Source organism: Rhamphochromis longiceps, linkage group LG5, assembly GCF_057381845.1.
Source record: "Rhamphochromis longiceps isolate RC_006_pf linkage group LG5, R_longiceps_female_GT1.1, whole genome shotgun sequence".
Taxonomy (NCBI): Eukaryota; Metazoa; Chordata; class Actinopteri; order Cichliformes; family Cichlidae; genus Rhamphochromis; species Rhamphochromis longiceps.
Genome location: NC_140561.1, coordinates 7,435,821 through 7,496,768, shown reverse-complemented (window position 1 = coordinate 7,496,768; position 60,948 = coordinate 7,435,821). Strand labels below are relative to the sequence as shown.

Sequence of the window (60,948 nt, the reverse complement as noted above, 5' to 3'; positions counted from 1 at the left end):
AGGCTCTGATATCTATTCTGTATGACTTAAAGCAGTTATGACATGGTCTGATTTTCTCACCCAATAAAGGAATATTTCATATATCGGTCTACTCTTCATTTTATCAGAAACAGTTATCACAGCTTGTACATTTTCTTTTTATAAATATATGTAAGCAATGAGCCAAATTTAGTAATGCCAACATGAAGGAACAACATTTGTCTCTTATATATGATACACCTATATATGCACTGTCAAAGATACTTGTCTTTGAGTGAAGATTTAAGGTGATAAGACATATAAATAACTGCAACTTGAATCTGTACTGAAGCTCAGTATTTGACACAGAGTTCATGTTCACTGCTGTAATAGCTAATAATGATTAATATAATAACTATAATATTGGCCATATTATATTTACATTACCAAAGTGATATGACTTTAGTCTCATGAACAACATCAGCTAATTCTTATTTACTAATTAATCTTGAAATAACTGTTCAGTACAGAAATGAAGCCCAAAAATCATGTTTTACTGTCCTGTGGTCTCAGCCTCAGATACTTATCAAATCACACAAAGCTCTTGTAGAAACAAACAAACAAATGAACAAAATATGTTCTCCCTCATTTCTGTCAAACCAAGTTGTATGACACGTTTTCAGCGGTTAGTATCATGGTTGCTAGGCAACCTGGGAAGCGCGACGGAGACTAGACCGTCCCATACAGACAAACTTGCCGTTTATTTTGCAAATCGAGCTCAACACTGCCCCTAGCGTCCTGGAGCACTTCCGTTGTGTTTTGGAATTTGCATGTGTTTTTGAGTTTGCAAGTGTTTTGGAATTTGTACGTGTTTTGGAATTTGCATGTGTTTTTTAGTTTGCAAGTGTTTTGGATTTTGCAAGTGTTTTGGAATTTGTACGTGTTTTGGAATTTGTACGTGTTTTGGAATTTGCATGTGTTTTTTAGTTTGCAAGCGTTTTAGATTTTGCAAGTGTTTTGGAATTTGTACGTGTTTTGGAATTTGTACGTGTTTTGGAATTTGTACCTGTTTTGGAATTTGCATGTGTTTTGGAGTTTGCAAGTGTTTTGGAATTTGTACCTGTTTTGGAATTTGCATGTGTTTTTTAGTTTGCAAGTGTTTTGGGTTTTGCAAGTGTTTTGGAGTTTGCAAGTGTTTTGGAATTTGCAAGTGTTTTTTAGTTTGCAAGTGTTTTGGAATTTGTACGAGTTTTGGAATTTGCATGTGTTTTGGAGTTTGCATGTGTTTTGGAATTTGCATGTGTTTTGGAGTTTGTACGTGCTTTGTCTCTAGGGGCCACCGTAGTAACAGTATACATGTTCTCACTTTCATTAGAATTTTGTTTATCAAAAGGTCTGACATGGTAAATGCAAATAACAGCATTCTCATCACTTATTTCTTCAATACAATATGCATGTCCTTCATTCATCCCTTTGTGGAACTTCAACGCACTTCTTCTCTCCCCCACATTCAAACCTCACAAGCATATCCTGTGTGGAGATTGAAAAAAAATTAGTTGACACTAATTAATGGCACAAATAATCCAGTAAACAATTGCAGCACAGAAAAAAAAAATCCTCTTTGAGCCATTACTTGTGTAAAGTATTTTCCCAAAAGACAAGGACACAGACAACAGGTAATACTGAAATGTAAATGTAAAACCTCAACCTTTTTCATTTTTACCTAAACCGTGTGCACAAAACTCTGGAGGGATCTATGCTAACGTAGAATCCAGTCAGGACGTCTGCTACTTTTTTTTTTTTTTTTTTTTTGCCTGTCCCGTTTGGCTCTTTTGCCATCAGAATTGTTGTCTAAAGGCAAAGAAAGATGCCCAACGGATTTACTTTACCAAATTGACCATCCCAGCCTTGCCGTAATGGTCCATTTGATTCACCTTTTATTGTTTATTTTATTTTCACTTACTGAATACGGGACAGACTTGACTGGGGGAAAGAAGGGGAGAAAGAAAGAGGGAAAGAGAAACAGCTGAGAAGAGGGACGGGGGAGAAGGGCAAAAGACAAAAACCAACAGAATGGGCAGAAAAAAAATGCATATATCGATCACCTGGATCACCTGCTGAGAAAGAAAAAAGAAAACAAGCAGAAGAGAACAAGAGTAATAGAATAAACAACATCACAATGATATATGGGAATATGACAGTAAATACTAAATATTAAACATTATTGTGCGGCACATAAGATCAACAGAACACAGTGTGCTTTGAGGTACGAGCCAAAAAGGGTGTAGTTTGTGGGTGTGATCACCCGTGTGTACACCTGTGAGCATGGACGCGCTTGTTTTTAAAAGGTTCCTTCATGTAATGATCTGCTAGAGGGTGTGGGGGGGCCACAGCCCCGTCCTCCAGGGCATGAAGCAGGTATGGAGGAGATCAAAACTCCAGACATCCAGAGGCCCCCAGAACACAAGAGACCAAGGAAGACCAACAGAGGGGCAGCTGTGCCACTGTCCCAGAAAGAGCTGAGGAGAGTCCCAGATGAGGGCTCACTCAGCAGCCGCGGAGCAGAAGCCAGGGGGAGTTGCAGTGACGCGCCCGTGAGCTCCGCCAGCAGCCAGCCGTGCCTGAGTGACCGAGCCCCAGGCCGAGAGGCCAAGGGCACCCCACCTCCGAAGTGGCCCGAGCGAGCCCCAGGCTCCAGGCCCCGATAAGCGGCTGCCAAGGAGTGAGCCGGTGTGTACCTCGACGCCCATCCCCGGACACAAAGAACCACCAACGCACCGATGTCTGAGGGAGTCCGCCACTGGCAGGGGAAGTGGTGGTAGGGGGAGATAGGACTCCAAACCTTGGAGGGCCTGAGATGTCCCCAGAGAGGTGGTGCCTGACACCCAACCTGACATATAAACACAGAAATACAGGCACACACATATACAAACATCCATTCCCACCCTCATGCTCTCATATGCACTTACTCCACACTCAACCAACGTGGAGACAGACATAAAGAGACGCTGTACACATGATCACACTCCCCAAGCGTACTCTACGAACCGGGTCTAGGTACCCTTGCCCCTGGAGGGGGGAACTGCACCCAGACCCAGGTGGTGTTACCCTTTTCCCTGCGGTGGGGGGAGGCAGACCGCCCCGACTCCGCAGCAGCAGGAAGGCCCCACACTCCAGACCGCAGTCGGACGGCCAACTCCTCCTCCTAGTCCTAGCCCCCCCGCTCCAGCAGGTCGCAGAGAATGGGGGTGAGAGAAGACTCCAAACCTCCCTCCACCCGCTCATTGTAGTGTTGATGCATGTGTGTTCTAAGGTGCATTTAAAACCCAGGAGGGCATGGAGCTACCTGCCAGAGAGCAGCAGGTAAGCGCATGGTCCCTCCTGCTGGTCCTCAATGTCTACGTGTATTTAAAATTGAGAGGTGGGCAACGACGCCAGGGGTGAGGTGTACACCCTGATGGTACTTTGGATTCCGTGTATCGTGCCCACCCCCAAGATCCTATATGTATGTGTAATGAGAGTGTGAGTAATGTGAATGTCTAAGTTGTGGGATAAAATTGAGGCAGAGGCAGCCAGAAGGGGACAGGGGGGGGGGGGGTAGCCTCCTCTGCACCCTGGTGACATACCCCTACTCCAAGGTCCTGCATGTGTGGGTGGTTGTGGTGGAGCGGGAAGAGGGAGGCAGCTGGAGATGGGGAGGGAAGGAAGGGAGGGGCAAGTGACCCCTCCCTGGGGCCAGCTCCCCCGCTGACCCCAGTAGGCACCCCCATACTCCGCGACCCGCCAGGGAAAGGGGGCCCAGGCCCATCCAGACCGGGGCCCAGTGCAGCAGCGCCTCCCGGCCCCACAGAGCCCGGGACAGTCCACCCAACCCCACCACAGAGAAAACTGCACCCACCCCACCATCCACTCATCTTCCAGACTACATAAGACAATAAACACCCATGCTGAGATCTTCCTCCACCTCTCCTGTATCTCCCCCTCCTGCAGAGGGAGCTCCTGAGGAGAGGAAAGCTCCTGCAAGATGTGACAATCTTCCCCACCAGTTGAAGAGCCCCCCAGGTGGCTCGATGCACCGGCGGCACCCTGTTCCAGGGCTGGGCCACAACCCCGGCAACACACCAACCAGGACCCAAGCCCCCGAGGCCCGGTCCGGGTCCCAGCCCAGAGACGGAGCACCCCAGAACCTCACGCCCATCCCGGACCCACCCAGGGGCAGCCAGGCTACCAGGTCAGTAACCCACGTAGGACGTCTGCTACTGCTGTTTGCTCGGTTTTTTTGTTTTTGTTTTTATGGGAGATCCTTTTCAGGCTTCAAGTAGCACCATTATACCAACATTTCACATTCTAGACATTGTTTTAGGTGTATTTGACCAAAAATGTGACTGAAAATTCACATGCAAGCTTTTTTCAAGATTGTGATATTTGCCTGCAAACAATACCTTTCAGCTAGCTAAAACAGAATATTATGCTATCACCGAGCAACATGGCTAATGCCTTTCACACAGCTTTGTCTCAACTCCAAAGAGCCACAGAAGTAAAAGCTCATAATAATAATTGAAACAATCTTTGAAAAAATGACTTACCAACCATGGCAAACAACTCAAATATGTAGAGCAAAATGTTCTGAAACGGCTTCACTTCAGCTTTGATTGGAGCCTATGGTGCTGGGGGCGGAGTCTGTGAATTTACTCTATTAGTGTCATAGCCCCTGTAGGAGTTCAGAGTTAAGAGGTCAAGAGTTAATGTTTCCATTGTAACACCTCCAGATTTGACATAGAAACACTCATTTTTAACACTCGATTTTAACTACTATCATTTTACACCTCAGAGTTACATTAAAAGAATGTGACTCTGCTTAGAGTAAAATTAACTCTAAGACTACTAACACCAAAACATTTAACACTTTTGAATTTGCTGTGTACAAAGATGTGGCACAAAATACAAACATCACATAAACACAATAAAAATAAGCACTGCAGTTGAACATGCATGTTTGTTTTTTTCTGTGTAGATAATGTGAAAAATTACTTTCTATGGCTTTTCCAACATTGTCAGTTAACCAGCTCTGTAGCATTTTAGGGTTGTGCATATGCTCTGTAACATCAGCGCTACAGAGCATATGCACTCAATATCTAATAAAACATTATCTACAAGTGTTCCTTGTCCTATCTTGTCACTAGTTTTACTAGCAGAGTTACCAGTGCAAACAAGCATGTAATCTTCAGATGTTTTCTGCGGCCAAGCAAGCTGTCTGGCTGGCTGAGAGGAATTGATTTTGTGAGGAAATGTCACTGCAGAGCGTCACTTGAAAGAACTTGGGTCGCATACAAAGTGGAACCGGATGTTCCGCTGACATAGCATATTATTATCACTTACATAGTGTTTGTTAAAGTGCAGCCCCACACCCAGGAGACACAGGGATGGATGTTAACAACAGAGCCACCTCCCCCAAACTGCACAGTATTGACTGTTCTCCCTCGAGTCAACAAAGAACTCATATCCCAGCAATTTAAGTTGCTCTCACAGGCTGTCTTTGATGTTTTTTTTCGTCTTGTTTTTGTTTGTAATGTTTTTCTTTCCCTCCCGTTCTCTCTGTGCTGCTGGGTGGGTGGAGGTGGAGAAGTAATGTGATGCAGAGAAGCGACCGGAGCGAGACGGCGCTCCGAGAGAAAGCCCAGGTTCACACCAGGGTGGCTTACACTGCTGCTTTGCTCACACACATGAACACACAAACACCTGCACATGTGCACACACACACAGACACACATGGATATTCACTAATGCACATGCAATACGAGGAGCATACACACACACACATTCAGAGCAGTTTACGAGTTGTGCACCTCAATACCAGCTGCAGTACAGCCCATCTGTGAAAAGGTAAATTGAATTTTACAGGCACAAAGCTGACTCCCCTGCGGTCTTTAGAAAAAAAACCCACTTTGTGAGTCTAAAGCTTTTCTAAAGCTTTCGTCTCTTCATCGCTTTCTCCTCCCCCCTCCCCTTGTATCCTTTTCTCCTCCTTCCTTTCTCTGTGGGGAAAATGAAGGTGTGAGAAACACTGATCAATATGCTCATTAAAGAGTTGTGTCTTTGGGAGGCCTGCGAAGGGTCTGCACACAAAGAGCAAGGAGGCAAATGTGGTGCTGAAAAGTCTTGTATACCACCACAGCGGCATCCAGAAACTGAACAGCATTGCTTTTTCTTGATCACAAAGAACGAACAGAGAGTGGAAAACAAACCCTTTTTCTCCCTCGTCTTCGTTTTTCTCAACTTTTCCCTCCTCCTCCTCCTGCTCTCCTCCCGCTGCCTCTTTGCTTACTCTGAGATGTAGTTAAAGCACTTTTCTTCTTCCTGGGCAGAGGATTTTCCAATCTGTCCATGTCTCTATTATTAGATACTCCCATACATAGCCTGTGTTTCTGTGTTGAATTAACACAAACAGCTATGCAGCTAGTCACTCTGCCCACACAATTAACCCCCCCACACACACAGAGGTACTGAGAAAATGCAGTTTGATACGTTACATTCTAATTAACTACAGCACTACCACCTCCGCTGTTCTCCCATATGTGTGTGCGTGACTGTGCGCCTGTACATGTCAGGCATAAGGGATAGACACTGACAGGTGGAATGAAATTGCCAGCATGAGGTATCCGTCTGTGCAGGTTCCACCATATGCATTTGAAAAAAAACTCTGCAAGGTTTTCATGCCAAATGATAGTGAGAGATTGACACAGTTCCACCTGGCAGCACGGTCTACAATTGAGGTGGGAAAGGTACGAACAGGGGTGGAGAGCTTGTTACAATGTCTCACTCAATGTGAAGAGCTGTTTGGCTGAAATGTCTTCTGAGAACAGAGTAAAAATAGCACATGAGTCAAATGTTTGTTAGAGAGAAGTAGCTCATCTCAAATAGAGACATTTTTTAAAAAAAAAAGCCACTTTAAAAAAAAAAATCGTGCACTGCTGAGGACTTTGAATGAATAGTTGGCTCATTCATATTTGTGCAAGGAGTAAAACCAGACTGCCTTTCTATTTTCTGTCAGTGTGTTCATGTTCGGTGCTACTGCCAGAAAGAAACCAGTTTAGCTTAGCCTAGCATAAACAATGCTAGCCGAGCCTAGTCGCCAAAAAACACCGCAAAACTACCACAAAACTGCTTAATAAAAATACATTATTACTGTGCTTTAAGGAGATTTTTCAGGTGTCAATACTTCATTTGAGTATTTATTTTTCTGACAACTTTTTACTATATTTTAACATGAATATATATGTATGTTCTAATCCTTATATTTTTAAAGCACACCTGTCCTATACACAGGGGCTGGAGTGAAGCGGAATGGCATTTTTGTCCCTAAGTTGTGGTTGTGATACTTTAGCATTTAGCTAGTGTCTGAGAAGAGGAGCTAACCTAAAGGGAGTAACGTTTTTTTTTATGTGTCAAGTAATTTAAATGCAACATTTCTAACAGTAAGAAAGACAGATACAATAAGCAAATCCTGATAAAGCAGCAACAGAGTGTGGCAGGAACTGGACCTGAAATTACAAACGAGTTAGCATTTTGCTCTTTGGTTTCTCTCTACTAAAATTCTCAAAATTTGTGGGTTGAATTGGGTTTTGGTTTTTGGGTTGTTGTTTTTTTAAGATACCAGGATATCTTTTGGGTTGACTTGCAAAAAATCATCATCCCAAACCATTAAGCCTGGACACCATCCATTAAGTTGTTCTGAATGATTGTTTTTAATGTGTTTCAATGTGATTTTATTGTTTTAGCTTCTAACAAGGGTTTTAGCCTTTAAAACAGGAAAGCGTTATTTCTAGCCTGATGTCACTGGTATCTTTCAGAAGAACCGTTTCTTACAAGCCACCATGTGCTCTCATCCAAGTTAAACACATGGAAGGTTTTTGGAATGATGTGTTTGACGGTGCTCTATACAACTGCCATCATCAAAACAAGAAAATATATATCTTCAAGAAGAAGGTTTATCCTGTAGTGTTGCAGAGACTTGGAGAATTAATGTCAGGAGTGACTGAAGATGCCCTGGCTGCATGTGATGGTTAAAATCTTTATTACTTACCTTGTGAGCATGCGGTGTCCCTCACTTTCTCAGTCAGATCTGCCACCCTCTGGGACACCACAGTCTAACAGGTGATGTCACAGCGCTCTGTCTTTTACATACAGTTCATGCCAGCATGTACCTTGGTAGACACTGTAGGTGTCGGGGTGCTGAAGAAGTATCATTCACTCCATGCTACAATTAAAAATTGTGTTTTATTAACCATAATCGCAGTCTTCATGTGCTCTTAGTCACTTGGGGCTCAGCAAGCTTAAGAGAAAACAGGAACTCAAAAAAAGATTGGCACGGGTCGTGAGAAAGGAGGCTGATGGAAATTCAGGGTTTTGCAGAATTGTGCAATATGGTGATAAGGTTTCATTAGCATAAGACATTTTTGTGGCTTTTAAGGACAAAGGGTTATGTGCAAACTTTGGATGGCTGGCAGTTGATGTCGGAGTTGATTTTGGCTGGCATTAAAAGCGCTACTGAGTTTCATTACTGAAAAAAAAGTGAAGAGCATCTACACAGCGCTGTGTTTTTTCACCTTTTCCTCTTTAATCACATGCAAATTTATAACTTTCTGTTTCCTTGAGAAGAGGCTGCAGACACTTAACGTTATTCAAAATTCACCAAAGTCACCCATGTGATTCAGGAAACAAAAAATGACTACGAGTACACGTTAATGTATTTCTCACTTATGGTAAAAACTGCAAACCATTGCTACACCCTTGGGGCGCAAATTCGTTTGCTCAGAGCCGTGAGTACTGAAGCATTACTGTGAGGACTGGGAGGAGAGCTCTGTTCGTGCCTCTGGTTCCCATAGTTGGACCGGCCAGCTCTGGTTGCCTGGGTTACTGTATCCCTTGCGGATGGTCATCTTGCTGTTGCTATGCTAATGAGAGAATATCAAAGCCACAAGCAGCAGCGGCTGCCTGTCGAGTTTACGTGAGAGAGTTTGTGCGTGTGTGTGGTTTATTTACAGTCTGACACCTCAGAGGTCGCTGAGAGGCCAGAGCCTTTAACTTAAAATGTCATACCAATTAAGAATTTGTGAAATTAAGCAGGCAATATCAAACTTTGCATTTTATTCATTAGACATGGAGCTGCTCCTAATGGGGTTGCTCTCTCTGGCTCGTCTCTGCTCTCACCTCCCCTACTGACTCTTCCTTTTACTCGCTGCTGTTTCATTATTTACATCCCCATCTCTGGCTCTTTTTTGGCACAGTTTATCAGTTTAATCAGCTTGCGTGGGGATAGCAGGAGGAGGAGGAGGTGGGGGAGGATGTGAAGATGGGAGGTGGGTAATGCATCTTTATTAGGCTCCCAACATCAGCCCAGGAGACGAGTCTCTGCTATCACTGTCAATTAGCAGGGGGAGACGCTCAGAGGGGTGGGGGTGGGGTGGACTGCAAATGGCAGGCTTCTCTTTATTAATATCTGGAAACAAGCACACAGCATTCAGACGTACAGAAAGAAGCTTCGTCTTTATTAAAACACACTTAGTGCAGCAGTGCAAACCATACAGCAGAATGTCATCAGGCAGTGTAAGGTGCAGTTGCAGAGCGTCAGGTTTCATTTACTGAGAGAATTAAGAAAAAAAGAGGGGGTGCAGGGATGGCTTGACTTTATTCGGCACAGGGACAGATATTACATTATCATTTCATCATGGCTTCCTGGCAATATGGCTTTTTCAATCAGCGAATACAGACATTATTTATTCATCGATGCATTTTTAAAAAGGCACACAAGATACAGCGTAGCCATTCTCCACAGAGTTGACACAATCAAATATACATGAATATAATATTAGTGTGAGATTGTTGGGTGGGGGGTGGGGGGTGTTAAATGAAACTTTATTCAAATGGAGAACAAGGAGAGGAAATGGGGAAAGGGATTAGAGCGCCGCATTTACCCGTCTACATTTATCTCTGCACTCGGGTTCGATTTTGTCCGGAGCTGCTCCTGCGTGTGTGTCCCTTTCTGTTAGCCTGAGTGAGTCTGCCTGCGTGTGTGTGTGTGTGTGTGTGGTCTGGCAGTATATCCTTGCTTTAAGGCAAGTGTCTCTTTAATGAGGCTTTGCTGCAAAAGGAGCTCCCTAGGACTCTTGACGTGTTCTGCATTTCAAACCAGTAGCACACTCTCTCCTCCATCACACACACACACACACCCTTCATCACAGGTTAATGTGTGTGTTGTGCCAAAGCATTGATTGGTGGATTTCCGTCAATGACGGACAACCTTTCTGAAGCTGTGCGCTGCCTCTCAGCTGCTTTTCCCTTGTACTCGTTCGTTCTCTCGGCTTTTTTCCTCCCTCCTCCGTCTCTCGCCGCAGCACTCTCTGACCTCATGTTTATGTATCTCACTATGTCGCGCTCTTCATCAGAGCTGCTCTGTCAAAGGTCCCTTCCCCATCTTTTCTCTCCTCTCTCTGCCTTGCTTGTTTTTCCGCTGCAAAGGCACTGGGATATGAATAATATAAGAAAGAAGCAGATAGCATTGCTCACCCTCAGACAAACAGGCTGCTCCACGTGTTGTTAGGAGACAGAGGGCAGAGAAATCTGACGGGGGTGAAAGAATTTGTAAGGTGCTACAAACGAATTCCTGTCAAAGACAACTGAGGCTCCCGCGGGCAAAGAAGCGGCTGACGGACGGATTCTGCGATTGCTCTGGCCGCGTACTGGACTGAAGGCACAGGCTTTGTGTCAGTTTAGACAAACTGTATCGCCAGATTAGTAAATGAATAGGCTCCAACGGGTGGATTTGCAGTCAGGAGCTCAAAGCTAGAGCTTCCCAAGCAAAGAATCAACCGGCTATTCGTCACTGATTTGGAGCTGTGATGAACTCTGGTTTTCCAGTCAGGGCAAGTTTCTCTCGCGCTTGATTGTTTTTCAAGGAGGATGAAGTGTTCAAGAGCAGATCAGCTCATTAGCGGCCATGCTGAATTGCTCTTAATGAATGCTATCAGCCGCTAATGAAAAGTATTGTTCTCGAGCGCAGCTAAATCAAAAGGTGTTTAAAGCGCACGCTCGCTGCTCTCACACGCACTTCATCAACGAGCGTTTGGCGAAGAGGTCCCCGATGGGGACTCAACACCATGGTTACAGGGGCTAACACCCCCCACGAGAAATCAAACTCTCATTTGGACCACAGCCACTGCTCAATACCCGCTCCGGTATCGATCGGCCTCGGTGGGAGTGCTTATGTGCGCGAAGGAGAGAGGGAGTTTGAGAGAGAATGGGAGGCGGGGCGGGATGAAGAGGAAAAAGCAGCGAGGGATTGATTTATCTCCCATTGATGATGGTGATTTGGCATCAGATATGTGGGATGCCTGACCTTATTTACAGCCCCCCCACCTCCTCCGCCTGCCAATTAGAAAAGTTTTCCTCTGTACGCTTGAAAACACAGCTCAATAACACAAAAGTATAAAACAGGGGATGTGTGGAAAATGGAACGTGTAAGACAGCAGACAGCCTGAAGCGACTGAATCAGTTGTGGAGACTTATGGAAGAGTCCGTTAAAAGTGATGGTGGGAAAAAGCGACCATCTCGCTGTGCATCTCCTTTAACCTTCAGCCCACTAAAACTGAAGGCCCTGGGGTGTTTCCAGCATCTCAAATAGACATCAATTTGATATTTTGTTGGCAGGGCTGCTGCTGAGGCTGCTCTTTAAAGAAAATTTCTCATTACCCTTACTAAATTCTGACACTTAAAGACCATTAAGCTAAACTGCTCCGAAGCCTAAATTGTGCCAGTGAACCAGGTTATATTCTGCAAAGTGAGCTCCCCAGTGAAGCTCCTGGTGCAGTGAAGTATACAAAATAATCTCACATCTCCAGCGTTAGCAGCAAATGTTCCAATAAACGGAGCCTCCCGCCACCCCCACCCGGTCGAAAAATAAGGCAACTGAAGTGGCGGAGTATCTTGCTAATTTGTGAGGAAGAGTAAATACACCGAAAGCCTCTGCTTGAAGATATTTTTTCATTTCTCCAGTTAGCGGTGAAGGCTGAGGAGATACACAAGGGAGAAGAGTCCAAAGAGTTCATTTTCCTGACGCTTTGATGCTGTATTTGTACTTGCAAAATATAGCAAGCGGACCTTGAGGATTTTACTCCAGCTTACAATCAACAAACTAAAAAAGTTAGTACAAAAAAATCGGGCTGTTGGTTTATGTTTAAGGCAAATCATGCAGCACAAAAGGACAATTATGGAGTTTGTGTAGATGAGCACCAGGGCCGTAGCCAGAAACTCTAATGTCAGGAGTCAAAGCCCTCGCATTTTACCCACCCCGCATTTCTTTAATTATACATATTTTCTTTTTCGTAATTACTTATCACATCTCTCAATGTATGAACTCAGCTATATTTACTGGGGCTCTTTAGGGACTTTTATCTGCTATTTCTCTTGAGTTGCATGATGGGAATTGTAGGCCTTATCATTTTCTGCTTCTTTTCTTTACTCTGCCTTTTGTCAATTACCCTTTAGCTCAAATTCACATCTTCTTCTTCCTAGCGGTTTATATCCCGCGACGCAGGGTCCGCTATCTTGCATGGCTTCCTCCACTTCTTCCTAAGCTCAAATTCACATCTATTATCTGTAAATAGTATTCACAAATGTTAACATCTCTGTGTGGTGAAAGCCATATTTCTGTTTTCATGATTTAAAAAAAAAATTCTTTGTTGTGATTTTTGGACGATTCTTTGTGGTGTTAATTTACCCAACACAACATTTTCTCCAAACCATCACTGAATATTTATGGAAATTTTTCAGCAACTGTGAACAAACTATAACACTGCTGGGAAATGAATGAATTTCTAATTTGAGGATTTGAAAAAACAAGTATATTTGCAAATACTACATTTTAAAAACAGCGCAGCACATCTATTAATAAGCCACTCAGGAGTTTCAGGAACCTGGTGGAAGGTTACATTCTATCTAATAACAAACAGGTTGTCACCTCAGACTCTTAAAGAAGACTACGTTTCACTTATTTTCTGTTCTTAGACGTTTTAAATGCAGACAGCCAAAGGTCAAGATTCACACTTCTCTGAGCACTAGGTTTGAGACAGGTTTTTCTGCTCTTGGCTCTGTATGATGTCACTGAGAGGCGATATATCTGACTGAGGCACCAGGCATAGTCTCCACCTTTCACTTCAAATGTGGCATGCAGCGTCAAAATGTTTGCTAGTACAAAAAATGTTGAAAAAAAAATTGAAAAAGCAAATCCATAAACAGCAGCAGCGAGGACTTTATCCCCAGGATGATGGATCTCGTCCTCTACAGCACCTCCACTACCCTGGCCCATGAGTCAGGCAGTCACTGACGCCACCCTAACAGAATTTTTCTGTAAAGTCTTACATTTTCAGTTATGCAGTGCAGCCATTTGGGTCTGGCAGCATGCTAAATTGCCAGGTTCAGCTTTAGTAGTGATTTATAAATACATTTTTACTCAACTTAATTTCATAACTCCTCAGGCATCGACCTCAGCTCTCGAGGGTGTCAGAATTGCTCTTCTATCACGAGGAGCACATGTGTGGTTGGCAACTCAAGGACTGGTTGGGCCTGGTGGAGTTGGGGGGGCTGGTAATGACCAAGGCGCAGACCTGAGGTTGGCACAGCAGGCTGCAATCTAATCAGCACCGCGCCTTATTTTCATGGAGACGTGGGGGAGAATTAGATATTTAATGGCGACAGTTTTATCTTTCAATCACACGCCTGGGTCTGCACCGTGGACACCTTGTTAAGGGGCTAGATGTGCCCAATCAACAGGCGTAGGTGGGCTGTCAGTGTGAGTTTGCGCCCGTCTGTGTGATTGAGTGTGCATGGGTGCTTTTAGCTGGTTACCACTCTCCAATCAGAGGTGTTTGTGTGTCTCACTGTGGCTCATATTGTGTTTGATGCCTGAAGACTGGCACAAATTGGCAATCAGGTGAGGTTGGCATGGACGAGGGCCTCTCCTCACCAGGATCCTGACTCCAATTGGCCCCTTCTCCACTCTCCCATCCTCTCATCCCTCTCTTCCTCTCTCACCGAAGCCATTTTAACTTGACCCTGACAGGTGCTCCTGACAAAACCCATTACAGTCTCAATTACGCTATATATCTCTCCCTCCTTCTCCTTCCACTGCTTGTTTTTATCCCCCATTTTTCCCGCTCCACTCCTCTGATACTCCAGAGCCGGTGGGAGCTCTAATCGGCCGGCGTTAGCACTTCCCTCTTGACTATCACCAGTCTATCATCACTGCGCATCTCATTTCTCCTAATTAGCCTTAGTGGGACCATCACTTTTCTCTTCATTAGGAACAACACAACAGATGTGGGTGAGAGAAGCAGAAGCAATGGTGGGACAACAGTGTGATGAATGGTAGGGTATATGTGCGTGTGTGATGTGTGTGTCTATCTGCATGTGGGGATGTTTGCACAGAGAGATCGGGTCTGCCACCTAAGTGTATGTGCACGCTTACTGCGTAATTTTTTATTGAGATTATTCTTTTGGAATTTTGCCTTTTATTTGACAGTGACACATAGGCTGGTGGCCAGAATCAAATTGTGGCATATTGCAGGTATAATGCATTCATCTACAATACCAGGCTACTAGAACACCCATCTGACTGAACAGCTTGCAACTGTGGTGCAACCATGCGAGCTAGCTTCACTGGTTTTCCCTGAATACCACACAACTTTATGTTAGTGCCAGCAATACTGTCATTTGTCTGGGGTCTACAAAGGTCTTCTTTGATTTATACATCACTTGCAAATAGATTTGATCCATCAGCTCGTGTTGATCATGACTTGTCTGAACCAGAATAAGAACTTCTACTACAACGGTCAACCTGTGGTGCAGAAATTGCAGTTCCTATATTGGCCACTTGAGGGTAAGTCAGTAACTACAGACATATTTTCATGGCCAATTTTTGCCATGAAATTAGCACATTTACAGCCTGGGATAGTGAAAAGAATGTTTTGGTCTCTATGAATAATTTAATCTGAGGTTTCAAATACAGAGTCAAATTGGTGATATCCATCTTTTATATAAAGTCTGTGGTTGAGTTTGCTAACCCTGCTATAATAATCATGCTGTACAGCTAACCCCACCACAAACCCCTGTAACATCTGCAACATCATGTCATTTCCTTAAGCTGCTGGAAATGCGGACACATATGTTTGGACTATATCTGCAATATATATATATACAGTATATACGTGACACTGCACCTACTCATGATTTGTAAGTAGTCGCAAACCAACTAAGACAAATCTTGGGTTGTATCCAAATGCCCAACAATGAAAATATCTTTGGGGCGATCGATTTTTGGTGATTCGTGTTTTCAAATGGAACTTAAATAATGTGGTTCAGAAGTCTCATTTTAAATTCACAGGGAACTATCGTTGGGTTACATGGGGTTAGGTAGAGATTAACTCGCTCCCCTTCAGAATAAAGCAGAAGTCCGACATTTGGGAAATGACACTTTCGTGTAAAGACTTCAGTCTGCCCTTTTCTTTTTCTAACAATTAAACGTCCAGACAGAAGATTAGCCATTTTGACACAGGAGCAAATAAGCCTACTGTGTGAAGCTTCTCCTTTAAGCTGGGGGAACAGAGCTTCTGATGCAATTCAGAAGTAAGTCCCTTTCATTAGAGTTCATTCCCTACTAGTATCATCCACCATTTGAATTTATGTATGACCTCATTATGCAGCAAAGGGCCTTTGAATCGGATGACATATATTAATATTATATCTAACCTAACTGAAGTTCACTCTCTTTTTTTTGCCACATTTCAAATTTGCCTTTTCTGCCCTGATATTACATCTTTGTCTTTCCGGTGGTTTACCGTCTTTTCTCACCAATTTCTCACCCTTTCTCTGGGCGTCCTTGTTCCCGGCGCCCTCCCCTCTCCATCTCCTGCAGGTGTGTGCATGATGTGTTGGAGCAGAGAGGAGGGGCAGCAAGGTGTTGAAGGAGACGCGTGAGACGTACAGGGAGCAGCAAGTGATGAATCTTCCAGCCGTCTGTAACACTCTCCGCTTCGCCGGCTCTTCCCTCGTTTCTGACCCAAATCTAATGCGACAGGACTCGTTTTCGCCGTCCCCGCGCGCTCACCACCTCCCACAACCCGCCCTCCCCCTCGCCGCTCTCGCAGGAGTCATGCACCACCCCTCTATTTTTAGCTGTTTGTCCTTGAGTTACAATCCCCGAAAATTGCCATGATCCATAAAGGGGTTGTGGTGCTTGAGGGAGAACATGCTCGCACACACACACACACCGTTGCCAGTGCCAATTCACCCTCCAGCCCTACCCCCACCCCATCCTCACTTGCCCCACCACCACATCGTACCACCTCTGTGCATGCGTGTGTGTGTGTGAGCAACAAATCGTTACCAATTTAAAGTCTTTCTCCATTACTGGAGCGAATATTCCTCTCATTAAAGAGGTGAAATGGAGGGAGTTAAACGAGTGCAACGCCGACAGATCAGGCTGTTCTTTTCGCTGCCTCCCCCCCACACGCACACACTCTCATGCCCCACCTCAGAAAGTTATCCACTGTAGCCAATTAGCATGACTGCTCTGTCTAGCATTAGCCCCCCCTCCACACACACACGCATCCAGCTCGTGCTCTCATTACCGTCTTTCTCTCTCTTCCTCCGCTATCGTCCCTCCTCTCATTCTCTCTCTTTCTCATTAGGGCTGCGTCGTAACACAGTGAATCATAATAGGTGCTCTACACTGTGAAATGGCTTTAGCTTTGTCTCATTTCGCCGCTTGTAGCAGGAGAATGAGTAAACAGACAATCTATTCCATGCAGGCGTAGACACACACCAACAGACACAATCAGGGCCGTTCATTAATCTGTCGTAAAGCAGCTTTTTGCCCGCCTGAAGGAATCCCTGATATTCGCAGACAGAGAAAGAGAGACGGGTGGGGGCTAATCTATGGGAGCTGCCATGCAAGGCCATGTACTATCCACCGATAATAAACAGATGAATCCGAGCAAGGAGAGAGTTTCGGGACACGACGAGTGAAAGATGGAGCAGAGGGAGAGATAGCAGGAGGACTTCGGGCGAATGAGGTGGAAGGCCCGAAGGTAGATCGGAGAGGGGAGAGAGGATGGCAGCGAAGAAGTTGGGGAGGGGGGCGAAACAGCGTGCAGCAGGGGGTGGAGACGGCGGCACTGAGGCGTATTCTAAGCCCTGAATGTAAATATGCGTGAGGGGATTATCACAGAGTGCCAGGCGGCGCTTTTGGGGCTTTGTTTCCGTGACACCATGACGTTGGCTTTGTTTCCCTGACAGCAGACGTTTGTGTGTGTCAGTGTGTGTGTATGTGTGCCATAGCATGTGTGTTTGTGTGTGACATCCAGGCATCTGTTTCCTGCTGGAAAAGGTTAATTACATCTCCACTGCCTGACTGGACGTGCCATGCATAATCACACATGCTAATGAGACCTGTGTGTGTGTGTGTCTTTTGTCTTTGTGTCTCCATGTGCATTCTGGAAAGGCTGTACTGTAGTGGCTGAACAGATATCTTAACCACTTGTTTCAGCTTTGAAAAGCTATTGTTGCAGCCAAGAAGAAGCACAGACACACACACAACACTCGCAGAGTCCTACACTCAAACAGGTGACAGCTGGAAGAGCACCGCAACGGCATTTATGGACAGACACTCCTCTCCCAATGGGGGACATTAATTGATGGGTCTGCATCCATGTGTGCGTGTGTTTGTAATTACTCGTCTGCCTGTTAATGAGACAGAGATGCTACGCCGTAAGCGGAAGGACTTCTCCCAAACTCCGCTGCTCACTCTGACCCCTGACTCCTATCTTCACACTCCAGCTAAGCTGCTGATTGGACAGCTGCTTGGCTTTAGATGGAGCCCAGCGCAGCGTGAAAAGCCGAGATGGGCTCCGGCCCTCCATGGGTGACTCTGGAAATTACTGCACACTTTCTCACTCAGCTGAAGTTTTCACTAAGTTGATCTGACATAAGCAGGTAGGTGAGGAGGTGCAGAGCTCAGTCGAGCTTTGGCTCTAATTCAGCCCCCGCGGAGGAGCGGTGAGGAGTGCGACTCAGAAAAATAATGGATTTCTAGAGTCCATCGCCTCTTCGCACCTTGTGAGGAACGCCAGCTATGGCAAGAAATTAATCAAACAGATACGATTTTTTTCTCTTTTTTTGGAATCACATCAGCAAAAGCAAAGTTCTCAGTCAGCTGCCAAGGGAGAAATGAGAGTGCTGCAGGGATGTGTAATGGGCATGAGTGAGGAGTTCGCAGGCTTTTATTTTCAACTTGAAGAGCGTGGCTCAAGACAGCCTTGTGCTTGTTGAGTTTAGCCAGGTTAAAAAGTACAAAAGAAGAAGTGTTAGTCACCGATACTCTGGGAAAAATACAGTACCTGATTCGAAACCACCTTTTCTTTCTTTTCTTTTTTTAACTTTAAATAAAAGCCTGTGCTCGTTGAACCCCCTTTACCATCTCTGTTATAATGTCGCCAGGCAGCATACCAGACAGTGGAGGCTGTCCTGAGCAGTGATAACCCAGGCCACACATTTCGGTCCATTAGGGATAAATCCCACAGAAAAGGCGAAGACAGCTGGGCTGACAGCAATGCTGTCACACCTGTGTCTCCTGATCCCTCCATTGCTCTACCTCTTCACACTCCTCATCCTCCACTTGATCACTTTTCTTCTTCCTCCGTCTGCGGCAGAAGCCATTAAGGCCACAGAAGCAGGCGCAGGTGAAGGGCATGTCCTATCTGATGCACCGCATCTACGTGAACCTGTGAATGGACACAGAGGGAAGAGGGGGAGAGAGAGAAGAATAGGTAAAGCATTAAAACAGTCCTCTTTCATCTAGTGCTCATGATAAGGACTTTTGCTTGGAACAAACATGGATATCTGCAATAGAAGAAGAAGCTTCCCTTTCATGCACGTTTCAGGCAAAGCCAGTTTTCTGGATGGAACTTAGCAAAGATTAAGCTAGTGGCCATTTCTTTATGTGCAGTGGACTCTTTAAGCAGAGGTACCATCTAAAACAATAAATGCTTCAGTGATTAGCATCCTTTTTATGCTTGGAACACAAATGGGGAGAGCCTCCCCAACTAAATTAAATTTCACTGTAATCAACATGAATCTAAAGGCTCTGCACAGACCTGTAAGCTCTTAACCCTCAGAGGTCAAAGTTATCATCGGAAACAATCCCAACTCTATCTTTGAACCTGACCCTAATCAAAAAGCATTTTCACTCGCTGGGCCCACATCCTCATTTTAGGTTTGACAGCATTTTAGTAGATAAAGGTGAATGGCTTGGACGTGAATTGAGCTGCGGTTTGGGGAAGGCCTCGAAGGGGGCTGGCGGTGGCTCCCAGACCCGGCAGATCCCAATGTACTAAATAGAAGTGAAGAAGTTAAAGAACTGAAAGGTGGAGGGAGGGTGGGACACGTAAATGAGAAGGAACAGCTTGTAGAAGCCTAATTTCCTTCGGGATTAATAAAGTATTCTGATTCTGATTCTGAACTGGGGAACATATATAGATGGGAACCGGAAGGAGCGTGTTTGGAGGCATGGTCCCATTCCCGAAATTCAGATACTTTATCTCCAATTAAAAAACATGAGTTTTACAGTTCTTTGTTCTCTGCCTGTTAACTTTTGGAAGAACATTTTTTTAAATGTATAAAATTAGGTGCTCCTATAAAATATTGATATGATGGCATACAGGTTCATCACTGACAATCTTTCTATTTCAATACATGAAATCTCTACAGTGAAAATACTTACCAACATTAACGTACAGTTAATTTTAAATAGAAGTCGCTACAGCTACCACATTACTGAGCAGAATAAGATGCTAGTCCCAAAAGTATTTTTCCACTTCTAAATCAGGCCGTGTGTGGTCCAGGGCGTCACCAGTGATGTCTGACACTAACCCTACACATGTTTGTGTTCTTTTAATTGTTCTCTGAAGTCTTGGCAATGAGGGGATATAGAAAGAGTGCTTTTCTGCTTCTCTCTAAGACACTGGAGTCAGGACTGAGCTAATGAGTGAATGTAAAACAAGTGTGAACCTTGGACAGGCTTTCAGTGGAGAGAACGCAACATTCAGTTGGCATCCACTATATCAGTAAGTTTAAAAAAAACCCTGGCAACTCATTACCCTCATACAACTGAAGGAAAAGGAAGGTGATCTCAGTCTGGTCTCCTGTTTTGAGGAGACGGTGTGTTGCCATTAATAAAGAAACCATTGGGAAGATGATGCTGGTCAGTGTCATGAGTCTGACAAGCAAACACTTGGAAGAACATTTTTTTTAAAAAATGACATGATGGCAAACAGTAAGGATTAGGGTTAGTGTCAGGTTCATAACTGATGATAACTTAGATCAGGGCAAAGAATGGGCATTTGAAAGGTCCCGCTCACATGGAGAACATGTGTTACATTGGCCTGTATTTACTGTTTAACTCCCACAGAAATACTGTTTTCATACTGTGTGCATTCACACTGGAATAGAAAAGTAGAAGATTGTTGTTGATGTTCTCCCTGTCCTTGAACTGGGACCAGGAACAGCTGATCAAAACTCCTGTCAAGCACTGCATATTCACCAAAGGCCATCACTTACTCAGTAACTATGGCTGGTGCATCAAATTTGCTGCAGCTGTACTTGACAATTTCTGAACCATGTTCATTAAAGTTGTTTTCACTGACTCACTGTTCAGGTTAGTTATTTCAACCAAAATTTACAGTTTTGATCATATTATATTTTTTTACACCTTCGTCGAAGCCAGTAATAAACACGGGGATAATTATTGTCATTTCATTCTTCTAGGTATCTTTTATGCATAGAAACTTGGGTTATTTTTTCAAATTGGGTTATTTTTTTGTATGTATGTGTTTATTGATCTATTTGGCAGCTCTTGCTGACTACATTTGGTGTGTTTTTTTCTGGTGGTAGTCTAGAACTTCATCTTTTTTCATTAAGGCTGCCAAAAATCAATCAGCAATAGCTAGGCTACTGTGAGGGCAAGGTGCCCAACCCTAGAGTATTTTAAAACACAGCAAGTCTATGTCCCAATAAGCAGGTGCGTTGGTTCATAAACACTGATGTTGGTGAATCTGTTTCAAAACCACCTGATACAAACTGACACATATCTTTGCGGATGGACTGCTGATTTGTTGAGGGTGCACGCCGCCTCTTAGCGAGTGTCAGCTGGTGTAAGCTTTAGGCCCGAACGTTCAAATGAGGGTTTCACAAGATAATGTACACTTTAACACTTTCAGTGTTTGTAATGTGCCATTTATGTCTTTATACACTACTCTGTATTTATCATTAGTTATTATGGAACGTATATGTATGTTCTGACTCGGTTTTCCTCCCCTCAACCCCAACTGGTTGTGGCAGATGGGCGTCCCTCCCTATGCCTGGTTACTTCCTGTTATATGGGAGTTTTTCCTTCCCACTGTCGCCAAGGTGCTTGTTCATAGAGGGTCTTCTTATTGTTGGGGTTTTCTTTGTATTATTGTAGGTTCTTTACCTTACAATATAAAGCACCTTGAGTTGACCGTAGAATATCAAAGTGATCCTTTATGTTTGTGTTAATTTTTTGTAGTCACATTTTTGTTGAGGTTACATTTAAAACCTGTAGTATTTATCAATGTTTGTGTGTGGAAAATCTGTCTTTAAAAAACAACAACAACAACAACAACAACAAAAAACGCAGCGTAGAAAAAAATTTAAGACGGCATCAAGAGATGATGAGATGGTCCCAATGTTTCCAAATAAGATGAGGAAGAAACAGATTCCTAACCCATCCCATTCTTGAGACAAGGGAGCAGCAACAGAGAGAGTTTCATGGATTGATCCAGGAGATGAAGCTGTATCACGAGCACTTTCATACATATTTCAGGATATCAGTGGGGCAGGTTGAACTCTTGTTGGCAGAGTTGGGACCCCATCTGAGGAGGCAGCGAAATAATATCAGAGAGCTGACTGACCCGGAGCAGCTGTGTGTCTAAGGTAATATTTGATCTAAAAGATATTTAACCATTTCCATATCATTTTATATTCACGACTGGTTTATTTTAAGCTACGAGTGGTCTGACTGGTCAGATCTGTTTATTTGGATCCAAACAAAAATCGAGCTTGGTTCAAAAAAAATAAATGTCGTAAATTTGTCCAGTGTACCAGCCATGACTCTGATATTATGGATGAAAGACGAGAGACTAACAAAAATCACCCTCTTTTTTTAAGCATACAAGAGCCTTTTTTTCTTGTCAAGTGGTAGGGGTTGAGGTTAGGGGTCGGCACTGGCTGTAGTCTGCGAACACTCACTCTACAAAACGAAAGAGATACAGCCAATCGACTGATGGAAGTTCCTGTGTGACCAAAACTAAATGATCTTACCTGCAAAAACACTGATTAACTTCTTAATCTTTTGAGATTTATCGTCACTTATATGGTAAAGGTGTACAGATGTGCAAGTGATGTTATTTCAGTAAATCACAATAGGCAGCGTGTGTGACTGTGTAGATATCTGCATGTGGTTGTCTCCACATATTTGCAGTGCCTTATACTTGTTTTATGCTGCTGCTGTATATTTGCATAGGTATTTGCCTACAGAGAGAGATTTTCAGTCTACACAAACATGCTCTCGTGCATGGAATTCATCAGGAATGAGATCAAAACCAGAGTTTGAAAAGCACAGACAGCGGTTTTTGACAGACATTCAGTTTTTTGAATGTTAGGACTTTGCTCTTCTCCACGGCTGGCTGAGCGACCAACAGCAGCACATGCAACAGTAGCCCAGAGACCAGTTTAACACATACTTAGGACATTGCCTCCATCTGGTAACAGACGCTCCCTGCAGGTAGACGGTCCAAAGCTCCCTACGATCTGCCAACACACCGCCAACGGAAAACCATGTTCAGCCCATTAAGCAAGAAAAAACTCCATGTAGATAAAGTTACAGGGGTTCAGTCAGTAGGTCATTACACACACACACACACACACACACACACACACACACACACACACACACACACACACACACACACACACACACACAGTCTATTGAGCGCTGTCACTCAGCAAGGAGAAAAACTCATTTTACTGCTACACTTCTCATATTTTTCAACATTTCTCCATGTCTGCGCTTCAGTTACTCTCTCCCTGCGCAACTCTGTCTCCATCTCTGGCTCCCTCTCACGCAAACAGATGGACAGACAGACGCACACACACACATACACACGCATGTCTTAAGGCTCACTAAACTCCAAGCGTTAACATTTTTCGCCAGTGTTCGAGCAGCCAATCACAAATGAGCTCTGAGATTAGGAGACGCGAGGTGAAACTAAGAGCTTCATTAAATACCAACCTGAGTCAGCAGCACCAGCAGGCCTGGCTGGGGAGTGCGTGTGTGTGTGTGTGTGCGCTGTGCAAGAGGGAGTGAGTGGGTGACAAAAACACAAGCACAGATGGAACATGAAGTGTCTGCATTCACGCGTGTGCTTGAGTGTGTGTGTGGTTTAAGGATTGATTCAACCTGTCTCATATGGGGGCAATTAGCTGAGCTGGGCTCTGGGCTGCCTGAGAGCAGAGACAAAAACGCCTCGGGCCATATGCAGTGTGTGTGTGTGTGTGCGCGCATGCATTTGTGTGTACTATATACTATTAAACCTCCATGAGCTCTTCTTTTATCCCTTTACTGCCATCCCATATATCCATCTAATCCTTGTCTGCAGATCTCCCACTCTGTACCCAATGGCTTTAGACCCTATGTGACATGCCAGAGAAAATCACATAGGAATAGAAAGCCATAAAACACAGCAGCGAGCCATCACGCTGGTAGCAAGAGTAAACTTTTCTTTCCACACAATGATGCACGCGCAGTGTGTGTGTGTCTGTGTGTGCAGCTCTCTCACTACATGCCTTTAACACCCTCAGCTTGTCTGACAGCTTACAAGGCCCTGCAGAGGATTTACAGCAGTGCTGAGACACCCATCTCCACTGCGTATCCTTCTTGTCTCCCATGTATCCTCCAATCCCCCACTCCTGGCCTTCTCCACTCACTCTCCCCTGTTTTCCTTTTGCTTCTTCTTCTTCTCCCACTCATCCGGCTCGCCGTCTCTCTCTATCTCCAGCCACGCTGCCAGCCATCGGAGTCACCGTCTTGTTTGGCGATGCGTAATTTCTAGAGGTTCTTTCACAGGCAAGTGTAGAGATGAGATAGATGAAAATACAGCCTGCAGACCCTCTGAATTATTAACTGGCTGAAAATGGATGAGTCAACGTTAACAGAGAGCAAGGGAGAGGGAGGGTAGCATAAAAAAATAGCCCACGTGCGTCCACAAATATGCACATAAAGTACAGCATGGCACTGTGCATGAACCAGCCGTCGTGGGAAACAAACAAGGGTTAGAGCGTAAGCTTTTGTTAGTGAAAAAAGTAGATCGGCGATGAATTTGAATTATTTAACGCTCTGCTAAAAGTTTCACTCGTAAATTATTGATTACAAGGCAGTAATATGCCCAAGTATCCCTACAACTAAATAGTTCGTTGGCTTAGTCAGCTCTAACTAGAAGTAACTTTTGAAGTTAACAGAGATATTTAGTGTTGCTTGTAAAGGCTGACCAGGAACAATACCAGATGCTGGGAGAACAAGTCAGGGTCTGGCTTACAGCAGATGATGAGAAGGTTAGTAAGAAGGTTTCATATATTAGTATTTTTGGATGTCATGAGGTGTCCCAGGCGCTGAAATGGTTGTCTTCCACAAAATGCAATTTATTTATTAATCTTCAAAAATTTTATTATTCTTTGTTTCTCACAATCTCATTCAGGTAGGGCTGCCACAAACGATTATTTTAATAGTCGACTAATCAGATCGTGCATCCATTGGACGTAAAACGTACAGCTTATTGCACCAGCAGCATCTGCTCTTATATAACTATCATTAGCTTACAGCTGTAAGTGTTTAAGGTGCTAACTAAAAATAAAGACAAGATGATAGTTTATTAAATTTTAATGAAATTTGCAGATTGTTTCGGTGAAGTTTAATAAACTCCTTGCTATCTAAAATATAACAGGACACCGGAGTATATTCTCGAGCATCTCACACTTCTGATAATCAGTTGTCTACTTGACGTTTACTCAGCTGTGTAAAAACTATAACTTTAATCTCAGCCTAACCGATTTACTCAGGAACAAATAAAATACTAAAAAAAGCCAAACAATAACATTTTTAAGTTATCTAAGTGACTTATATATCATGTTTAACCTGAGTAGCGAAAGACGGCGGTGGGTTTGAAAACGATTTGCCGGGAGTCCGGTGTTCTCACGGCTCTAGTGAGCCTAGCCCCCAGCTAGCTATCGAGCTAGTGGGTAACAGACGTCTCCGAAAACGTCGGAGCGCTTTTGAAAATATGTCGTGTCTTGATAAACTGAGCAGATATTTGAGGTTTACACAGCTACATTCAAGCCTGACAATATGCTAAACGTTTATTTTGTGACCCAGAAAGAATAATAAGAGTAATATTAAAACTTACTAGCTGCCGCCATTGTTGGAAACTGAGCTGGGCTGCGCTATGAATTCTGGGACACAGCTTCTTCTTCTTCAGGGTTTAACGGCAGCTGGCATCCTTGTACGTGCAGTGCTGCCATCTTCTGTTTCAGTCCGTTATTACACTCTTAAATCCTACTACTTATCCCTGCGTTTTTTGTGATCTTACAAAGCTTCAAACGACGCGTCGACTATTAAATCAGTCATCGACGATTTCGATAGTCGACGTAATCGTGACTAGTCGACTAATCGTGGCAGCCCTACATTCAGGCGAATGTTTTAAATTCAGATTTAATAGTCGTCCTATATGGTAAATAGACTGCTTCTTATATAGTGCTTTTCTACTCTACTTGAGCACTTACAGCACTTCAAACAAACCACCTCATTCATTCATTCATACAAGAACCTTTTTCTATGCCTAACTGCTTTCTGTGTAACATTAACACTTGGATGTGAGAGCAACTTGGGGTTCAGTATCATCTTGCTCAAGGACACATTGGCATGCAGATTGGAGCAGCCAGGGGTCGAACCACCAGATGTCCCACCATCTGATAATTGATCTAACTCAGCGGTCCCCAACCCCCGGGCGACCGGTACTGGTCCGTGAGTCGTTTGGTACCAGGCCGCGAGACTTGAGACTCAGGTGTGAAATTTATGGTTTTCAGGGTTTTTATCGTTAACTCGGTTTCCCTGGGTCTTTTCCCGTGTTGTAGTTGTGCGTCTTATTTTGAAAGAAATATTTACGCGTTACCATAGTGACCAGAGAGCATTAAGGGGCAGAGAGGAGGATGTTACTCTCAATGTTGTTGCCGCATTTCAGGCGGACGCTGCTAATAAAGTTACACAACGTGTTACACAGCGAAAATATTGTCTGACATTAAATCGGCTTGTGGCGCAAAAAAGGTTGGGGGCCGCTGATCTAACTGGTATGTGACCTGCTCTACCGCCAGCATCACGAGCTGTGGCACAAGCGTCACGAGCACAGCCTTTATAGCTGAAACTCTCTCTCACCTTCAGTTCTGCTCACAGCTCGGTCTGTCTTTGAGCAGCTTTGGTAAGTTGACTGTTATTTTTTTATGAATTCTTTCAGATTATCCAACTCAACTGCATAATTTCTCTATACATGACGTTTAGTGTGTGCAACCATTTTTTATGGCGCTGTTTCCAACTAGTGCCTGTTCCCACAGTTTTTATGGTACCTGCTGTATGGCAGAAATACAGCTGAAGCCGATCTATTGAGCCAGGCCTTGGCTGCAGTTCAGTCAGGGGATGCAGAAGAAGGTACTTGTGAGATGGGCCTCACTGAATACGAATGAATGAGGATACCTGAATACATAATAGAATAATTATTTACACCTGCCTTGACATAAAAGGACAAAAAAGGATTGCGTTAAATCTTTGGAACCCTTCAGAGTTTCAGAGGTATCAGTTTTTGTGATGTACGTTTTTTTATGCTAAGCCATGCTAACTTGCTGTTAGCTGTAGTCTTGTATATGTGAAAAAGTAGCTAATGTGCCAAAAAAAAAAGTGCTTGGAAAAGATCAGTGTCAGATTATTTCTCTGATATTTACTACTGCGATCAGCAGAATAGTATATACTCATTCAGCTAATAACCTCAATCACATCTAAAGTATGTGGTACCTTGTTTGGTGAACAAAGAGCTACTTTTCAGACTGAAGGGGAATCCCCTCTTTTTTCAGCAGCCTGCTGTATCAACAGGCATGGGAATAGGAAAGTCAGAGGGCTGCAAAGACGTGCCGGAAAGATAAGAAGAAATGAGAGATAAAGGTATCAGGGCTTGAAAATGGAGCAAAAGGGTCACTCAGAAAGAGTTTGAAACAGGTGGGATTAATGTCAAAGTCATCCATCCTTGTTTTAATCCGTTTTTTTTACCACCGTCATTCCCTGTGAAAACTCGCACCGCTTCCTTGTGTGCGCTGTTTGTAGATATTTACGCGTATGTCCGTTTGTCTGTGTGCGTAAGCTGATTTGTGTCTTATCGAGATCCTCTGTGGAAACAGACAATGTGGTTTATTTGTTATCTTCTTGTTTGGACAATGAGATAAGGCGATCAGTGTTTGCGAGCGCGTACGCAGACGTGTGGGAGTGTTGGCGTGGACGTGTGTGTGCATTTGTGTGCGTAAAACACAGATAAGCCGAGTGTTGTGCCACAGTTTGAGTGACGGAATCGTAATGCTGATCCCAATGGTCAACAGCCCAGAGACATAACACAGAAAACTTATTAGACCTTTATCCATTATTTATATCGGGCCTGCCTTCGGACACATACACACATACATACAAAGCAGGAACCTTGTGTGTGAGCGTGATTCGTGCTGACACGTGGCTGACTTCTTCTCATGGAAAATAAGTAGCCACCGAGAAACCTCCCATCCAGAACATTTCCCATCAAGCGCCTTACCTGCTCTCACTGGTGCAAGAACCAGAAGCTCTACTCGGCAATGGCCAAAAAAACCCTGAATTCCACAGCACTCGTTTCATCGAAAGTTTTACACATTATTAACCTCTTGGGGTTCACCGGGTCACAGGCAACCCATCTAAGGTTAAGTGTAATTAGATCAATGTCCTTATCCCCTTTTCATAAAAACCAAATAGCTATAACAGAAAAAATGCAATGCCAAACTGAATGCGCGAGACTTCATTTAAAAGGAAACATCTTCTTGTTTCTGAATATTTGCCCGAAATGAGTCGCGGTTGCACAACTAGGAAGAAACACAATATAGCTCCTGAAAGTCACGAGTTCCTCTTTTACAGCTCAAGAGATAACACAAAATTAGAGAAATACCTGAAGATTTTTTATGTATACTTACAATTATGCACTTTTCCAGGTCACCGTGAAGCCACAGAAGAACCAATTCCTGCCATTTTGTGTGACTGACTCCAACATACAGAGCGCCTCCTGCTCTCTTTTCCATCTGAATTCACGTATTCGGTTCTGGTACCTGCACAAAGCTTTTACCTGTACCTGCAGCCCTGCCCCCTTCTCTGTTTCCCAACCCTCTTTCTCTTGTTCTCACACAAAATGTCCTCTGTCCAGTTTTCGTTAAAAAAAAGAAGAAAAACCCACTGACCCCTCCCCGCATCCCCCCTCCCAGATAAGTGAAAGAAAAAGTCAAGGTAATGGTTTTCTCTGTAGTTTCAACATAAAGACACCAAAGCTGAGGGCTGAGCGATAAAGGGTGGCATATGTATGTAGACAGATTAAAACCTGGAAAGCAGCTACTTTGAAAATGGAGGAATGCCTTTTCGGGCTTAGGTATTTAAATTGCATGTGTGTGTCCGCAGGTACATTATGGTGTGTATGAAGTGTCAGTGTGTCTCATGGCTAACTGTGTCCCAGGATCAGTGAACAAAGAGCCTATTGACTTCTAAACACAGAGGAGCTCTCTTTCTTCTCCACAGGCCACTGCTTTGTGTTTCACCCTCAATCCCTCCACACACACATCTTTGCCTCCTGATACACACCAAAACCCATCCTACTGCTTCACCTGCTCCTCCACCTATCCATCATTTCTACAGGATAAGTTTACACTTCTGAATTGAGAATCATAAAATATCTGTTTTTACAAGTCACACGGAATAACCTCTGCAAACTATGCCGACAGTTCGAGGGTGGACTCACTGACACACTGTATGTTCATACAGTAGTAACTTTTCTAGCTATGAGGCCTAAAGTGTGTCTTGCTTCATCGTCCATTTTGACAAACAGGAGACTACGATTTAAAAAATGAGAACCATGATGCAGCGATTCCCAGAGTGTGGGCCGGGGCCCCTTGGTGGCCCTTGAAGCTACTGCACGTGGGCCGCAGTAACAACAGAAATTCACTTACATATTTATATTAGTGCTGTTAGCGTTAATCTCGTTAAAATGATGTTAACACCATAATCGCATTAACGTGGCAAATCTCTGTTAGCGAGTTATCGCGGATCGCCCCGTACGTGGGGCTGTACCGCATCAACGCATTAGCGCGGTTAGCTCGTTAACGCATTAGTGACGTCCAGCCCCACACACGGGGCGAGCCGCGATAAATCAAGATTTGCTGCGTTAATGCGATTATGGTGTTAACGTCATTTTAACGAGATTAATGCTAATAGCGCTAATTTATATAAATGTATTTATTCATTAAAAAGTGAATAAAAGCTAATAATTTTTTGCTTTTGTATTGAAGTTTGTGTCCCAGTGGCAGGTGGGTCACAGACTGGCCTTGACACTTTGCAATATGACTATGTAGCATTAGCGATTAATGTTTTTAAAAATAAAATCTTCAAGGAAACACATCACTTTCTCTTGTATTTTGATTACAGTGAAGCTCGGATGGGCCCCGTGGGACTTTTAAGTGGGCCACAGCACTCTTGACTTTGGGAATTGCTGCCATAATGCATTTGGTAACCTGGTAAGACTTGAAACTACCAACCAAGACAATAAACTCAGGAAAGTGTTTACTGAGGTCATGGAGCAAGGCAGCTCAAGATCTGTTTTCGACACAACAGGTTTAGTTCCTTTTCAACCATCTTGTTGGACACAAGAAAGAAAGCAGGTTTAAGGAACTTCTACATTGGAAATGCCTTAAGTCTATGTTTGAATCAAGAGATCAAAAACGATCCAAAAACAGTAAAACACGCCAACGTTTCATACTAACCAGGTTATATATTCTGGCACGTAAAGGATCGCTTACTTCAACCTGCCGTCTTTTCCATTATTGCGGCTACCTTCGCGCTACGTCAACTTTGCACTGCACCACCATTGTAGAGGTCTGGGGAAATGACAAGTTTCAAAAATACTTTGCAAACAGTACATCATGGTGGTTAGCCCAAAAAATGTTTTATACCTGAGTCATTTTAAACATTTGTTTTAAAGTGTGATGAAAAGGAAATAGCTAACAGCTATTTGGGGACATCCGACTCAACTATCCTATCTAAAAAAGGATACGGTGATTTTTATTGAAACTAAAAAGGTAAAATGTAATGCCAGATTACTTTGAGGATAATTGCAAGTGATTTCAGTCTGTCAGTTTGCCATGATTCTAGAAAGCAGGCTTCTCAAATGGAAGAGGTGGCTAGAGGTAGAGGCTGACCGACATTAGGGTCTTATCTAGACGCGACGTACCCGGGGAAACTGGTGTTGTTCCTGTGCTCATTGTTTTGGTGTTCAAGAAGGGAATTTGTTTCTCCCAGGAGTGGGACCTGCTGATGGTAAACAGAGAAAGTCTCCATGTGTCTGTGCGTGGGAGTTATCCCATCTGCAGAACTACAACACATGAATTTGTGGTTCTAATAAACACTGTTATTCAGGCGATAGCGTGTTAGCTCCCCAAAACAACTGGAGAGACCAAGAGAACAACTGAGCTTAAGAAAATCAAACAAAAGAAAGAAGACGTTTTTTCGGTATATTTATACAATTTTCACGCTGCTTTGTTCAACTCCTCGATTCCCAGAAAGTGGAGAGTACATATTTAGCATGACCCATGGAGCAACAAAACATTAATAGAAAATACGCCTACTGTCAAAGCTAAGTGTGGTCGGACGTGTCCTGTTGTTCTTGTAAGAGATGGTGTCGAAACAGCACTCACCAACAGCACAATTTAGAGCTTAGCGTCCCCAGTGCTGGTGCTTCTGTGCTATCACTTGCCTTCTGTAGAAGTCTCTGTTGCCTTTTTCTTGGAGCGACACCAGAACTACAGAGAGCAATCGAGATGCTCCCGGACCGCTCAAGGTAGGATAATTATAACCTCCAGGTTCCCAGTGGAGAATAAGGCTTAACAAGGCCCGCGCAGAGAGCAGTGAGATTACGAGGTCTCGGTAGCACTACAACTGTCTGGCCGACCACAGGGCTCCTCGGTAAAGTTATGAACATGGTGAATAATAATGCCGTGAGCATTGGCAGGAGCTTTAGATGAGCTGTGAACTGTGAGAGAGAGAGCAAGAGGCAGAGAGAGCAACAGGGACAGAGAGAGACTGCTTGTGTGCGCTGCAGTCAAGAGATTTCTCGCCTCAGCTGGTTGGACAGATTACCTGAAACTGAGAGCAAGGAGAAAGACAGCGAGTGAGAGAGAACGCAAGAAAAAAAGAGGACAGAAAGGTCACAGTGATCTCAGGATAAGGAAAATGAATGGAGAGAAATGAAAGAGGGCGCTTTTATTTTGCCAGGCCAAAACTGTGTTAAAACTGTCCTTTCAGTACTCACAGTTCATATATATTGGTTAAAACCTTAATTCACCATTTATCCAAAAAGGTATCTCTTCTTAGAGCAATGACCTGAAAGGAAACAGGACAAAATCCAGTCCTGTCTTTAGTTTTCTATAGAGCAAAAAATGCTAAACTTAAGGTCTTAGCAAATTAGCTTATGACGTTAGCTTACAACAGAGTAACTAAAATATGTAGTTTTGTTCAAAAAATTATTAAGATGTGTGGCCTGACCTGAGAAAATGCAATTTTTACTCCATACTCAACAGTGGCGTTTTTGCAGTCTTTCTATTGATCTCAGACATCGAATGTGTTTGCTCATATTTGTAGCACGTAGCAAGCTAATCTTGAACGCACCAAACCTGTTTGCCTGTATTTGGATGTCTCGTTTTAACCTTTCAATAGTGATAATATTACTAAAGTTCCCAGAGCCCAGGCAACAACTGCAAAACACTAATTTTCTCATTTCATAATACTTCTAAGGGCTAATTGTGTAGCTGTTAACCCTGCAGTGCACTGTGTTTCTGTTATTATTTGAACATTTCCTGTATTTTTCTTCTTCATCTTCTTGTACTTTTATATTATTCCATCAGTTTGTATTGGTTAAAATAATTTTGATCCTTATTTCCACTGATCTTTGTAGGATAAGCCAAACAGATAAAAATACTCACACTAAGCTAGCAAAATGTGCTTCATATTAACACTCACACACATTTTTGGTGCACTTGATTTTCCATTGAAACACCTGCTCTGCGCTGCACTTTATGCTCAGAGGTGTGCTAGGAAAAGCATTGCACCATACCCAGCAAGCACAGGAGGAATGATGCCGTGGACCAGAAACTCTAAATAAACAGAATGTATTGTGCTTTAAGAAGAAAAGAAAGGAGTGCATCTTTAATGCTTGAGAAATCAGAGAATAGTAAAGCAGCGGTGAAGGGAAAAAGGAGAACTACCCTGAGTCAGAAACAGACAGAGAGAGGGCACCCTGTCCTAGATAGCCGCCTGTAAGCTGCTCACAATGCAGACATGGCAAGGCGAGCGCGGGAGAGGAGATGAGAGGAGAGCGGAGAGATGGGCAGAGGAAAAAAAGAACGAGGGACAGAAAGTCAGGCCAGAGAAAGGATTAGTGATCAAAGAAAGCTAGCGGCCATCCTGAAAGCCCTTTATACATGTACGTACGTACACACACACACACACACACACACACACACACACACACACACACACACACACACACACACTCATAGAGAGAGGGAGAGAATAAGTGAGATTAGAGGGTTTTTTCCATGGGGTTTATCATTTACCTTCCTCCATCCCAGCAGCACATTAGCTGTGAGAATGAGCACGTTATGCATAAATCCATTTGTATTAGCCCCAGAGTAAATGTTAGGAGGGCAAACATATACATGCACATGCACGCTCATAGATCACGGTGCTCTAATGAAAATATATGTGAGTCTGACTTTCTCTCTAACTAGTTAGGCTTTCCCCTGGAGCTTGAAGACACAATATGACATCAGCTTCTCCCTCCAGCAGAAATTCAGAGGTGCAAACAAGACTTTTGAAACGCTTTTAAATTCCTCCTCAATCGCTGTCTCCTTCACTGCACCGAGTCACCATGAAGAGATAAACAACCGGCCACAGATACCAATTAGGCCGTCAAATTGCAGTGCAACAATCTTCAGCAACGCTCAACTTTCCCAGAGCAGTGCTGGTGGGGAGAGGGAGGGTTGGGGGAGACAGTAACAGAGGAAGGAAGGGGAAGTTTGAGCAGTAAAAAGCAGGAGGAGAAGAAAACTTTGCTCACATCTAATCAGGGAATCCTCCTTCTCACTTTCACCATGCAGCGCACACACACACATAAATACACACATCCCTCCTGTCAGAGGCTTGACCTCCACTAGCTGATCTCGTTTCTCGGTATTCCATCGCCCTCCCACCGGCTGACCTGATTGGCTAATGACGGCTCATTTATCTTGATGCAGCACCTGCAGTGCCTACAAGGTGTGTGTGTGTGTATGCGCGTTCAAAAAACGACATGTTTCCAAGCACATCCCCACCACGATAGCTTTATCTACACCTGTACTGCTCCTGCTGCAACAGCTTGCACACATTGGTTCATCTCTGGGGAATGCTACAGAGGAGAGGCTGGAGTCTGATGGGAGGAGGCGAAGAGTAAGAGGAGGGAGACTATGATAAAGGAGGAAATGAGGGCAGAAAAGAGCAAGAGCAGGAACAAGGAAGGAGATGAGGAAAGCAGCGCAATAATAGTGGGTGGGGGGGCAGATGAACTGGAGGAAAGGAAGATGCCGGAGAATTACATCAGGGTGGGGGAAACAGAAAGGAACAGACAGTGAAAAAAAGATGGAGGAGGGGGTTCGAATGAAGGGAAGAGGGATTGATGCATGTTTTATTCACTCACTGCTAACGCTTCTTTAATTACCGCAGCTGAAATCGCTGGCCGGGTGTGATCACTGCATGTGTGTGTGTGGAGTCCTATTTTGTGTAATAATCAGCAACCATTAATTATCTGGTGTAAGTAAGGCAAAGGGAAAACCAGTGCAATCCTGTTGATGCTATACAATCCACAAATTAGCCAGTTAAATCTGTATGTAAGCGTAACTACTTTTGCTTTCTTAACCTCCTAGGACCTGGCGTCCACATATGTGGACATCACATTTTGGGTTATCTAGATCAAAATACTATTTTTGCTCTACAAGGGCCTGATATCTACTTAAGAGGACATTATAGTGCCACTGATCTATCAACATTTAAAATGAATGTCCTCATATGTGGATCTCATTTTTCTCAGAAACAAAAATCAGGTTAAAAAAAAATGTCTGGTAACACTTTGTTTTTACATTCATCAGGTCCCAATCAGCCCAAATAGCAAAGAGAAATTAAAAATGCATGCCATGAAAGAGTTCAGAAGGTTAAGTCATTCCTCTTTATATCTGCAGCAGGACTCCTGCAGGTTAGATTTTTAACAAGCATCTGTGTAATAATGGGGTGAACATCCAAACAGGTCACCTGTCTATCACTTAGAGAGAGACCATATCAACCTGTTAACCTGAGACGCATGTCTATGGACTGTGGGAGGAACCCAGAGAACGTGCAAACTCCACCTCCAGTCTCGAACAAGGAAGTTTTGTGCTAACCACTGCACCTTTGTGTCAACATCATTCAAACCAAATGAGCTGAAAAAAAAAAGACTGTTTATGTGAATGAACTGCATGGCTGGTAACATTAATAGTGTTGTGTGTGAACATATTTGCTAAGAAAAAGTTGGCTCAAACAATCTGGCTAACCTTTGGGGTTCCTCTGACTACTTCAACAGTTTTTGTCCAGTCTGTTCTTTCCAGTGTCTGAATTCTTTGCCGCTAGCCTGCTTTCAGACAATAATAGCCAAATGGGAAGCACAGGACAACCCTCTGCTGAGCAAACTTTTCAGCGTACAAAATACAAATATGAAACCACTACAGCTACAACTGTTTTAGCTAAAAACAGCTCAAACTGGAGCATTAGCCTCACATTTGTACCAGTTTGTTAACCAGGGAAATACACTGCAGCACTCACTGTATGAGTGATAATGTTGGAGTTTATACAACTGAAGATGAAGCAGCGGAGGGAGCGGGTAACTCGCTGTCGTTCTGGGTTTCAGACCCAGAACGACATCACAGTGAACAGTCCAAAGAATTTATATCCCAAAGAGAATCAAGAACAAAATAAAAGTAATCATTCTGGTCGACTGAAACCACCTAAGCTCCTATTGAAAGATGCGACAAATTAGCATATGTGGCCGTGTTGTTTATTTTTAATTCAATTTAATTCAATTTTATTTATACAGCTCCAAATCACAACAACAGTCGCCTCAAGGTGCTTTATATTGTAAGGTAGACCCTACAATAATACATACAGAGAAAAACCTAAGAATCATATGAGCCCCTGTGACCAAGCACTTTGGTGACAGTGGGAAGGAAAAACTCCCTTTTAACAGGAAGAACCAGGCTCAGGTTTACTTAACTTTACTTAAAAGTTCATTAAGTAAAGAACTAACCTTTAATCTAATATCTCACTATATGAACTTAAAATGACTTCTACTTAGATGTAGCTGCTACTGGTTAAAGCAGCAGTTTGCCAACATCTCTACTGTTTGTTTTTGTTTTTAAATTAAGTAGAAGAGATATTACTTTAAACAGCACACTTTAAATTCTGAAGTGATCGGTCGTTGCTCTTGGTTCCAACTAATTATGGTCCAAACATACGTTACGAGTGCAGTTCCAGGTCGCTGCGTCCAGATTAAAGACAACAGAGAGAGTCTGGAAACAGGACGGCTCAACAGTTGTTGGTAAGAGATGAAGCACAGAGTCACCTGAGGGTTTTTGTTTTCAATGTCACCTTGTCTTATTAGTGCAGAAAGTCAGTAAGACAACAACAGCAGAAGGCTTGTTTGTCTGCACATTTTGAAAACTTTGGTCTGTGATCATGAATAAAACTCTTTTTTTTTTTTTAATACCATTTCACATCCAGGAACTCACCCACTGATTCACCTTCCTTTCATAAGTTTGACATTTCTGGAGCAACCACACAGCTTATTTTTATTTATTCCTTTTTTATTTTATATAATTTGATTACGACAATTGCCTTGCATGTTGCGCCTTACTCATACCTCTCTCCTCTTTCCTGTCTCCTCCTCCTCCTCCTCTCCTTCCTGACTGCAGAGAGAGGAGGGCTTGCATGTATTATGTCTTCTTTTGTTCTTTGCTGTCGGCTCATTGTCAAAAAAGAGAAAGAGGAGAGAGTGAAGAGGAAGAGGGCGGTTAGCGAGGGAGACTGCGGGCGAGGAGAAGTAGGAGACAGTAGGTAGATATCGGAAGCTTAACACACACACACACAGACACACACAGACACACAGACACACACACACACACTCCTGCGACCTGCCACCTCCCCTTTTCCCCACATCTCTCTTTGTGTGTTCTTATCTTTTATTTTCTCTCTCAAACCAGGTGCAGCTTATCCAGCCTTCAGCACATCTTATCCCCCCCCATTCTGCCTTATCTCACACACCGTCATCACAAACACACAACCTGACACATGAACACACACACCCTCTCCTTCAACCTGCTCCCCCTGCCGTCCTCCTCTTTTCCATATCTCTGTCTTTTCCTCCTTCTCTCTCTCTCCTGCGCCGCTGGAGGCAGCCAGCAGGCCGTGACCTATCCTATCACCGCTCTGGAATCAGGCCCGACTCACACAGACACGGCATCACAGACAGACAGGTAGGCGGACAGACAGGCAGCTAGAAACTCATCAACTCCAGATCTGTATCTTAACTCCAGTTTTAATCCGCCCGCAGCCAGCTACTGTAGCAGCCAAGAGGCGGAACGGGAAAATCCATACAGCTTAAAACTGTCCAAAATCTTTTTAAAGTCAAGTTTCTGTGAAGCAAATGAACCGTTTTTTTAAATCTGCTTTTTATTAATGTTATTGCTTCAAAATAAAACTGAAAAATAAAAATAAAGGAAGTCTGATTATCAGCATCTTTGAAACTAAAAAGCTCTTTTTGTCTCCCCGTGTTCAGCACTGAGGCTGATGTGGATGAACAGCGCGGGGTTTGGCGAGGGAAGAGTTGCTCTTCTCACGCTGTCGCAGTATATTTCACTGGTAAAACTCACAGCAAATCTTTGAACTTTCTTTTTTTCTTCTTCTTCTTTTGGAGTGCAAGTGTTGTAGCTGCTGGCTGTAGCAGAGGGAGAGAGGGAGGGGGGGTGGTGTGGCTGCCTGAGCCGAGCTCTAGTCCTGATTTAGAATTAGATCTATTTCTGTTCACCCTCCAACCCCGCCGGGAAATATTTAAATCTGCCGTGGAATGTGTGTGTGTGTGTGTGTGTGTGACAGAGGGAGTGACAGAGGAGATTATTTCAACATATAAACTGGTTGTGTGAGAATATGCATTGAGCGCACAGCTTTGGCGGTGCGGTTGCCACGAGCAGGTATGCCAATTAAGACGCCCGACTCAAATGAGACGGACTGAGAAAAGAGAGAGACACAGAGGAAGAGACGGAGCGATGTGAAAGTGTGAAAAAAGAAAAGAGAAAGAAAAAAGCACAGAGGAGAGGCTATCTGCAGGCTCCTTGTGATCTAGCAGGGAGCAGAACTCAAGCCGTGGTCAGTAATTCATAAGCAGAGCACGTACAGACTGAGCCGAGCTCACCCTCTGGCAACGCACACGCACGGATACACGTACACACACACGCTCATAACACTCACAGTCACACCAGCAGCCTGGGACACAATCTCAGCTCCATATCCAACCCTGCTGCCATCCAAATGTCACCGGCAGAACCTCTGACCCCTGTTAACGCAAACACTCACTCACACACACAAACACCAATAGTTCAAATAATATGACATACACACACTTTACAAACTTCAATACACACAAAAACTGTGTTTTAAAAGAAAAAAGGTGAGTTTGTGAGATACGGAGACGGCGCACAAACACTCACCTCAGAGTGAAAGCTGGTGCCGGGCTGCGCTGCTGCGTAGAAAGACCGGCCGCACACACACCCCCGTCCTCATGCACGCACGTGTACGCAACACTCTCAGTGGCGAGGTGTGTGCGCGTTTGAGAGGACAATGAGCTTGGATGGAGCTGAGCAGCAGCAGGAGGAGGAGGAGAAAAGGGAGGCGGGAGATGTGTGGTTGGGCGGGAAGGTAAAGAGGAGAGAGAGTGAGAGAGAGAGTGAATAATGAAATACAACACAATTAAAAAAAGAAGAAGAAATGTGAAAAAGGTTGTCCCGAAGCAAAGTCCCTCTCGTTCCATCTGAGGCTTTGCGAGTGTGTAAAATGTGTTAAGGTAACTAACTCTGTGTGTGTGTGTGTGTGTGAGTGTAACGGCTGAGAGGTCTCCTATCCATCCCTGGGGACTTGGCGCCCTGCCTCAGAGCAGAGAGTGTGCTGAAAAGAGCTTCACATCTCTTCTAAGTGTTGATGTGTGTGTGTGTGTGTGCATGCGCACGTGTGTGTGTGTGTGCGTGTGTGTTCTCCACTCAGCCAGCTAGCCTGTAACTTCGCCAGCATCACAACACCTCTCATGTCTTGTTGTCTCAGAAGCCTCCTCTTCATCTTCTTCATCTCTGTTTCTCTCTCCCTCTCTGCAGGGAAATACCTCTGCCACTAACTCTTCAAAGGTCTCTCAGCCGCTCGAGCTCACTCTCTCTCTTTCTCTCTTTTAGTTTCTGCACTGTAAAAAAATACTTTTGATAAAATACTATTACAATAAATACTTTTTCCCCAAAGAAATTAGCTCACATCCATAACTTGAAGAGGAGAAATATATTTACGTGTGTGTATATGTATATATATATATATATATATATATATATATATATATATATATATATATATATATATATATATATATATATATGTTTTCCTTATCCCAAAAAAACCTCAGCAGAGGATCTCTCTCCCCCCCCAAAAAAGAAAAAGCACAGAGTCATTTAGGCACATTACTTAGTCTATACTTGGCTTTGAGAGCACATTCAGAAGTTGGCAAATTCTTTAAAAAAAAGAAGAAGAAAGAAACGATGAAAACTACTCTTTTTAAAAAACGAGGGAGATCTTTGCAGCTCATATTCAAACTCTCTCTGTCTCTCACACACACACACACACACACACACACACACACACACACACACACACACACACACACACACACACACACACACACACACACACACAGCCTGAGCTGCAGGTGTATGTGTGTGTGAGTAATCGTGTTTTCATGTGTGTGTGTCTGTGTGTGAAGTGCCGTGCAGCCTCAATCCTCTGGCTCAGCCACAGAGAAGCCAATCTCCACATCCAATTATTTGCTTCTCAAAGGCAGACAGATGGAGAGAGTGAGGGGAAAAAAAACAGTGAGTGAGGTAGAGAGAGGCAGAGCTGGAGTTATGGAGAGTGCAAGAGAGAGAGATGGGCTCTTTGAGGGTCTGCACAGGGGGGATTAATTAGAATGAAAAAGAAATGAGGGGTATAGAAAGTCTCGTCTTTGCCTGAGTCCGGAGAATAGTTTCACAATTAGCCAAAGTCCCAAACAGAGCCTGTGGACACAACTCAGCAGAGAGAAGGGAATAAAGAGAGAGAGCGAGAGAGCGAGAGAGATCAAAACCCAAAATGAAAAACGCCAAAAGGGACAGAAGAGCTGAAGTTGTTAGAGAAATGATTGGCAAAAGCATGTCATACATGGGTTGTTTTTTTTGTTCTTTTCATTTCGTGTTGCCGTACCCTCCTGAGGCGAGCGCTGGCCGTCCCGTCTTCTCAGTCCTGTTATTCTTCTTCTTCTCCTTCTTTTTCTTCTCCCTCCTTCTGCCCTCCGCTGTCCGGGATATTCCATCAAAGAAGAGTGTGGCTCATAGCAGATGGAGGCATCGCTGTGCTCCGAGCACACTCCAGTCTTCACCGTCTTCTCCCTTTGACTCTTTTCACCGTTTTCTCCTTTCGCTCTCGTGTGCCGGAGCATTTTTCTTCCTTCCCGGCAGTGGTGACACACAGCGTGGGGGGGAGTTGAGAACAGTGGGGGGGTGGGGGGGGGGGGGGGGGGGGGGGGGGGTGGAGAGCAAGACTAAGAGAGAACTAAAAAAAATAATATTAATAAAGACAAACTGAGGTTTAGAGGGTGGAAAAGAGCAAGTGTAGGTAGATGGAACAGTGAGCGGAGAATGACGAGAAGAGGCAGGTGGAATGGGTAGTGACACATCGCGGAGGTGTGCGTCTGCATGTGTGTGTGTCAGAGCATGGGGGCCGTCCTTCTAGCCAACACACCGCCAACGAGGAGGAGGAGGTGGTGGAGGAGGAGGAATAGCTGGATGGCTAGATAGATAGGTGGATAGAGGGAGTGATTCAGCAAGCATGCCACCTCCTCTCCTCCTCCTCTCCACACACACACACACACACACACACACACACACACACACACAGTTAGTTCATTATCATTCACTGGATTTCACCATGACACACATGGCTAACCTACTCACGGAGACAGAGCCGAGCCCTGAACTGAATCCTAATGGATGGGAGGGAGGATGGGGGGGGATGGGGGGGTGCATATCAGGCAAGCAGGTGTCCCCTCCACATCTATTGTTTCCAGTAAATGCTCTTCTCAGTGTGTGTGTGTCTATGTACGTACAACTACAAGCACTTTTTCTTGTCGAGAAGTAGCCGAAACAACATGTGCATCTGTTTCAGCTAAGAGCTCCACGTCTATTTCGGGTTTCAAACTGCCGTCAGCCAAAACTTTTCAAGTTGAGATGAAGCAAAAAGTGTGACCAGAACTCTCTGTTTCCACCAAGAATTTCCCCTTACAGGATGTTAAGCGTCTCTGTGTTTGACAGCTCGCATCAGTTTTTCTCATATATCTAACAGGGTAGTTTTGTGAGGCTGAAATGACACAATTCAACGTGGAGTACATTATCTTGTCATACTGGATTCTTGCACTTTGGGAAGCAGTGACAAAACAATTTTGGGGAAATGTTGCACATGCTACATGTATTGTGATGCTAAATTTATAAATTGCCTAAATGTTCCAAACCAATAATTTCCACACAAGAGCGAGAGGTGACTAAAAAAGCAAAAGTGCAAAAACTGCCGTTCCTCTAATAGACATCCAACTTTATAGCATTAGCACGCAATCTTAATCAAACCATCACCAGTACTTGTTTATGATCTGCTAAAACAACTACTTATGATAAATAGTTATTTGCTCATTATCATCACTAAACTTCACCTCTCCACCAAGTTTGGTGCAATTTGAAGCATGCTAATAAAAACTGTCTCACCAAGAACATGGCTCGATTTGTGATACAAATTACACAGTGGAACTCTATAATTTTATGAGTCTGTTAGTTAGCACTATTTAGCTTACATGTATTTTATGACTTCAGCTCGCTAATCAAACTACATAATAACATAATTTAATTAAAAAACAAAAAAACATCACAGCTGCCAAAGCTTGCTGCATCCATGTGGTATATGTTATCCATTGCTTTAACATGCCCGAATTGCAGCATTTAACCACTTAAGTTGAAAGTAAATACTTACATACCATAAACCAGTAGCATGTACAGAAAATTAGCGGATGTAACCCCCTTCATGTCTCTGCACTCTATAGAACTGTAAGCAATGCTTTAGCAAAACAAACAACAGAATAGTATAAAAATACTTGACTACACATGCCATACTCTACATATACATACTTCTATACATACTTCAGAACTGTATTACTGGCAAACATTATGTAAGATAATGAAATGAAAGTACTTCTCCTGCAGAAAAACGTTCCACATTGGTGTTATATGGTTTACTGTGTTACTGTATTCCTACAGTATTACTAGCATTACTATTGCTGAGCATTGAGCTTCTTTTAAATAATTCATATTCTGTTCAGTGCACAGTAATGCATCGCATTGTGCTCATCGCTTGAGCACTGTGTGACATAGCTGTCGATATCTATAGTGGGGAAAAAACTGAATGAAAAGCGAAGGTGGTGTATTAGCAAACCAGCTGAACTTTGTAAATTTGGTAAACCAAGTGACAAGTTAATCTGAAATTCTACATAAAGTAATGAAATGCTGGGGGAACCTGCACCTATTCACCTGGTGGTTTTATTAAGCCAAACAGAGCATTAGTTCCCCTCGCCATCATCATAGTTTTCATTATAATGTTCTGAATGATTGATTCAAACTTTCTTACATGTTGGATATGTTGACCAAAGTGGTTAGTAAGAGAAAGCTCATCTTTTATCATGATAATAGAGTTTCCATCTACTTGCCAATTCCAGCTCTGTTTTGTCACTAAACACAGCTCAGATCAGTAGATGCAAAGCCAGCAGCAGTTGGCCCTGCATGCTAATCATCAGACCAGAGGTTTATCCCCAGTGCACAAGCACAAACAAAGAACTGTAAGCTGCTGGCTCTAAGCTTGAGAAATTCCAGCCATCGTCAACCAGCCATGGACACTTTCATGAGAACGCCTACTCCATACTCCTACCATGCAGAAATAATTCTGTTTCTAGTAACAATAACCATCTGTGGTCACAAGATGGCAGTAATGCATGAATGCAAACAGCCATGAGAGAAATTTAATGACAGAATGCTATGTGTAGTGAAACAAGATTGTTTAATTTGGTATGCTTTAATTAATGTCTGCTTTTGATTTCACTAGACAAGCACTGCTTGCCTTGCATGCCCTGAAAGAACGCCACTGCCATAAACTAGTGGAGTGCGGATCAATACTAAATATAGATATAATACAAAATATCAATTACTCCGATACCAGATATTTCTGTTTTAGAATCGATTCTCATAAAAATATACATTTTGGTACTTTGTGGTAAATTTGTACTTTATGAGTAACAGGAACACAGTAGCTGTATTACAGGGATTGTCTAAATGATTGGTAAGAACTACTTCTTCTTCCGCCTGTCATAGTGATCTGCGAAATACAGCTGTGTAAATGCGTCACAGGTCACTTGTGCTCGCTCACTCAGTTGATGAGTGGAGTCATGTGTGGAGCTATTTCAGCTCCACTAACAGCCGAGACGCGGTTTGTGACAAATGTAGCAAGACTGCAAACCTTGTCAAACAGAAACAAAAGTAAATTATAACACAGAATATGATGATGAGTTTATGATGAGGCAAACTGAAGAGGAGGAGAGGGACAGGTGCTGCTGGGGCGAGACAAACATAGCTCGTGGAGTCCTTTGGTGCTGCAGGCAGGCACTATCTATCCAGGTACAAATGAAATGTGGAGCTGTTGGCTGCGTGTAGCACTGGTGCTGAATTTTGGAAAGTGACTTATGTCTAGGTTTTTGTGTCTGTGTTTAAATGACGGGAATTCTTCGCATCTTTAAAAAGACAAAGTCTCATTTGTTGAAATTGTAGTGCATACTGATACAAAGTATCACTATCAGATCAGTATTGCCAATACCTGCCTGAATGTTACTTGGTATTATACATCACTACTGTTCCATAAACCATACTGAACTGAAGTAATCTGGGAAAGTACAGGAAATGATAGAATTTCATCATAATATCATGTCTAATCTCTCTCTTTAAAATGCTAAAATGTTTAGTCTGTAAAAAAAAACAAACTTGTTGTTCAGTTGTCTAAACCGAATCCCTAGAAATCGAGCTGTCCTGTAACAGATCTCACCTGATTATAAAACTACTTGATGCAACAACTGCAATAATTAATGCAATAATTTTGTCGAACCTCTTCACTCTAAGCTTTACAATCCATACCTTGGCTGTTTGATTTTAAATCTGCTGTGTTTGTGTGCAGAGGCCAGATTAAGAAACGAAGAAGAAAGCAGATTATAAACAGAGCCAGCGGGAACAAAGAGAAACATGGACAAACCAGCAAGTTTAATTATGACTGAGGGTTTCTGTGTAACTGCACCGTGACATTACTAAAGGTCAGAATAAGCTAAAAATGGTGTTCAGTTGTTGAACACAGGGAAAGAGGACTAATGCTGTTTTCACACCACCAAACTGTGGTTGGTACAACTCTTCACTTATGAAGATGTAGTCTACAGGTTTATAGGGAGTTGAAGTTTAGGGCAAGTCGTATTACGTGGGCTGTAGCAAAAGCCTATATGCCTAACCTTGAATTTACTGTTTATCAAGTAAGCTTGCTGTGTTTTTCATGTGGAGCCACACCAAATCCTGTGTGTTTGTGGTTTAATAGTCTCAGAGGGAGGCAGCTGCTGGGAACAACAAAGAAAAATGGAGTTCCTATTGAAGGTAGGCATTTTAACTTTGGTGATAAAAATTCTTTACTCTGCAGTAATCAGTAGGGGGAAAATTTGAATACTGGAGGGAATTCATCCCCAGTGCTGTCAATGGACAGCTCTACTGAAACGTTCAGTAGAAAGAACCTGAACTGCATTTTGTTCTAGCCGGCACGTTCTCATACCACATCAAGATATGACGCTGTTTTATCATATGGTGCCTTCACCTCTTCGTTTATTGACCAGCTGCAGCTATACTGGCCATCCAGAAATAATGGTCCTATTTTAGAGACAAAAAAAAAGTCTGCCTTAGGAGGCTGGATGGGATGTAATGGCAATCTGGTCTTTAAGTGATGACGTATGAACCCTGCTTCTGGGTCCAAACTACTCTGCGTTTATTAAGGCTGTTGTGTTTTTAACATGTGTTAATGCTTTTAATGTATTTTGTTCTATTTAATCTCAACAAGCCCCTAAAAAAATCAGTGATCACAGTCAGCCTCTCTCGGTTTTTATTACCACTATTCATTTCATAGCTCAGTTTTTAAAACCTTACGATGTAACTACAGCCCAGCCCATGCAGCAGTATATTAATGACTAACCTTATCTCAGTTGTTCTCCTTTCATCAAGTGGAAAAAAGTTAGCGTTCATCCTCCAGCTTCACTGTGCTAATGTGTTTATGTTATGCTAACATAGCTGTGTCACTAGCTAACACGTGGCACATCATTATATACCAGCTAGCCAAACTTCAGTAACCCTACAAACGTCACTGCTGTTTAGTTTTCTGTCTTCATTTATTTATGAAGTGATAGCAGAGCTGAATGTTTTAATTTTTTCAGAAATCCCTCAGTCAGAACATGATATATTATGTTTAGGTGGAAACTAGTGAGTTAACTTCCTGCTAACTTCTAACTCTGTTAAATTTAATAAATTCTGTTTTCATGGATGCCTGGGTGTTAAACTTAATTGTTACACCTGGTGAAGCAGCAACACTGATGATTTTATTAAAGATGAAACAGTTTAGATAGTTTGTAACTCTCAGTGATGCCGCAGTGTTCGTTTGACTTTGGGACCTGAAGCGGAGTTTGGACCCGGAAATGACTAATGACGTCAGACTTAGACCGGATAGGCACAGGTTTGTCGTGGTCTGTCTTCTTGACATCTTTGTGTTTTGCACCTACTTTTGTTTGGTTAGGTTAAGTGACTGAAAACTATTTGGTACTGACAGTGGCGGTCCTAGCCTGTTCGGCGCCCCGGGCGAACACTCCCTCTGTGTGTGAGACTTTAAATCATCAAACTGTAAATTATAAATTTCAAATTGTTATTTTCTTACTCTTCTTATATTTATTGTTTGTTTACTTGCACTGCTGTAACTGGAGCCTCGTCGTCTCGTCTCTCTATATACTGGACTGTATGTAGCGGAGATGACAATAAAGTTTACTTTGACTTCAGCAGCGAGCAGGCGCACCGAGGGCTCTCGCGCTCACTGTTCGCGTATAGAATTTCAAAAAAACATCGGTGCAAATTATAAGTCTGTATCATAATGTCTGGTGTTTTCGTGTTTGTTGTTTTGTTTTTATTTTGTTTTATTTTGCGAGTTGGTTATTAGATGCTGCTCCAGCCAGCCAGAGACTCCCCCGCCGCCCCGCCCTCTCCTCCCTGTGCCGCAAGCAGCAGGCGCACCTCGCAAACGGAGGGCGCCCTTACTCCCAGCAAATGGGCGATAGAAAACCGATCGGTGCCTGTACCATTCCCAATATGCGCTGGCTGATGTCGGGGCAGCATGAGTACGAGCAATTTTTTATTTTTATTTATTTTTTGCCGATGCCCGTGATGCCGCCCGCCACCACGATGCCGCCCCGGGCAACCACTCGTGTCGCCCGTATCAAAAACCGCTACTGGGTACTGAGCAGTAAAGGGTTGGTACTGACAAATCCATCTCACTGATGCCTTAATGTAGTGGGTTAGGATGCAGGCAACAAGCAAAAATGAACCAGACCAGAGGCTTTGACAAAACCCCACCGACTGGCACATGGCGACTGAGACTGGATTGGTTCCAGCATGCAGCACAGTGAAAACACAGAAACACAATCTTAAATCATCTTGACAGATTTGTGTCTCTCTTCTTTGTCCACGTCTGGCAAATGAAAATGAAGTAGAAGAGTAACTGTTTCTACATGCATCATTTCAAGAAGATGCATGCTATGCAGACGCACAAGTGTAGGTGCCAGAACAGGATGATCTAGAAATGGCAGCAGTGCTGAATCACACATGCTCTAAAACATGACCTTGGAAAAACCAAAGTTAAGTCACAGGAAAATTTGGTTTTGTGTTTCCGAGAATACAAAACGGTGGTGTGGTGATTAGCACTGTTGCCTCACAGCACAAAGGTCCTGAGTTTGATTCCACCACCTGGCTTGTTTGCATGTTCTCCCCATAATTGTGTGGGTTCTCTCCGGGTACTCCGGCTCCCTCCCACAGTCCAAAGACATGCAGTTAGTGGGGTTAGGTTAAGTGGTAATTCTAAATTGCCCATAGACATTACATAGGTGCAAATGTGGGCGCCAATGGTCGTTTGTCTATGTGTTCACCCTGCAACAGACTGGCGGCCTGTCCAGGGTGTACCCTGCCTCTCGCCCTATGATGGCTGGGATAGACTCCAGCCCCCTGCGACCCTGACAAGGATAAGTGGAATAGAATGGGTGGATAGTAAATGGACCCAGTTTATAAAAGCTCTACCACTTTAAATTAATAACCAACAAATAAAGTTGCTTCTACTGAGTGTAATACCCAAAGCATAAATGTTGTGATTACAATAACAAACACTGTTCTGAACAAATTGCAAATGAAGCTACCACTTTAAAATAATGGCTTTGATTAATAATGATAATAAGTGATGATAATTCACTTGTTTTAATTTTGTTAGTGGGGTGATTAATCACATTCAGTTTTATCAGCGAGTCATTACTGGACCCATTGCCATGGAATCTATTCCTTTGTTGATCACACCAGGGATTAATGAGTCAGGAAAAGACTAGTTAAAGATCCCAGATTCCTTTGTGAAGGCTTAATGGACTGGACACCTGCTTCATACAGGCTGACCCATGTTTTGAAATCTGTCCATTGGAAAAAATGTTAAAGGAAACAAAAATCCCTTTCTCCCTCAACATCTGTGCTAGAGCTACGATTTTCTTATTAAACTGTCAGAAAGTGTGCAATGTATACACAATATATGTATTTAGCTTTTTTTGTTTTTACCATTTATCACAGAAAAAAGTAGAAGACAAAACATTGCACTGAAATATGTATATTTTTCACAGCTTTTAGTCCATTAATGAGTGATAAGCTTGAATATGTTAAGCCACAGCCGTAGGTGTAGTCTTACATTAAAAGCTAAAGCTGAAATATCTCAACTCAGGACTAGCACACAAAAGGCTTTATATGAGCCATCTGAAAAAACAGCAACAAAAAAACCTGTTTGCACTTGTGTTCGTGGTAAGAGGTGCAATTTCATAACAAATACAAAAGTAAAACCACAGCTGCGCCACTCCAAGCAACTCAGCGCAAGCAGGATTGTTTTGAAGCCTCGAAATTACCGAACAGGTGCAAGAGTAAATAATCAGACTCCAACCAACAAATATGGCAGTAGTTCTAGTGCCACACTCTCTTTACCCAAGAGGAAAAAGCACCGTGGCATATAGGAAGGGATTTAATTTGTTTGTGGGAGCAGTGGCTGTGTTTAGAATGAATATGAGATGTGCTTGGTGAGTGACAGTATCCAGTATTAACAGAAACCCAAAGACCAAACATAAAAAAAACCCAATCCTGACCCCATCATACGTACACCCAATCAAATACAAGACTAACTGAAAAATCACAGGGAAATGCATATGTGGACATATAAATGGTATATGGACTGGTTTTTAAATCGCGTGTACTGTGAATTACTGGTTCAAAGCTTCCTTTGTCTTGCGACCCCTCAGCCAATAAGAGCCTACTTACAAAAATACTGACTGAAGTGATTTCTTTGCAATAGTTGAAATGCACTTTGCATTTGTACATCTGCACTCGGAAAGGAAAAGCTCAACATTGGAACCTCTCATCCATTCCTTTCACCCGACTTATTTACTTGATTACTTTTGCCTAAATATTTCTGCCAGTTTGAAACACATCCACTGAAACTGACCAAGGCAGAGCAGCAGACAGGTGATTAGATATTTACTGAAGATTAGTGTCAAGTCCATTTCTAATCCCATTCAGCTGTTTGTTTTCAGAACCCATTTAAACCCATTTAAAATTGCTCTTAGTTACTTAAAGCAAAATATGGAGTCTTTGTAAGTCTTTTAGATGCAGTCCATAGTAGAGTCAGGTAACTGTTCTGAGGCATGTCTATCTAAGGTCTGTAATACAGCTTTTGTTTTTCAATATTTACAATAATTATTTACAATAAGGTAGAAACCATACAATAATTTACTATAATTATAAGAAGTAAAGTAAGTAGTACAGTTTTATTTGCAGCTCTTGCTGCAAATAAAACTGAATGCAATTACTTATACAGAAATGTACATTAGCAGAAATATATAGAAACAAAGTAACCAGTGCAAATCTGTAACTCTCAATTTTTAAAGGAATAATCAGAAAAGTTTTAATAGAATAAAATACATCCATCTTTCTTTTCAGCGTGAGAGCTACAATAACTGCCTTTAAACATAATAGAATCGTGTCCAACAAGCTAACCTTCTGAATGGCACATTCTCTTCTAACATTTATTGTTACAGGTGTTAGAGTGTGAAAGTGTTAACATTTAATCATTATAAAAGTATTCCCAGTATGCCTTCAACCATTTTACATGAAAATGCTAATTACTACTACCATTGTTGGAGCAGTGCACTGTGCTCTGTTCCCACTGAACAGAATACAGACCATAATTTAGCAGCTCTAAAGAGTGAAGCTAAAACCCTGCACTGTGTGAAGAGAGGCATGGGTGACAGTAGAGACAGACATCGAGTTCATCCTCTTTGGAGCATGAATCTGGTTTTACGCCATTATATTATGTAATTATTTTCACCCTCTGTCTGTTATAGGAATCGTCCACTGATGCTCTCACTGTTGGGATGGGAGAAAAGTGTGGTATGAATACCTGCCTCATTTAATATCCTAAAGCGTTGCTGTAGAAAATCATCTCATATTTGTCTCCACGGAGGCTGATCAACACTGCATCACATTCTGTGATCAAAGAACAATATGTGCCCAGTGTTTTTAAACTTGGACTCACTCTCTGTGAAATGCTGCCCTGGAAGCTTCTCTTTCTTCTTTTCTTAATAAGGCGTGGTGGGTGGCTTACTTTGTTCTCGCGCTGGGTTCAAGTCTATGGGATGCCATTTTCAGTTAGTCATTTATTACGTAGGCTTTATCAACCCCCCCTGAGATTATAGCAGTTAGTAGGAGCTTCACAAATATGCCTCAGTTTTTCATTTCTGAAGCTTTTAGTTTTTTGGCAGATCATAGTGGAAGGCCTTTTCAATTCAATTTTCAATTCAATTTTATTTATATAGCGCCAAATCACAACAAAAGTCGCCTCAAGGCGCTTCATAGATACAGAGAAAAACCCAACAATCATATGACCCCCTATGAGCAAGCACTTTGGCGACAGTGGGAAGGAAAAACTCCCTTTTAACAGGAAGAAACCTCCGGCAGAACCAGGCTCAGGGAGGGGCGGGGCCATCTGCTGCGACCGGTTGGGGTGAGAGAAGGAAGACAGGATAAAGACATGCTGTGGAAGAGAGACAGAGGTTAATAACAGATATGATTCAATGCAGAGAGGTCTATTAATACATAGTGAGTGAGAAAGGTGACTGGAAAGGAAAAACTCAATGCATCATGGGAATCCCCCGGCAGCCTACATCTATTGCAGCATAACAAAGGGAGGATTCAGGGTCACCTGGTCCAGCCCTAACTATATGCTTTAGCAAAAAGGAAAGTTTTAAGCCTAATCTTAAAAGTAGAGATAGTGTCTGTCTCCCGAATCCAAACTGGAAGCTGGTTCCACAGAAGAGGGGCCTGAAAACTGAAGGCTCTCCCTCCCATTCTACTTTTAAATACTCTAGGAACAACAAGTAGGCCTGCAGAGCGAGAGCGGAGCGCTCTAATAGGGTGATATGGTACTACAAGGTCATTAAGATAAGATGGGGCCTGATTATTTAAGACCTTGTATGTGAGGAGCAGGATTTTGAATTCAATTCTGGATTTAACAGGAAGCCAATGAAGGGAAGCCAAAACAGGAGAAATCTGCTCTCTCTTTCTAGTCCCTGTCAGGACTCTTGCTGCAGCATTTTGGATTAGCTGAAGGCTTTTCAGTGAGTTTTTTGGACATCCTGATAATAATGAATTACAGTCGTCCAGCCTGGAAGTAATAAATGCATGAACTAGTTTTTCAGCGTCACTCTGAGACAGGATATTTCTAATTTTAGAGATGTTGCGCAAATGGAAGAAAGCAGTCTTACATATTTGTTTAATATGTGCGTTGAAGGACATGTCCTGGTCAAAAATGACTCCAAGGTTCCTCACCGCGTTACTGGAGGCCAAGGTAATGCCATCCAGAGTAAGAATCTGATTAGATACCATATTTCTAAGATTTTCAGGGCCGAGTACAATAACCTCAGTTTGATCTGAATTAAGAAGCAGAAAGTTAGCGGCCATCCAGGTCTTTATGTCTTTAAGACGTTCCTGCAGTTTAACTAATTGGTGTGTGTTATCTGGCTTCATGGACAGATAGAGCTGGGTGTCATCTGCATAGCAGTGAAAATGTATGCTATGTCTTCTAATGATACTGCCTAAGGGAAGCATGTATAATGTAAACAGAATTGGTCCTAGCACTGAACCCTGTGGAACTCCATAATTAACCTCAGTGTGTGAAGAGGACTCTCCATTTACATGCACAAACTGGAGTCTATTAGATAGATATGATACAAACCACTGCAGCACAGTACCTGTAATACCTACAGCATGTTCTAATCGCTCTAATAGGATATTATGATCAACAGTATCGAACGCTGCACTGAGGTCTAGCAGGACAAGCACAGAGATGAGTCCACTGTCAGAGGCCATAAGAAGATCATTTGTAACCTTCACTAAAGCTGTTTCTGTGCTGTGATGAGCTCTGAAACCTGACTGAAACTCTTCAAATAAACCATTCCTCTGCAGATGATCTGTTAGCTGTTTGACAACTACTCTTTCAAGGATTTTTGATATGAAAGGAAGGTTGGAGATTGGCCTATAATTAGCTAAGACTGCTGGGTCTAGAGATGGCTTTTTGAGTAAAGGTTTAACTACAGCCAGCTTGAAGGCCTGTGGTACATAGCCGATTATTAGAGATAGGTTGATCATATTTAAGATCGAAGAATTAATTAATGGCAGGACTTCTTTGAGCAGTTTTGTAGGAATGGGGTCTAAAAGACACGTTGATGGTTTGGAGGAAGTAATTATTGAAGTTAACTCAGAAAGATCAGTTGGAGAAAAAGAGTCTAACTTAATATCAATGGTACTAAGAGTAACTGTAGATAATATTACATCTGTGGGATGATTATTGGTAATTTTTTCTCTAATGATAAAAATTTTATTTGTGAAGAAGTTCATGAAGTCATTACTAGTTAACGTTAAAGGGATGGTTGGCTCAAAAGAGCTCTGACTTTTTGTCAGCCTGGCTACAGTGCTGAAGAGAAACCTGGGGTTGTTCTTATTTTCTTCAATCAGTGATGAATAGCAGAGGTGTGGACTCGAGTCACATGACTTGGACTCGAGTCAGACTCGAGTCATTAATTTTATGACTTTAGACTTGACTTGAAAAAATGTTCTAAGACTTGTGACTTGACTTGGACTTTTACACCAATGACTTGGGACTTGAATTGGACTTGAACCGGTTTACTTGAAAAGACTTGATATTTTACCCCAAATATAAAATTTAACATGCATATTATATGGAGATTGAAAATGTGACGTCATTCACGGGTAGAACCGCAAAGGATTCTGGGAACTCGTGGCAAGCGGTACTAGCGCACGCAGGCTTTCAATTAAAATCAGTCACACAGCGATAAAAAGAAACACAAAAATGTCAAGAAGCTGTTGTATTATTAACTGCAATAGCCGGTCGCATGACAGCCACGGGAAGCCGACGGGTAAAGAGATCGGTTGTTATCGGATTACGTCGTTGAAGAGAAATTGTTCGAGCCATGTTTCCGAAGTAACAAAGAGGCGACTGGATTGCAGCCATTCTAAGACCAAATATAACGTCCTAGAACACTCCAGCTCACAGGTTAGTCTGCTCCAAGCATTTACACAAAGGTCAGTCTGCTGTTGTAGTTAATGCGTCATTTTTCTTAACATAATTGGTGATATAGGTTACAAGCAAGTCTGGCACTGAACAGAAATTGTCGCGCTATGCTCCTTTATTTATTGTGCATAAATAGTGAATTGTCCTGACACAATATTGCGTTTCGCTTCTGTTATTATGGTACACTGACAAAAACATATACTTTTATTCACAGGATAAAACAGGTTTTTTGTATCACTAATTGTCCAGTACGATTACAGCATACAATATTATTGTCACTGCTACATTTCTGTGATGCTACCAGAAATTATTTCCACTACTAATTAATTACCGTTGAGCTCAAAGGTCCTATTAATAAACGGTTAACGAATGTGTATTTATGACGACAATTTGTGAGACTGGTAAACTTATGATACGTACGATGGTCTTTCGTTCTACACGGTGCATTTCAAGGTCCTGTACCCATCCGTCGGTAAACTGTACCTGGGCTTGTTGCAGTGACCGGAAGTTACTAAACTTCATGAGTGTATGCACTCACTCCAAGAACCGTATAATTATAAATATGCATATAAATATGCTAAGATGAGATAGCTGACTTCATCTAACTAGCAAATGTTTTCCAGGCTACGTTGGTGATACAGTTTTTTTTAATGTGTATGATATTTTTGTCATGCGATTTTAAAGCTGGTCCTACAACCGCATCCAAGAATAACATGCAGCTTATCTCAGAACTGTCCGTGAAAATTATTCTTGGAGCTAAGTTTAATTGAGCTGCATTTTAAAGAGGTGCAATTTCACAATTTGTGTATATTTTCTAAGTTCACTATTTTGTATGTGTTGAGAAAAACACAGATTTTAAAATTACATGGTCTAATATTTACATTTAGCATAACTGCAACATTATTTTTTCGTTTGTTTTTTTTAAAGACTCGAAAGGACTTGAAATTCAAAGTTTCAGACTTGTGACTTGACTCGGACTTTTACACCAGTGACTTGAGACTCGACTCTGACTTGCCTGACATTACTTGAGACTTGACTTGAGACTTGAGGATAAAGACTTGAGACTTACTTGAGACTTGCAAAACAATGACTTGGTCCCACCTCTGATGAATAGTAAGATGTTCTGGCTTTGCGGAGGGCTTTCTTATAAAGCAGCAAACAATTTCTCCAGGCTAAATGATGATCCTCTAGATTTGTGACACGCCATTTCCTCTCCAGATTACGAGTCATCTGCTTTAGGGTACGTGTTTGAGAATTATACCACGGAGTCAGGTACTTCTGATTTGAGGCCTTAGTTTTCACAGGAGCTACAGTATCCAGAGTCGTACGTAGTGAGGAGGTGAAATTATTAACAAGATAATCGACCTCTGTTGGGGTAGCGTTCAGATAGCTGCTTTGCTCTGTGTTGGTACAGGGCATTGGAGATGATAACAGTGGGTGGATTATATTCTTAAACTTAGTTACAGTGCTTTCAGAAAGACATCTACTTTGATAAAGTCTACTCTCCACCGCTGTGTAATCAATTATTGTAAATGTTATCAGGAAATGATCAGACAGGAGAGGGTTTTCAGGAAACACTGTTAAATGTTCAGGTTCGATGCCATATGTTAAAACAAGATCTAGAGTGTGATTAAAGTGGTGGGTGGGTTCTTTTACATTTTGAGAGAAACCAATTGAGTCTAATAACAGATTAAATGCCATGTTGAGGCTGTCATTTTTAGCATCTACATGGATGTTAAAATCACCCACAATAATTATTTTATCTGAGCTCAGAACTAAATTAGATATAAAGTCTGAGAAATCAGACAGAAACTCTGTGTAAGGCCCAGGTGGACGATAGATGATAACAAGTAAGACTGGTTTCTGAGTTTCACAGCTGGGGTGGACAATGTTAAGCATCAGGCTTTCAAATGAATTAAAAGTCTGTCTGGGTCTTTGGTTGATTGACATGCTGGTGTGAAAAATTGCTGCCACACCGCCCCCTCGGCCTGTGCTTCGAGATTTCTGGTAGTTAGAATGACTCGGGGGTGTTGATTCATTTAAACTAACATAATCATCCTGCTGCAACCAGGTTTCTGTAAGGCAGAGTAAATCAATTTGTTGATCAATTATTAAGTCATGTACTAACAGAGACTTGGAGGAGAGAGACCTAATGTTTAATAATCCACATTTCACTGTTTTACTCTTTGGTTCAGATGTGGATACTGTATTGTTCTTTCTTTGTAATTGTTTATGTTTAAGTTGTTTGTTGCTGGTTTTTAGTTTGTTTTTTGTCTTTTTGGAAGCTGACACAGTCTCTATGGAGATGGGTTTTTGGGGGGGTAGCAGGAGGAGAGAAGCTGCAGAGAAGCGTGTAAGACTGCAACTCTGCTTCCTGGTCCCAACTCTGGATAGTCATATTTTGGGGGGTTTAATAAATTTGTCCATATTTCTAGAAATGAGAGCTGCTCCATCCAAAGTGGGATGGATGCCGTCTCTCCTAACAAGACCAGGTTTCCTCCAGAAGGTTTGCCAATTATCTATGAAGCCCACATCGTTTCTGGGACACCACTCAGACAGCCAGCAATTTAAGGAGAACATGCGGCTAAACATGTCACTCCTGGTCTGATTGGGGAGGGGACCAGAGAAAACTTTGAAAAGCACTTTTAATAAGTTTATCGCCTGTTTACTGAAACATGACACAAGAAGCACGGCTAGCTTTTTTTCTTCTTTATAATCATCTTCTCTGCTCACTATTTGTCTTACAGTTATCTTCTCTGCGTCTCTCCTGACACGTCGAGCTGATATTCCCCACCAGGGTCGTTTGAGCCTGAACTCGTCTGACCTAACAGAATCTGCAGCCCAGCTAAGGAAACAAGTCAGTCGCCTGCCTTAACTGCTGTCATCTTTCCTTATCTCGTGACACCTCAGTGACACCCAGAGTGGCACTCGGAGTCGCCTACACCAACATCCACCTTTCAATCACACTTTCAATTGCAATTGCCTAATTCTGTGCTGGGATTTCAGTCCACGGCGAGGATATGAGATTTGTCAAGCACGAGCCCGGGGGAGAACCTGCATCGCATAACGCGTAGATGTGCGCCATTTCCTCAGCATGTGAACTGCAATTCATTTTATAAATGTCAGATGAAGCCTGGCAAGCCATCCACCCACACACACACACACACACACACACACACACACACAAATAGCATGATGGGTAATATTCTTATTAGAGATCATTTTGATTGGCTTCCGCTGCCCTTTTCATTGTGTGAGCGACAGTGAAGGGAGAGATGATGAAGTGTGTGCCTAATGTCTGTATATATATGTGTGTGTGTGCGTGTGTGTGTGTGCGTGCGCGTGTCCGTGTGTCGGATGTTGAGGGTTTGAGGGTTTATGTAAGTAGAGATTAAAAATGCAATAAACCTGCCACATGGAGAATGCTGCTGTCATGTCGTCAAAACCTGAGTTTTCTGTCATTCGTATCTACCTATTTCACACACACACACACACACACACACACACACACACACACACACACACACACACACACACACACACACACACACACACACACACACACACACTTTTGATAAGAAAGGGGAGAGGATTACAGCTGGATATTGAGCATCTTAAGCCATCCTGACTCTCATGTCATTCTGTACCAGTGTGTGTGTGTGTGTGTGTGTGTGTGTGTGTGTGTGTGTGTGTGTGTGTGTGTGTGTGTGTGTGTGTGTGTGTCTGTGTGAGACAGACGAAGTAGAGTCACAGGGGCTCTTGAACAGGCAGCTTGCTTTCCCATTTCTTGCGGTGCCATAGCTTATTTCACGGCTCTTCGTCTGCTGTTTATATGAGAGCGTGTATGAGAGACCTCCCAGTAAGAGTCATTTACCATGCTTTTGGTACCTGATTGTGTGTCTGTGTCTATATGTGTATCGCTGTGTGCATGCATGTGTTTGCACCATGGCCGAGGCCCTGATGGGTCCCTAGACACAGAGGATGAGTTAGCCTCTGCCCTGGTTTCCATGGCAGCTGCTAGCTTTATTAGACTCTCGCTTCAGCCCCCACAAACACACACCCACTTTCTCTCTCACACACACACACACACTTCATTGTACACTGACGGGGCTACACGGCCTCCCCGCCCTGAGGCGCTCACATTTTGGAGCAGTTAAGAAACTTGTCAGGAATGAGAGATGGGCGATGTGTGGCTAAATGAAGCGCAATGGAGAAAACGTCACGCGATTTCACACTTGAGTAGCCTCCGGCACTGCTGCTGCCCCACACACACACACACACACATACATACGCACACGCCCTCACACAAACACAGAGGCAGGGTGAGATGAGCCTGAAATGAGAGCCATAGTGAACATCAATACAGGCCCCCATATCTACGCTCGGCAAGAACCATTCGAGATCAATATTCTCCAAACCAAACCAGTGTCACATTCTGTATGCTGCAAGCCAGACAGCATTAGAGCCGGTCCGCCCAGCATCAATCAGCTGCGAGCGCAGCTCCGTCCAACCACTTACGTGGCTCATAACATGCTCCATAGAGGCTGTAACCATGATGACACGCACACCACACTGACATTCAGATCTGATATAGTGGTAAATACTGCAGTTATGCGGTTCATCCTAAGCCATTACTGCAACAGATATAAGCAAATGCCTTTAATGCTCCTACTGACTTTGGCCACCTTACCTCAGAGGTGCTGCTAGACCTGCGGTCCCCATATTTTTGCAGAACATAACTGATAAGTGCACAACAAGTTATCATTGAACTGTCGGTTTACTATATTGAACATTAGTTTGTATGCACTCATAGACAGGCGAGTTTTATACCACATGAAATCCTTTAAAAATGTTTTAATGTTGCATTGTCAGGTGGTGGGGACGAATGACAGCATAAGACATCAATTACCCTCGCCAGTTTGCATCTTCCACAGGGAAACCTTTAGCTAACAACCACTGCAGATGGCCAGTGACCACATGGAGCGTTGAAAAATGAAATCAGCTCTGAAATGCCCTCTATCTAACCTCTGCTGATATCTCAGCCTCCTTTCATCTAAATGCAGTTACTTCTGCCTCCAAAAGAACAACAGAGCCAAAGTTGAGGTGCCAGTGCCTAAATCCATCTTTTACATACAGTCAATGCAGATGGCCCCCAAATAAATGGTGAATGTAGTTTTTATTATATAGCGCTTTTCTACTCAAGGACAGCCAAGTTTAAACCACCAACTTTCAGATTAGTGGATGACCTGCTCTAACTCCTGAGCCACAGGCAACCTAAAACAGGTCCAGATGGTAGGGATGGACTGTCAAAATTGCTTTCATTTGACAATACAATTAAAAGAGGTCGAGTTACATATTTTGCACAGATCTTAACAAAGTAGACATTAATTACATTCTCCTCTTTTGTACTCCAAGAAATTAGCTCCCTCAGTTCCCCAAATAAAGTCTGCTATGTGCTGCAGATATTGTAAATGTAATTTTTGCATTTACAGTAGGATTAGTAAATGGTGATATGTGGGACCAGGCAATGGCAAATAACTTCCATTAACTTTAATTTAGTCAAAGCTTACTTGCTGTGTGGAGAGCTGTCCTTTGTATGTTGAGAGATTGGAGATTTTATTATCCTAATCCACAGGGGAGTGACTTCAGAGTTCTTATAGCCAGTTGTTAGGACTGCATATTAGTATAAAGGTGCTTCCACATCTGTAGCTTGGGTCATTAATAATTAATTTGGCTTCCACAACACTGTAACACAATTAATGCAAATGTGTTTTATGTTGTAAACATTAAAACAGGAGCAAATTTCTTTGATTACGTGCACAAGATGAACTCAACCACATACTGTATGAACATTTCTCTGCATAGATATGGACTCATAAGTAGCTTGTTTATTGTCATCATATTCTAATTTTGACACCATGACACAGCAGATTAAAATTACTTATGCCTCAGTGACCAAGGCCTAGAGCCCAGTCAGTGACCTATCTGAAAAAAATGTGCGTTTATAGCTTATGTTGTGTGAATGGGGGTTTATAGATTCCCCAGCGACTGCCAGCAATCACTTGCAACTGTTTGGTGAATATACATTTGTTTGCAACATGGATTCTGACTTGTCTCTAGGCCTGTGTGAAGCTTTACTCTGCATATGTACTCACACCATGAGAATGTTTCTTTTAGTTTTGCCACCATAAATAATACGACAGTCAGCCTGGAATTGGCTGGATACACTATATTGCCAAAAGTATTCACTCATCCATCAAAGTCATTGAATTCTGGTGTTCTAATCACATCCCACAGATCTATAAAATCAAGCAGCTAGTCATGCAGACTACTTCTACAAACATGTGTGAAAGAACTGGCCGCTCTCAGGAGCTCAGTGAATTCCAGCGTGGTACTGCGATAGGATGCCACCCATGCAACTGTTGTTACATTTCCTCACTACTAAATATTCCACAAAGCTTCTACTGTTAGTGGCATTATTACAAAGTTGAAGTGAATGGGCGTGGCAGCAACTCTGCCACAAAGTGGCGTAAAATTTCACACACACCCACTGTGAAGTGACAGATCAGGCTTCTCTGTCTGGCAATCTGACAGACAAGTCTGGGTTTGGCAGTTGCCAGGAGAACGGTACTTGTCTGAATGCACTGTGCCAAGTTTAAAGTTTGGTGGATGTAGGGATTATGGTGTGTGGTTGTTTTTCAGAAGTTGGTCTTAGTTCAAATGAAAAGAACTCTTAATGCTCCAGCATACTAAAAACATGGACGAGCGAGTTTGGTGTGGAAGAACTTGACTGGCCTGCACAGAGTCCTGACATCAACTTGACAAAGCAGCCTTGGGATGAATTACAGCAAAGACTACAACCTACGCCTTCTCATCCATCATCACTGTCTGACCTCACAGATACTCTTCTGGAAGAATGAAAATTCCAATAAACACACTTCCAAACCTTGTGGAGTCTCCTCAGAGTTGAAGCTGTTATAGCTCCAAAGGGCTGAGATCATATTAAACCCTATGAATTAAGAATGGGATGTGACTCAAGTTCATATATGTGTGAATACTTTTGGCAGTATAGTGTATATAGTCAATACCAGGATTTGATTTACAGCTTCACACCAGTTCAAAGGTACCAGGTGAATGTTAACAAAGAAAGCAAATAATAACTTGTTGGTCTTGCAAAGCAAAGTTATTGAAAATAAACAATCATTTCAAATGCTTTTAACTCTTTTAACGATTTCCAACTTGTAAGACAAAAAGAGCAGACTGTAATCGACGGCCGGCTCTGACAAAGCAAAATATAAAACATGAGTTCTTTAAACTATCATGAACAAATGCCACCGATATTTGTGGTTCTTGTACAAGAATTCTTTCTGTGTGAGCAGTCTGCCTTGGAATTATGTTTGTATTGAGTGTCTCTGCAAGACATGATTTACATCCAGCAGTCCAAGATGCAGTTTACGGTTCGTGCAGTGTGGTGAAGTAAAGGTGTAAAGTCCGCTCTGGTGTTGACCTTGTTATAACAAACTATAACTGTATTTTATGCATACTGCAGTTATAATGCACAGATATTTGTGTCTTAAGAACAGACTTTCGAGTTTTAGCTGATCTCCAGAGTCTTTTTCGTCTGTCAGTTACAGATTAATTAGATCTAAAATCTCTTTTTCTAAATTCTAAATTTGCACATAGACTTAAAATGTAACTAGATGTTCCCACCTATTATTGAAACTGCCTTTATTTTCTTTTATTACTTTTTGCCCTCTCTTCCAATCCCCTCAAAATTAAGTCTGCAAAAATTATACCATAGGAATGTTTTCCCACTTGGAAATTGCGGCTGTCACTTGGCATTAGCAGTACTTCATTTCTTCTCAGCAAGCGATGTAATTGCAAAACACCTATGCAACCATATAATTATTTTTGATTCTTTGTATCTGATGGCCATTTCTCATGTTTTATTCATATTTCTATCCACTTAAACAGTTCTTAAGGTCAAGTATCCTCCATGATTGCAGAAACCTGGGCACAGGGCTTTTTTCCCTCATGCCTGTAATTTGTGCGTCTAATGAAAT

At 42.7% G+C, this 60,948-nt stretch overlaps 1 protein-coding gene and 1 long non-coding RNA gene across 6 annotated transcripts; one reads left to right on the top strand and one right to left on the bottom strand.

Annotated features, from left to right (window-relative positions):
• Positions 1-9,505: 9,505 nt before the first annotated feature.
• On the bottom strand, positions 9,506-40,355 carry blacat1 (BLACAT1 overlapping LEMD1 locus). Of its 5 annotated transcripts, XM_085405583.1 has the most exons (3): positions 40,058-40,355; positions 38,275-38,420; positions 9,506-18,791 (listed from the first exon to the last, which is right to left on the bottom strand). In XM_085405583.1, exon 3 carries the CDS (start codon positions 18,758-18,760, stop codon positions 18,626-18,628), a length of 135 nt encoding a protein of 44 aa, XP_085261709.1. In that variant the 5' UTR covers positions 18,761-18,791; positions 38,275-38,420; positions 40,058-40,355; the 3' UTR covers positions 9,506-18,625. The 5 variants fall into 5 exon arrangements, with proteins under 5 accessions (XP_085261709.1, XP_085261713.1, XP_085261711.1 ...); XM_085405587.1 differs by lacking the exons at positions 38,275-38,420; positions 40,058-40,355 and adding an exon at positions 38,036-38,260; XM_085405585.1 differs by lacking the exons at positions 38,275-38,420; positions 40,058-40,355 and adding an exon at positions 36,432-38,003.
• A 3,007-nt stretch (positions 40,356-43,362) lies between these two features.
• Positions 43,363-56,243, top strand: LOC146669136 (uncharacterized). The gene is made up of 3 exons (XR_014911847.1): positions 43,363-43,560; positions 44,516-44,571; positions 55,633-56,243. It is a non-coding gene; the product is annotated as an uncharacterized LOC146669136 (long non-coding RNA).
• Positions 56,244-60,948: the final 4,705 nt, after the last annotated feature.

Excerpts from the sequence above, each read along its gene's own strand:
- blacat1 (XM_085405583.1), bottom strand. The coding sequence starts at position 18,760 with ATGCCCTTCACCTGCGCCTGCTTCTGTGGCCTTAATGGCTTCTGCCGC.